The sequence below is a fragment of the Scyliorhinus canicula genome, chromosome 9 (genome assembly GCF_902713615.1).
Source record: "Scyliorhinus canicula chromosome 9, sScyCan1.1, whole genome shotgun sequence".
NCBI classification, from domain to species: domain Eukaryota; kingdom Metazoa; phylum Chordata; class Chondrichthyes; order Carcharhiniformes; family Scyliorhinidae; genus Scyliorhinus; species Scyliorhinus canicula.
The window spans coordinates 114,086,477-114,158,565 of record NC_052154.1 but is presented as its reverse complement, the minus strand read 5'-3'; positions in this window follow the sequence as shown (position 1 = coordinate 114,158,565).

Below are 72,089 nucleotides of genomic sequence, written 5' to 3'. Positions count from 1 at the left end.
CAACACCATTGTGAGCAGCACCCCTCCTCCCTTCCCTTAAACAAAACAACTAGCTCATCTTCCTCTGCTACACTAGCCACCTGATCACCCCCCACTGCGCCCCCATTAACTAGCCTGCCCAGCTAACCTGGCAGCCCCCGCCCAAGGCGCCTAAGCCTCCTACCTGATTCCCCTCCCCACGGCTCACACACCTCACAAGCAACAACGAAACAATAAAAAAAGGTGCACTCACCCTCAAGCGCAACAAAACGTCTCGAAGAAGAAAAGTTCTCCAACAAGCAACAAAAACAAATATACAATTAAAAAATGGACCGAAAAAGCACCCATCTCCTCACACCTCCTCCACAGTTCAATGTCCTCCTTCTCCATTCAGTCCATTGTCTCTTTAAAAACTCCATCACCTCCTCTGGTGTTCCGAAATAATATTATCAGCTATTGAAAGTCACCCAGAGGCGGACCGGGTACTGTGACAATATATATACTGTAAGGATAATGAAGGGTTAACAACTGACTGTAACTGCATCCAACCACTAGATGGTGATCAAGTGCATACATGATATCCTGGATTCTGGGAGTAGGTGATTTCGCTGGATAGAGTAGTCGTGTTTTCAGAAGCTCTGTAGTTAGAATCAGAGTTTTAGTTTATCTGTAGTCTTTTATATCTTAGTGAGCAAGTCAAATCTATTTAGTTGTAGTGTTAATAAATTAGCTTTGTTCAAAACATAGCTTGATGTTCTTTATGAGACACTACCCTTCAAAGCCATCCTCATCAGAAAGCAAAGAACATGACATGATACCAGGAGTGGAAATCATAAGCTACCAGGTCTGTTGTTAAGATGAATAGAAAGGTTCAGCAAGAGAAGAGAAGTTTGAAAAAAATCTCCGTGAAACAAAACTTGAAAATACAATATACCAGACTCTGACTGCAACGACGACGTCGAAGAACTTCCCTTTCAAAGCGAGATAGAAGGTTTGCAAACTCCACGGCAATTTCATACTTCGGGTAAAGTAGACGTTAATTGGCGCAATTTCAAGCAGCAGTTTGATTGGTATATCTCTGCCCTAGACCTAGAAGCGGCCAACGACCAGCGGAAAGTAGCGCTGTCTCTAAGATAAATTTTTAACTCGTTCTGATTTGAGGAATAGGCAGATAAAAAAGTACAATATCGTAATTGAAAAGTTTGACAAGCGCTGCCAGTTGCAACAAAACAAAATGTTTAAACAGTATGTGTTCAGGCAAAGAGTGCAAAAAGCAGGTGAAATGCTTGACTGCTTCATAACAGATCTGAGACTTAAAGCGCAGACATTTTGGAACAGGTTTCCATCGTTCAACATACTGATGATTGGACGATTCCTTTAATAATAAATAGAACCAACATAAAGATGAAATTGGATACCAGAGCAAGAGCTAATCTCATTAATCAGACAGGCATAGCCAAATTAAAAACTAAACCAGTGATTGATGAGAATGATTGTCAACTGCGGGATTATAATGCCAATTTGATTACCACAATGGATATCTGCTACTTAACTATTGAGGTCAAAGAGAAAAAGGTTCTCATTAAATTTGAGATTGTTGAACCAAAGAGATCTTCATTACTTAAGTGTTCAGGCATGTGAGATTCAGCAGTTTGTGAAACGCATTAACAGCTTGGTCAGGATTTCATCCAATTGCAAAGACCAGATTGAGGCCATTATTTAGAAATTTCCTCATGTCTTTAATGGTATGGGAACACTACCGCTTGAATAGAAAATCCAGTTAAGAGCAAATGTCAGACCAGTAATTCATCCACCTAGGAGGGTACCAGTTCCTTTGAGGGAACGTTTAAAAGTGGAACTTGAGCGAATGCAGAACTGGGGATAATCACCAAAGTGGAAGAAACAACTGACTGGGTCAGTTCAATGGTTTGTGTGAAGAAAGCCAACAGTGACCTGAGAATCTGTATCGATCCCAAGGATCTGAATCAGAATATTAAGCGGGAACACTACCCGATTCCTACAAGAGAGGAAATTACCAGTGAGATGACAGGTGCCAAGATCTTTACCAAGCTAGACACATCCAGGGGTTTTTGGCAACTAAAGTTAGATGATACAAGTAAGAAACTCTGCACGTTCAACACACCATACGGGAGATACTGTTTCAATAGAATGCCTTTCGGGATTATTTCAGCTTTCGAAATGTTTCATCGGGCTACGGAACAGATGGTCGAGTGTACGTGGATGACATCATCATTTGGTCATCAAATGAAGAGGAACATAATGCACGACTTCTGCAAGTCTTGAAGCGAATTGAGAAGTTTGGTCTCAAACTGAACAGAGCCAAATGCCAATTTGGCAACTTCAGACTGATTTTTTTGCGTGATCAACTATCAGCTCAAGGAGTCCAGTCAGACACTGACAAGATTGCAGTCATTACCTGAATGTCTTGCCCAAAAGACAAAAAGGCAGTACTAAGAATGGTAGGTGTTTGTCAATTTTTGGGGAAAATTCATACCAAACTTGGCATCACACACCACAACACGAAGATAGCTTTTTTGGAAAAACGTCACATTCACTTGGTCTGATGAACACAACAGAGAGTGGTCTGATGTGAAAAGAGCACTCACTACAGCACCTATACTGTTGTTCTTCGATCCCAAGAGTAATACGCAGATTTTGATAGATGCCAGCAAAGATGGCATAGGCGCAGTGCTGTTACACAGACAAGTGAATGTCCATACAACCAGTTACATATGCCTTGAGAGCGATGACACCATCTGAACACAACTATGCGCAAATTGAAAAGGAGCGTTTGGGTCTACTCACGGGTATGGACAAATTCCATAACTACGTGTATGGGTTACCCACATTCACAGTGGAAACTGATCATCATCCTCTCGTCTCCATTATAAAGAAGAACTTGAATGACATGCCTCCATGACGACTGAGAATGGTTATGAAACTTCAAAGGTATGGTTTTAAGCTAGTCTACACGCCAGGAAAGGAGATAGTTGTAGCTGATGTGCTAAAACGTGCAACTGATGATCCAGGGACGACAGACATCATACAGGTCATTGAGCTCAAGCAACCCTGTTTGCAGAAAACCGACCTATGTCTGACGACAAGTCGATGCTCATCAAAGAAGAAACATGTAAAGATGAAACTATCTAACGAGTGTTGAAGTACTTGCGGGATGGTTGGCCCAAAGGAACCTGTTCCAGCTACTGAAAATACGAGCAGAACTAAGCAGGGTAAATGGATTCCTGCATACGGGCAAAATCGTATTGTTATACCAAATTATCCTCTGACAAATGCTCCTTAGCAAGGTGCATGAAGGCCACCTGGGGATGGAAAAGTGTAAAAGAAGAGCTGCCCAAAGCAACTCCAACAGCACATCAGCAAGACATTGTTTGAGCAGCGAACACAATGTCAGCAGCATTGGGACAAACACAACTGAGAAGATCTACACGTCTTAGAAAAAAAACGGACAGACTCAATTTGTGAAAATTAAAAAATTGTTAACTTCTGGGCAATAAAAGTGAAACCATGTATAGCCTAAACAAAAATAATGCCCTGTAAATATGTTTGTCTGTATATTCAAACAACTTCAAAGAAAGGGGGATGTGACAATGTGTATATTTTAAGGATAATGAAGGGTTAACAATTTACTGTAACTGCATCCAACTGCAAGTACTTCAACACTCGTTGGATAGTTTCATCTTTACATGTTTCTTCTTTGATGGCGCTCAAGTTGTCCAGGAACCGGAGAAGACGCACCACCATCTCCCTCGGTGGCTCATTCGCCTGCGGCATCCTCGGCTGCACTCTGTGCGCTTGGTCAACCTCCAGGGGCCGATCAAAGGCCCCCTCACCCATCAACATCTTGGCCACATATGTGCGAGCGTCCGCTCCCTCGATGCTTTCAGGAATCCCCACGATCCTTAGGTTCTGCCTCCGGGAGCGGGTTCTCCAAGTCCTCCACCTTCTCCTTTAACCGCTGCCGAGTCTCCCGCATCACACCTATCTCGGCTGCAAACGAAGCAAGCTGCTCCTCGTGCTCCCCCACTGTCTCCTCCACCTTCCAAATAGCCTGGCCCTGGGACTCCAGCCTCTGCTTCATGTTTTGTTATGCTCTTGACATAGCATAAGCTGCTTCCTTGATATACACTCTGACAACGGAAGGTTCAGACTTGGCGATAGCTTTAACACATTTATTAAACTATTAACAATTCTCCTACTTGGATTCGACTCTCCTGTTAATCCTGCTATAGCTACTCAGACTAACTAACCAGTCTGCTCCAATCCATGTGGTGGGTGTGATGTGTTTCAATCAACCTTGTCTGTGCTCACTAAGTGTCTCCACTGGAAAGAGAAAGATCATGTGTGCTGTGTCCTTTTATATGGGTTTGTGCAATGCCCCCCTGTGGTAGTGTCACCTCTGTGTGTGTCTTGACTGCCCATTGGTCGTGTCTTATCTTGCTGACCTATTGGTTGAATGACTGTGTGTCATGATGTCTCTGGTGCTCCCGCTAGTATCTAGCTAGGTGTAGTGCATGTACATTAACCCCTTGTATATTTACAGTGATGCATATCACCACACGCCACACGGTCAATTCCCCCCTTTTTAACAATTTGAACCACCAGTTATCAAAAAAAAACAAAATGAACAGCACCCACCCAACCAACAACCAAACCTAGTCAACCTGGCTTACATGCACAATTCCCCAATCCTAATTTCCCACTAACCGTTTCCCACCTCACCCCACCGCCACTCCTTTCACCCCCCCCCCCCCCCCCCCCCCCCCCAAAGCTAACAGCTTAATTTCAATAAACGACTGCCACCTCCGGGTGAACCCTAGCATCGATCCCCTCAGGGCAAACTTGATCTTCTCAAGCCTGAGAAACTCGGCCATTTAGCTAAGCCAGACCCCCGACTTCAGGAGTTCCGAGCCCCTCCATGCTAACAAGATCTCCGGGCTACCAGGGAGGCAAAGGCCAACACATCAGCCTCTCGAACTCCCTGGACCTCGGGTCTTCCGACACACCAAAAATCGCCACCTCTGGACTCAGAACCACTCTGACCTTCAATACCTCCGACATGACGTCGACAAACACCTGCCAGAATCCCTAAGCTTCAGACATGTCCAAATATTGTGGACATGATTTGCAGGCCCACCCGCACACTGCCCACACCTATCTACCACCCCTGGAGAAACCTGCTCATCCGGACCACAGTCATGTGCGCCCTGTGGAACATCCTAAATTGTATCAGGCTAAGCCTGGCACACGACGAGGACACAGTAACTCGCCTCAGGGCAACTTTCCACAGCCCAGCCTCCAACTCCCTACCTAGCTGTTCCTCCCACTTTTGCTTCACTTCCCCAATCGGGGATCCCTCCCACTCCATGAGCACTTTATAAATTTTCGATACTTCCCCTTCTCCACTCCCGTTTACAACACTACCTTGTCCTGTACCCCCTGGGGCGGAAGATGCAGAAAGGTCGAAACCTGCCTCCGCACAAAGTCAATCACCTGTACGTAGAGGAGCCCGTTCCCACCGGACAACTCAAACTCCTCCTCCAATTCCACCAGACACGGAAAGCTCCCATCTATAAACAAATCCCCAAGCCGCTCGATCCCAGCCGACTGCCACCCCCAAAATCCCCCAGCTAGTCCTCCCCGGCACAAACCGGTGGTTGCCAGAAATTGGTGCCCACACCGATGCCCCCTCCACCCCCATATTTTTCCACCACTGTCCGCACGCCCTCGGTGCAGCCACTGCCACCGGGTTTTTGGAGTACCAAGTCAGCGAGAATGGCAAAGGCGCCGTTAACAGTGCCCCATCCCTTGCATGAGCCCGCCTACACCCATTCCCACACCGACCCCTCCACCACTATCCACTTCCTGACCATCGCCATGTTCGCCGCCCAATTGTAATTAATCAAGTTTGGAAGGGGCCTCCGCCCACCCCTCGACCCTGCTCCAGCAGCATCTTCTTCACCCGCAGGGTTTGACCCGTCCACACAAACCCAGCAATCACCGCATCCACCCCCTTGAAAAACGTCTTGGGGATAAAAATTGGAAGGCTCTAAAATATGAACAAGAACCTTTGGAGAACTGTCATCTTCACTGTCTGCAGTCTCCCTGCCAGTGACAACGGAAGCACATCCCATGTTCTAAAGTTCCCCTTCATCTACTCCACTAACCGAGCCAGATTCGGCTTGTGCAGCTGCTTCCACTCCCGCGCCACCTGGATGCCCAAATACCGAAAGCTACCCCCCCCCCCCCCGCCCCCCCCCCCCCGCCACCTTGAATGGCATCTCTCCCAATCTCTTGTCCCGCCCCTCGCTTGTATCAGAAAGACCTCACCTTTTTCCCATATTCAATTTATACCCCGAAAACCGACGAATTCCTATAGATTCCCCATAATCACTCTAATTCCCCCAGCGGGTCCGAAATGGACAGAAGCAGGTCGTCCATGTAAAACGAAACCCTGTGCTTCACGATCCCCCCCCCCCCCTCTCCGTACGATCCCCTGCCAGTCCTCTGACGCTCCCAGCACCATTGCCAAAGGCTCTAAAGCCAAGGCGAAAAACAATGGGGAGAGTGGACATCCCTGCCTCCTTCCCCGGTGCAGCCTAAAATAGTCCGAACTCACCCGGTTAGTACGCACATTCGCCATCAGTGCCTGATAGAGCAACTGGACCCAGTCCACAAAACCCTGCCCAAACTTAAACCGCCCCATGACCTCCCACAAGTAGTCCCACTCCACCTGATCAAAGGCCTTTTCCGCATCCATGGTGACCACCACTTCCACTTCTCGTCCCTCGGAGGGCATCATTATGACATTTAACAAACCCCTGATATTCGCCACCAAATGTGGGAGGCTTTCAACTATCAGTTGAAAGGAATTCAGGACGAGCATGATCCTGTGAGGAAGAAGGATAAATATGGCAAATTCCGGGAACTTTGGATAACAAGAGATATTATCGGTCTCGTCAAGAAGAAAAAGGAGGCATTTGTCAGGACTAGAAGACTGGGAACATACAATGCCTGTGTGGAATATAAGGAAAGTAGGAAGGAAATTAAGCAAGGAGTCAGCAGGGCTAAAAGGGTTCACGAAAAGCCATTGGCAAATAGGGTTAAGGAAAATCCAAAGGCTTTTTACACGTACATAAAAAGCAAGAGGGTAGCCAGAGAAAGGGTTGGCCCACTGAAGGACGGGGGAGGGAATCTATGTGTGGAGCCAGAGGAAATGGGCGAGGTACTAAATTAATACTTTGTATTAGTATTCAACAAAGAGAAGGAATAGGTGGATGTTGAGTCTGGAGAAGGGTGTGTAGATAGACTGGGTCACATTGAGATCAAAAAGACAGGGTGTTGGGCGTCTTGAAAAATGTTAAGGTGGATAAGTCCCCAGGGCCTGATGGGATCTACCTCAGAATACTGAAGAAGGCTAGAGAGGAAATTGCTGAGGCCTTGACAGAAATCTTTAGATCCTCACTGTCTTCAGGTGATGTCCCGGAGAACTGGAGAATAGCTAATGTTGTTCCTTTGTTTAAGAAGGGTAGCAAGGATAATCCAGGGAACTACAGGCCGGTGAGCCTTACGTCAGTGGTAGCAAAATTACTGGAGAGAATTCTTCGAGACAGGATCTACTCTCTTTTGAAAGCACATGGATGTATTAGTGAGAAGCAGCACAGTTTTGTGAAGGGGAGGTCGTGTCTCACTAACTTGACAGAGGTTTTTGATGGTTGATACTGGTAGGGCAGTGAATGTTCTCTATATGGACTTCAGTAAGACCTTTGACAAGGTCCCTCATGGCAGACTGGTACCAAAGGTGAAGTCACACGTGATCAGAGGTGAGCTGGCAAGAAGGATGCAGAACTGGCTAGGTCATAGAAGGCAGAGAGTAGCAATGGAAGGGTGTTTTATTGATTGGAGGGCTGTGACTAGTGGTGTTCCGCAGCGATCAGTGCTGGGACCTTTGCTGTTCATAGTATATATAAATGATTTGGAGGAAATAGTAACTGGTCTGATTAGGAAGTTTGCTGATGACACAAAGGTTGGTGGAATTGCGGATAGCGATGAGGACTGTCAGAGGATACAGCAGGATTTAGATCATTTGGAGACTTGGGCAGAGAGATGGCGGATGGAGTTTAATCCAGACAAATGTGAGGTAATGCATTTTGGAAGGTCTCATACAGGGAGGGAGTATACAGTGAATGGTAGAACCCTCAAGAGTATTGACAGTCAGAGAGATCTAGGTGTACAGGTCCACAGGTCACTGAAAGGGGCAACAGAGGTGGAGAAGGTAGTCAAGAAGGCATACGGCAGGCTTGCCTTCATTGGCCGGGGCATGGAGTATAAAAATTGGCAAGACATGTTGCAGCTGTATAGAACCTTAGTTAGGCCACACTTGGAATATAGTGTTCAATTCTGGCCGCGACACTACCAGAAGGATGTGGAGGCTTTAGAGAGGGTTCAGAAAAGATTTACCTGGATATTGCCTGGTATGGAGGGCATTAGCTATGAGGAGAGGTTGAATAAACTCGGTTTGCTCTCACTGGAACGACGGAGGTTGAGGGGCGACCTGACAGAGGTCTACAAAATTATGTGGAGCATAGACAGAGTGGATAGTCAGAGACTTTTCCCCAGGGTAGAGGGGTCAATTACTACGGGGCATAGTTTTAAGGTGCGAGGGGCAAGGTTAAGAGGAAATGTACGAGGCAAGTTTTTTTACACAGAGGGTAGTGGGTGCCTGGAACTCACTGCCAGAGGAGGTGGTGGAAGCAGGGACGATAGCGATGTTTCAGGGGAATCGTGACAAATACATGAATAGGATAGGAATAGAGGGATACGGACACTGGAAGTGTAGAAGATTTTAGTTTAGACGGGCAGCATGGTCGGCACAGGCTTGGAGAGCTGAAGGGCCTGTTCCTGTGCTGTACTTTTCTGTGTCCTTTGTTCTTTGTAAATGCCTCATGAACCCTGTCTGGTCCTCCCCTATCACCCGTGGCACATAATCCTCTATTCTCGAGGCCAGGATCTACATTTAACAGGGGGATTGGCCTGCAGGACCCATATTGTTCCAGGTCCATTTCCCGTTTCAGGATGAGAGAGAGATCAAGGCACGTGACATCATCGGGGGGGAGGATCCCTCACTCCCTAGCCTCATTAAGCTCCCTTACCAACGGGGCCCCAGCACTCTCGAGAACGTTTTATAGAACTTCACTGCGTACCCGTCCGGGCCCGGGGCCTTGCCCGACTGCATCGCCTCCATCTCCTCCACCACTTCAACCAACCCTCTTGGGGCACCCAGGCCCTCCACCAGCTCCACCAGCTCCTCTTTCACCCTTGGCGACTCCAATCCCCTCCACCCCAGTTTCTGACTCATATAACCTGCTGTAGAAATCCCTAAACACCCCATTCACCCCCAGCGGATCCAAAGCCGCGTTTCGCCCTCTGTCCTTCACTTTCCCGAACTCCCTCGCCACCTCCTGCTTCCTCAACTGGTGCGCCAGCATCCTGCTTGCCTTCTCACATACTCATATACCGCTCCTCTCGCCATTCTCAGCTGCCCCACTGCCCCACCGCCTTCCCTGTAGATAGCAACCCAAGCTCCATCTGCAGCTTCTGCCGCTCCTTCAACAACCCTGCCTCCGGGGCCTCTGAGTACCTCCTGTCTACCTACAGGATCTCCTTCACTAGCCTTTCCATCTCCGCCTGCTCTGCCTTCTCCCTGTAAGCCTATATCGATATGAACTCCCCTCTCACCACTGCCTTCAAAGCATCCCATACCGTGGCCACCTTTTGACCAGCTCCGCACCCAGGTCCTGGCAGATGCACAGTTCACTGCCCTCCCAGTCTGCCTGGCCCACCTCAAAATCTGCTCTTTATCCAGAAACCGGTGCAAATGCACCACCATCGCCCTCGGTGGTTTGTTCCCCTGTGGCTTCCTCATTGGCGCCCTGCGCACCCGGTTCACCTCCAAAGGCCGTGCAAATGCCTCTTCTCACAGCAGCTTCTCAAACATCCATGCCACATATGCGCCAGTGTCTGCTCCCTCCCTGCCCTCCGGCAGGCCCACGATTCTTAAATTCTGCCTGCGCAATCTATTCTCCAGGTCCTCCACTTTCTCCTGCAGCCTCCTCTGTTGATCCCGCATCAACCCCATCTTCAGTACCATTGAGACCAGCTGCTCCTCGAGTTCCCCCACTGCCTCCTCTACCTTCCAAATCGCCTGGCCCTGAGCCTCCAACCTCGTCTCCATGCGGTCGATCCCCGCCTTTATCGGGTCCACCACCCTGGCCAAGTCCTCCAAGATCTCCTTCCTCTGCTGGGCAAATTGTCATAAAAAACCCACCTGGTTCACTAATGCCCTTCAGGGAAGGAAATCTGCCACCATTACCAGGTCTGGCCTACATGTGACTCCAGACCCACACAGCAATGCCGTTGATTCTTAACTGCCCCCCTCTGAAATGGCCTAACCAGCCACTCAGTTCAAGGGCAATAGGGATGGCCAACAAATGCTGGCCCAGCCAAAGGCGCCCACATCCCAAGAACAAATAAAAAGAGACTAGTCACTTGCTGCCAATTTGAAAAATACTGTTAATATCTACTCTTTATTTCCTGTTCACCAACGAGTTTTCTATGCATCTCAATACACTACCTCCAATCACATGAGTTTTAATTATGGCGGCACGGTGGTACAGTGGTTAGCCAAGGACCCAGGTTCAATTCCGGCCTTGTGTCATTGTATGTGTGATGTTTCCATGTTCTCCCCGTGTCTGCATGGGTTCGCTCCATTTGCTCCAGTTTCCTCCCACAGCCAAAGATATGCAGGTTAGGTGGATTGGCCATACTAAATTGCCCCTTAGTGTCCAAAGGTTAGGTGGGGTCATGGGGTTACAGGGAAAGGGCAGGGGAGTGAGCCTAGGTAGGGTGCTCTTTCAGAGGATCAGTGTAGGCTCTCTGAGCTGAATAGCCTCCTTCTGCACTGTAGGGATTCTATGAATTTACACACCAATCTCTTATGCGGGACTTTGCAAAAGCCCTCTGAAAGTCCAAATGAAAAAAATGAAAAAGAAAATCGCTTTATTGTCACGAGTAGGCTTCAATGAAGTTACTGTGAAAAGCCCCTAGTTTCCACATTCCGGCGCCTGTCCGCTGTTATGGGCCACCAGAGAGAACACCAAAGTATATCATGGAGTTCACCTGACCTACAACTGTTAATAGATTTTGGTTATGAGGAGCATAAGGGCCTACCTGTCAGGTGTTATTCAACAAAGCCTTAAGCACTTTCAATCAAAAACAAAGTTTATTCTACAAATTCAGTTAACGTTTTATGAACACACACGGTAAGCATTTTATCAACGACAAACATAAATACCCCACACAGCTACAGAACTCTATAGTTAACCCTTAATAACTTCCCTTTACTGTTTCAATCAAGTAACAACATCCATAAATCAGACAATCCCTTTTACCAAAAAACAGTAGGTTTGAATTCATTCCAGAACAGTTATTACTTTGAAGTTATCAAGTGATCTGGAGACACCTTTTTAATATGCAGAGAGAGAGAGACTCCAAGATCCTTGTCGTCCGAATACAGCTTCCAACTGTCTAAACCCAAAGTAAAACTCGGAGCCACAAACAGCTTCCAGCTCAAAACGAAAGTAAAAACCAGAGCCACCACCCAGCTCCACCCCACACAATGACATCACTGCAGCCATTTGAGAAGACAAACATTTCTTAAAGGGACATTCCCATGCCACCTCCCCCAAGAAAATAAAATAAACCATCAACTTCAAAATGGTTTCATTTTTCACCTTTTCACTTTCCTTTAAGAAAAATTGACAATAAATTTACTTTTTTAAAAACAAAAACAAAACAGTCTATCATTGATAATAATACAGTCCATTTTATTTCTTCTTCTTCCACCATCAAACCTGCTTCTCTTCATCACATTCGTGATAAAGGATTCGGCTATCACGTTTTCTCATCCTGCCACATGTATAATTTTTAAATGAAACGGCTGTAACAATAAACTCCATTGAAAGAGTCTAGCATTGTTATTCCGGAATCGCTCCAAAAACGTCATTGGATTATGATCAGTACATATAATAGTTTCAGACTAATTGCTAGTCACATAAATGTGAAAATATTGAAAAGCCAGCTCCAAGCTCAAAATCTCTGCTGATTATTCAATTTCTTGGAAAAATATCCAATAGGCCGCTCTAATCCTCCGTCGTCTTCTTGTAAGAGCACCACACCTGCGCCCACATCACTCGCATCGACAACCACTTTGAATGGTTCTGCATAATTTGGGGTGGCCAACACAGGAACAGTGGTTTCAGGCAGACAAATGCCTGGTGAAACTCTGCCGTCCACTGAAATTTTGCTCAGCTTCGTCAGCAAGTCCGTCAGTGGTGCAACCGCACTGACGGAAATTCGGCACAAATTTTCGATAAAATCCACTCATGCCAAGAAATTACATTATTTCCCTTTGTGTCGTGGGTATTGGAAACTCCCCAATAACTTTTGTTTTCACATCCCGTGGGACCATTCGACCCAAGGAAAGTCCAAGGAAAGTGACTTGGGCTTTTCCAAATGCACTTTTGGCTAAGTTTACCACCAAACCCGCCTCCTGAAGTCGATAGAATAACTCCATCAGATGCTTCAAATGTTCTCTTCATGTCTGACTAAAAATCACCAGATCGTCGATGTATACTGCACAATTGGGTAAAGCTGAAATCACTTTGATAGGCAACCGTTGAAATGTGGCTGGGGTGTTTTTCATGCCAAATAGCATAACTTTGAATTGGTATATACCATCTGGAGTCACAAAAGCTGAAATCTCCTTCGCCCTTTCGGATAAAGGTACCTGTCTGTAATCTTTAAGTAAATCCAGTTTGAAAATAAAAGCTGATTGTCCCACTTTCTCAATGCAATCCTCCAAGCTTGGGATAGGATAAAAGTCTGTTCTTGTAACTGCATTAACCTTTCTATAGTCCACACACAATCGTAGGGTACTGTTCAGTTTCAGTACCTTCACTATGGGTGAGCTCCATTGGCTGCAACCCACTTCAATTATGATATTTTTAAGCATACTTTCAATTTCTCCGTTAACCTGTGCCAATTTTAAAGGGTTAAGCCCATATGGATGTTGTTTAATTGGGACAGCATTTCCCACATCCACATCATGTATAGCAATTTTAGTACTTCCCAACTTATCGCCACAAACTTGCCCATGTGATATCAATAACCCTTTCAGGTCAGTTTGTTTTTCCTCTGGAAGGTAATTCAACAATTTATCCCAATTTTTAAGAACATCTTCATTATCCAATTTAATCTGAGGAATGTCAAATTCAGAGTCATCTGGATTTGGTTCTTCACTTTGAGTTAGAATCACTATAACCTTCTCCTTTTGCTCTCCTTCCCTTTCAAAGTACCTTTTAAGCATATTCACATGACACACTCAGCGAGTTTTCCTTCTATCTGGCGTTTTTACCACATAATTCACCTCACTTAATTTTCTTTCAATCTGATAAGATCCACAAAACAAAAGATTCACCGACTACTGGTAACAATACTAAAACTTTATCTCCACTGGAAAATCTACAAACTTTTGCTTTCTTGTTCGCTGCCTGTTTCATCACATGCTGTGCAACTTTTAAATGTTGCCTAGCCAATTTACCTGCTCTATTTAATCGTTCCCTAAAATTTGACACGTAATCCAATAATGTAGTTTCAGGCTGCTCATTCACCCTGAGTTCCACATATTACCACCTTTTCTGGCAATATTCCTCCCAAACTATATAACTCCACATCTCTTACCATCAAAGATTGATTAGCTCCCGTATCAAGTAAATTCTTTAAAGAGATCTGGCACCTTCTTATCAATCACCTCTTGATCAGGCTGTACAATCTTTTGCACCTTATTTGCTTCACTTGGGCTTTTCTTTACCACTTTAACAAACACCACTGGCTTATCCTGTTTTACCACATCAGCTTTCCCAGTGCTTTTCTTCAACCACCAACACTGTGACTTTACATGGCCTAGTTTATTACAGTGGAAACATTGAAACTTTTCATGTCTCTTCCACCTTCCTGGATTTCTTTTTTAATCTGACATAAACTCTCCTTATTATCTCCCATCAAATCCCCTATACCTTTACCACTTGAATATTTCTCTTTTCCCCAGTTTTTATTCCTCACAGGCTGAAACTGATGTCGGAAACCAAACTTTGATTTATGAACTAATTCATAATCATCTGCCATTTCTGCTGCTAATCTCACAGTTTTAACCCTCTGCTCTTGCACATGAGTTCTCATTACATCAGGAATTGAATTTTTAAACTTCTTCAAAAGTAGAATTTCTCTAAGTGCTTCATATGTTTGGTCTATTTTCAAACCCCTTATCCACCTATCAAAATTACTCTATTTGATCCTTTCAAACTCCATGTACGTTTGACCAAGTTCTTTCCTTAAGTTTCTAAATATTTGCCTGTGGGCTTCAGACATGTTCACATGCACCTAAGATGGATTTTTCCACCTCCTCATACGTCCCCGATACCTCCAATGATAGTGATGCAAACACTTCACTGGCTCTACCAACCAACTTTGTTTGGATCAGTAATACCCACATGTCCTGTGGCCATTTCATTTGTTTAGCTACCTTCTCAAATGAAATTAAAAAGGCTTCTACATCCTTCACATCAAACCTTGGCAATACATGGACATATTTAAATAGATCCCCATCAAACCTTCGACGATGCCGTTCTTTCTCACTATCCTCATCACTATCCTCAAACTGTACGTTTCTCTTTATATCTGCCAATTTTAACTGATTGTCATATTTCATGGCCATTTTCTGAAGTTCAAAATCTCTCTCTTTTTCCCTTTCTTCTCTCCTTTTCCTTTTCCTCTCTATCTCTTTCTCTCTCTTTTTCTTTATCCTCTCTATCTTTTTCTCTCTTTTTCGTTATCCCTGATCTGTATCTCCCTTTCTCTCTCTTTTTGGTCTGCTAGGGCTTGTTATGGGCCAGGGTTTCGATAACCCTAAAGTGTATCATGGAGTTAACCTGACCCACAACTTTAAATAGATTGTGGTTATGGAGAGCACAAGGGTCCACTTTACTGGAGGATTCCCTAAAGGTAAACATGCAGGTTGAATCCGTGATTAAGAAAGCGAATGCTATGTTGTCATTTATCTCAAGAGGGTTGGAATATAAAAGCAGCGATGTGCTACTGAGCCTTTATAAGGCTCTGGTTAGGCCCCATTTGGAGTACTGTGTCCAGTTTTGGGCCCCACATCTCAGGAAGGACATACTGGCACTGGAGCGTGTCCAGCGGAGATTCACACGGATGATCCCTGGAATGGCGGGTCTAGCATATGAGGAACGGCTGGCGTTCCTGGGATTGTATTCATTGGAGTTCAGAAGGTTAAGGGGAGATCTAATAGAAACTTACAAGATAATACATGGCTTAGAAAGGATGGACGCAAAGAAACTGTTTCCGTTAGGCGAGGAGTCGAGGACCCGTGGGCACAGCCTTAGAATTAGAGGGGGTAAATTCAAAACAGAAATGCGGAGACATTTCTTCAGCCAGAGAGTGGTGGGCCTGTGGAATTCATTGCCGCAGAGTGCAGTGGAGGCCGGGACGCTAAATGGCTTCAAGGCAGAAATAGATAAATTCTTGATGTCGCGAGGAATTAAGGGCTATGGGGAGAATGCTGGGAGGTGGAGTTGAAATGCCCATCAGCCATGATTGAATGGCGGAGTGGACTCGATGGGCCGAATGGCCTTACTTCCACTCCTATGTCTTATGGTCTTATGGTCTTATGGACGCAATAGAGAACTAAAAGTATTTTTCAACAAAAACAATGTTTATTCTATGAATGCTATTAACATTTTCCTTTAAACACACACAATAAACATCTTAGCAACCATCAACTAAAATACTTCCCCCAAAGAATACAGTACTCTATAAGTAACCCTTAATCTTTCCTTACAACATCCATAAGACAAAAGACCCTTTTCAACACAGAGATCAGGTTTAAATTCACTACTGAGAGCAGTTATCAGTTTGAAATCCTCAAATTATCTGGAGACAGTCTTTAGATTGCAGAGAGAGATCCTTATACAGCTGGTTGCTTTGCCTACAGCTATCCAACTCTCAAATCGAAACTAAAACACACTGTAGCTGCCTGCTCAAAAACGAAAGTGAAAGACAGACAGTCCAGCTCCAACCACTTTCTGACATCACTGCAGTTATCTGACAAATCTATTTCTTAAAGGTACACCCACTACAGCTATTCGATAAACACCCATTTCTTAAAGGTACTCACACATGACAGGGTACTCTTTCTTTTTCCCTCATTTTGTATTCAAGCTGCTTTAATTCTTTTTCATGTTCAAGTTGCTTGATCTATAACTGAATTTGTGCATTCCAGAATGCATTGACACTGCTGTTGAGGTACTGGAGCATTGTGATTTGGCATTAAATCGGCACATGCTGCGATTTCGGCGTTGGAACTAATTCTTCGCCCAATCGCCTTTCCTAATTTTGCCGTTGGCTGAAGGAGAATTCCACCCTTGGTCTTTGCTGAATTCTAAATTGCTCCCAATCTTCAGACCAGTTGTTTTTCTTGGTCAATTGGTATGTTTCTTCCTTGGATAGAATACTATCTCTAATATGGTTTGTAAGCCATGGATTGGCCACCTTTTTTCATTTTACTTTTGGGTCAGACAGGAATAAACAATTATTGCAGTTTCCCCTTGAATGTTTGCCATTGCCTATCCACAGTCATCCCTTTAAGTAATGTATCCCAATCGACCATAGCCAACTCATTCCTCATATCATCGTAGTTTCCTTTATTAAGATTCGGTACTCTAGTCTCAGAATCAACTATTTCACTCTCCATCTTGATGAAAAATTTGATTATATTAAGGTCGCTCAGACCCAAGGGGTCTCTCACAACTAGATTGACAATGATTCCATTCACATTGCACAGAACCCAGTCTAGGATGGTCTGTTCTCTAGTTGTTTCCTCAACATATTGGTCCAGAAAACCATCCCATACACACTCCAGGAATTCCTCCTCCACGTATTGTGACTAATTTGATTTGTCCAATCTATATGCAGATTAAAATCGCCCCAAATTACAGATGTTCCTTTATCACATTCATCTCTAATTGCCTGTTTAATGCCCATCCCAACATCACCACTACAGTTGGGGATCTATTTACAATGGCCACTAATGTTTCTTCCCCCTTGGTGTTTCTCAGCTCGACCGGTACAGATTCCACATTGACGTCCTCACTATTGCATTAATGTCCTCTTTAACCAGCAATAACTGCCTTTTCCTTTTTGTCTGTCTTTCTTAAATACTGAATACCCCTGGACGTTCTTTGATGAATTCTCTCTTCCCTCATGACTTTTGCCTAATATATACAACCTGTACATAGTTAAATGTAAAAAGGGATTTACGGGTAGAAGGATGTGGTAGTGCGGCCCCTTTAAGGGGGCAGGTCTGGTGACCCACGTGACCCACTCGAGGCCACTCGTGCGGGAGCCAATAGTGAGTAAGCGCGGGGCCCTGGGAGCAGGGGCTGGATTGCGTGGACCCTGGAGCTGAAGAGATAAGACCCAACTTATTATGTTCTGGGCCTGATATAACAGCCTTTATCTTTCAGGAATAAACTCCTTTGTTACACTGGAAGTCCTCAGTGTGTCTCTCAAGCCACAACAGAACTGATGAAACATAAAGGTTGATTTTAACATACAGAGATGGCTGCCTGGAAATGGGTAACAGCAGGCTGGCCACCCTGCCCTGTTACACCCTCTCTATTTTTTTACTCCTTTTACATTTTTGCAGGAATATCAGGGAATTGTGCAATTACATCATTCTCACCCACTGTGCATACAAAAAGGAGCCAGCCATCAGGCATTTCAGATGCATAGAATCTTGCAAGTGACACCAAATATGGATCTCTGTCTCCATTTCCAATCTGTTGTCATCACTCTCTTGCCGATTTATAGTGCACAGCTGATTGAAAAACATAGGTCAATGCACCTTGCAGTTATTGTCACCCATATATCACATTGTTAGTGCATGCACGAAGAATACAACCTTTCACCATCGTCATTTTGTTTTGTAATGGGGTATTGTTTATTAATGTCGACTTGCAGGAGCCAAGTGTGTTTAATTAGTGTGGTAATCACCACTGTTTGTATAATACGTGTATTAGAGGTAATACGTTAAGGCTCCTGTACTACAGATACGGGGGAAGATCCCTGCCTGCTGGTTCCGCCCAGTAGGCGGAGTATAAATGTGTGTGCTCACCGAGCTGCTACCATTTCTAGTAGCAGATGCAGGAGGCAACTCATTTCTGCTTAATAAAGCTTCGATGACTCTCTATTCTTGCCTTGTCGTAATTGTTAGTGCATCAATTAGCCATACCAATCAGTCACAGTAAGAGCCGAATCATTCACTCAGTTTTTAAAATGAATTTAGAGTACCCAATTCTTTTTTTCCAATTAAGGGGCAATTTAGCATGACCAATCTACCTATCCTGCACATCCTTGTTTTGGGTTGTGGGGGTGAGGCCCACGCAGACACGGAGAAAACGTGCAAACTCCACACAGACAGTGACCCGCGGCCGGGATCGAACCTAGGTCCTCGGCGACGTGAGGCGGCAGTGCTAACCACTGCGCCAGTGTGCTGCCCGAGAATCATTCACTCATGATATGTACAGGAAGGTGTAATAAAGGAGTCATGATTCAGAGGCATGATTGCCAAAGAAATAAAAAGTCAAAGCTAGCCAGTCACTCGGTAAAAGTAGCTCTGGAACATTACCTCAGGCCATTGTGCGATGGTAGGGTGGATTCTACAGCACTGACAACACAAACGGTAGCTGTGACTGAGTTTCTGGCCATTGTGCCTTCTCCTGAGTACTGCCCACACAGGCCAACCAGCAGAAACACTGCTACACTGGCTTGAACAGGTGGGGGAATGGTGGGCTGCACAGAATCCAGGACCTATCACAAGACCAGCTCCCTCCATCCATCCCTGCCAGTCACACAACTGTCTTTCCCATTTTGGTACCTGTACAAAAGTAAATTAAAGTGTTCAAGGTTGAGAATAAGGCACGGGGGATTTTTTTATTGCTCTGAGGATTTTCTCTTGGATTGCTTGTGACAATGCCCAGGAGGTTAATCTACATTTTCAAGAGACTCATGGCAGATTGGCAACGCTAATAGCAGGGCTGAATTTTGAGAGGCCCCAGTGAAAAACCAGCTGGTTGGTAGCGTTTCAACTGCATACTTCTGTTGTTTAGGTACCACCGAACTCAGGCCTGTCATTGGCAACCACGCCTGACAACTGATGCAGCCTTATATGAAAGAATAATGCAATCACAGCACAGGCTGCAGTTTGGTATTACTCCATTACAGAGGACTGTTTCCTGCTTTGGGCCCAGCTGTGGTGGCCTATCAGTATCTCCGAGGGCATTTGGAATATTTACAAAAGATGTCAAGGATAGAATGCAGATATTCATATTTCAGTGCTTGCTCATACACAGTGTTCCAAGCAAGACTGATGGGAGTAAAAAAAAAAATTGCAATGACATAGTGTCTTTCGCACCTTCAGGACATTAAAACTCACAGCTCATTAAGTGAAGTTTATGACGTAATACAGGAAAAGTACCAAGAAACTTGCACAGCAACAAGGTACCGCAAACACCATTGAAAGACCAAATATTGGACTGGGGAGCACCTATTCTTTGAGTGCCATTAGCAATCCAAACAAGTGTTCGCAAGCACACTACTGATGTAATGCACTGGACAAGTACCAGACAACATCCTGGTAAAGGTGTTAGCGAGCATAGATAACGCCCACCAGAGATTTGCCAAATGCGCAATGCTGAATTTTAAAAATTAATTTACGGGATGTGGGCATCGCTGACTAGGCCAACATTTATTGCCCAACCATAACTGCCCTTGAAAAAGTGGTGCTGAGCTGCTTTCTTGAACCGCTCCAGCTCCTACGGTGTAGGTACACCCACTGTGCTGTGGGGGGGGTTCAGGATTGTGACCCAGCAACAGTGAATTAACAATTATATATATCCAGGTCAGGGTAGTGAGTGACTTTGAGGGTAACCTCCAGATGGTGGGGTTCCCATGTATCTACTGTCGGTGATGTCCTAGATGGTAGTGGTTGTGGGTTTGGAAGGTGCTCTCTCAAGAGCCTTGGTGAGTTCCTACAGTGCATCATGCACATGGTATGCTACTGTGAGTTAGTGGTGGTGGAGGGAGTGAATGTTTGTGGAACGGGCTGCCAATCAAGTGGGCTGCTGGGTGGTGTTGATCTTCTTCAGTATTCTTAGAGTCACTCAACAGGTCTGGCAGTAACTGTGGGGGAAGAAAAATGTTTATATTTAGAGCTGAGGAGAGGGAGAAATGTGACATCGGCAGAGACTGAGGAATGAGGAGGATGTGAGGTGTGAGAATATCGACATCTTCGATGGTTTCAGTCGCTGGCCATGGCCTCAGCAGAAGGAATCTCAGTACAGGCCAGCATTATTTCCTCATCATGGGTTAGAGCATGCAAATGTGCTGGTCCCTCTCCAGTTCGTTGCAGCTACCTCTGGTTTTGCACCGCCTTGCTCTGTGAGAGAGAAGGCTGTGCATCAACGAGGTGCCGTGCAATTAGTTTGGCAGGTGTGGTTGTCATGGTTGACAGTGTGTACAAGCTGTGAGATGTGGGTGTGCGCGGAGGCTTACAGATGGTGCAAAATATTTCAGGGGAAAGTGAAGCAGGTGGATATTAGGATGAATCATGATAGATAGAGATTGTTGATAGATGTATCTGTGGAGAGAGGGAGAAGCAGTGTTTCTTTTTCAGGCCGGTTACCTTTGTCAGACACTTCCCTTATGCAGTCCATCCACCAGGGAGATTCCCCAGTGGCTGGCTGCGAGACACAAACTAAAAACCCAGGAGGGCTTCCCTTCTGACCTCCGGCTGCCTGGTAATCCTGCCTGTTATTTTTCATTCACTTACTGGGAAGGGGTCCGGAGTCATCTAACCACCTTAGCAGTGCCCACCTTGGCCGATGGTTGCTGAGGCTGCAAAGCTGCTGGCCCTCTGATAGAGCTCGCATACAGGGAGAGTGCCTGCCTTTCTAAATTGAATATTCAGCGGAGGAGTGGCGAATTAGTAGGACAAATACAATAAAATCACCGAGCAGGTTGCGAGCTAGCATATGCGGGTGGAGGACCTGCTTTTAATTCTGGTTTCCGGGGCCTGAAGCACAGGGTAAATTTCAGCCCAAAGTATTTCTCGTCCTATGCGGGGAGAGGTAGCAGTGTCACTGTGTGTCAGCATTCTCACCCCTCAAAACTGCTGGGAAGATGAAGTTCAGTAACCTGAGGTAACACACTGTAGGATAAATGTCTTCTGGAAATTGTGCACTACATTTTGACTTTGCAATAACCATCAGGCAGCACAGTAGCTTAGTGGTTAGCACAGTTGCTTCACAGCTCCAGGGGTCCCAGGTCCGATTCCCGGTTTGGGTCACTGCCTGCGCAGGGTCTGCGCTTCCTCCCTGTGTCTGCGTGGGTTTCTTCCGGGTGCTCCGGTTTCCTCCCACAGTCCAAAGATGTGCAGGTTAGGTGGATTGGCCATGCTAAATTGCTCTTAGTGCCCAAAAAAGGTTGGGTGAGGGGATAGGGTGGAGGCGTGGGCTTGAATAGGGTGCTCTTTCCAAGGGCCGGTGCAGACTCGATGGGCTGAATGACCTCCTTCTGCACAGTAAATTTATGATCAGGGGAATTGGAAAATGGGCTGCTGCTTCGCTATCATCCATTTCACATCAGCCTGCAGTCAAAATCTAGCCCAGTGGAACTGCCTTGTATTTTTGCTTGAAAAAGAAATTGCATCGTAAGCTCGCAAAGCCCACAATAGAGAAAAAAATGTACAGTTCTCACCCCAGTAAAATTATACTGTACCAGCCCCAGACAGCCTCGCCCTTGGAATCTCAATTACAACCCTCACAAAGAATGGCTCTTTATAAGTTACAACACAGCTATTAAGGGAATTCAGATGAAGTGGAAAGTAATACGACCATCCAGATTTGCAATAACTCTTAATGTGCCGGAGAAAACACTTGCTGCACCAACTGGACTCTGCCCCTTACTCAGCCAGTCCAGTTAACTTTAACCCTTTAGTGGCCTGACACCACAGTCATAAGGATGGATGTGCATGAAAATTGAAAAAACCTGTGCTGTGGGGGAATGTAACTCCACCCCGGTTGATCCTAAACCATTTCTGATGTGGGATTGTTAGATGCTCACCAAGGGTGCAAGGTGTTATATTCTTCAACAGTGGGGCATACTTAACAACAACACAAAATGCAAAACATCAGGCCAATCAGGGCAGATTACATGGAGAGAATCCTGCCTCACATTCTGAATGAGAACTGCACATCATGAAGCACTATTGGTCCAGGAATGGGTGCAGAGCAGGTTTATTAGACCTAGATAGCAGGGCTAAAGCAGTCATTTTCAAAGTCAGGGTCGTGACCTGCGGGTGGATCGCGGGTGAGTGTTGGGAGGGTCGCAAGACCATCAGTCATGGCGTTCCCAATTGCGGGAAGAAGTGCCAACGGCTGTGACCAACTTTTGAAAAAGGCTGGCTGCGACCAGCTTTCAGAATGCCGGCCGCCCCATGCATGTGTGCCCCCTCAGCAGTGTGCAGGCCAGGAGCCCAGCGAGGCAGACCGCCTCCTACTGACATCAACGCGCTGACTCAGGAGCAGATTCTTTTTAAAAATTGACCCGGTCTTCTCTCCAGAAGTGGCAGCAGGGAGCAGGTCGTGCGTCCCGTATACTGATGTCACATGCTCTGGGCATGAGAAAGATTCCTCCATTTTGTAGCTGACAGTAGTGCTGGTGTGAACTCCAGGGCCTCTGGTGAACAACCCGTGAAGAAGAAGTAGTAGACAGGAACAAAGCAGCATAAAGATGATTACTTGAGGTATGGGTTTATTAATTGTGCCACTGCAAATCAGGATGCAAAGCTCAGATGTGTTATAGAACATAGAACATAGAACAGTACAGCACAGAACAGGCCCTTCGGCCCTCAATGTTGTGCCGAGCCATGATCACCCCACTCAAACCCACGTATCCACCCCATACCCATAACCCAACAACCCCCCCCCCCCCCCCTTAACCTTACTTTTATTAGGACACTACGGGCAATTTAGCATGGCCAATCCACCTAACCCGCACATCTTTGGACTGTGGGAGGAAACCGGAGCACCCGGAGGAAACCCACGCACACAGGGGGAGGACGTGCAGACTCCACACAGACAGTGACCCAGCCGGGAATCGAACCTGGGACCCTGGAGCTGTGAAGCATTTATGCTAACCACCATGCTACCCTGCTGCCCCTTGCTACCCTGCTGCCCCTAATATATGCAGGGAAGAACCGGCAAATGTAAGTTTAAAACCCTCAGAACTTCAAAGGCATTTCAAGACGAAGCATGGCCAGTTTGAGATCAAACCTTATGATTTTTTTCAACATATACAGTGAGAACTTAAATCATCAGCTGAAGTCCCCAGCAGAAATGTAACATTGAATGGCAAAGCAGATGAGATTGTGAGGATTGGATTGGATTGGATTTGTTTATTGTCACGTGTACAGTGAAAAGTATTTTTCTGCGAGCAGCTCAACAGATCATTAAGTACATAGAAAGAAAATAAAATAAAAGAAAATACATAATAGGGCAATCAGGACCAAGCAGGCTCACCTGTCACATTAGAGGTAAGTCGTGAAGTCGTGAAGTGGTGGGTCGTGAAGTTCAGGCGGGGCGGGGCAGGTCACGAAGGTAGGCTGGAATAGGTCATGAAAGTCGGCAGGCATGGGTCGGATTGTGATGGTCGGCCGGCATGGGTCCTGAAGGGTGGCCAGTTGTTAACATGGGTCCCCGGCAAAGATTTTGGAAAACATTGCCCTAAAGGGTTAAACTATGAAAACAGATTGCCTAAAAGTTTTTTAGATTCCCCTGAGTTTAGAAGGTCGTGCGGTGATCTAATTGAGGTCTTTAAAATGATAAAAGGAAAGATGCAGGTAAACTGTCTTTTCTGGTCGGGGATCAAGGACAAAGGAGACAGAATCTTCAAATTAGAACCAAGCATTTAGTTAAATGAAGAAGAATGTTTATGCTCAAAGGGTCATGAAAGGTATGAAGCAATGGAGTTGAGGCAGTGATCATTCATGATTTAACTGCATGATGGAACAGGCTTGATGGGCTGAATGGCCCACCCCTGTTCAATGCTTTTATGATACTGTGGCTAATTTCACACCCTCGATGGTCCAACACACCAGCGGTGAATGGGAAGCAGCAGGTCTAATATTCAGATGGCCGTGTCTTTAACTAGACTTTCCTCTCAATTGGAGACTCAATAAAACCTCAAACTACCACTCATTTTGCCAGCTTAATTTTCAGACTTCAGCTTGGGTAAGACTTCAAACTCGGTAACTATCTGTTAAAGACAATCACAAATGCCCAAAATCTTGAAATGGAACAGAGAAAATGTTGGAACTACACAAAAGATCAGTCAACGTCTGTGAAGAGAGAGGACAGATTAACATTTTTAAACATAGATCTTTCACAGAACTGGAAACTGAAAGATAAACAAGGTTGAAAGAGAAAAGAAGAGGGGCAGAAGCAACAGATAAGAAAAAACAGTCAAACTTGAAAAATGCCTGGTACTGGTCTGATGTCAGTCTTTTATACCGTACAATGGAACTCTAGGTCGGAGCAGACTAGATATTTCCAAACTTTACTTATTTTTGCTCCTGGGTCACCAAATGTTTCCCGGCAGACGTTACAAAACAGTTACGGCAGCTCTGGCCACATAGAAATGTTTGCGGACTCGCTAGCGAGGGGCACTTTGCCTCCAAGGCTGGCACAAGCCACCATATCACTGATACCCAAGAAAGACAAAGACCCAATCGACTGCGGATCCTACAGACCCATTTCTCTGCTTAATGTGGATGTGAAAATATTCGCAAAATCCTGGCCAGGCGACTGGAGAACTGCGCACCAGAGGTAGTCGCAGAGGACCAGACGGGCTTTGTTAAGGGTAGACAGCTAACAGCAACCATCAGGCGACTACTGAATGTGATAATGACACCATCCGGGGAGAGAACTCCAGATGTGATCATCTCCCTGGACACAGAAAAGGCCTTCAGTCGAAGGCTGGGGTCAAGGTTTACCTCATGGGTGAAACTCCTGTACAACGCCCCATGGCAACTATATGGACCAACTCCACCAGCTCTGACTACTTCCAGCTGCACAGAAGCACAAGGCAGTGATGCCCGCTGTCACCACTCCTATTCACCCTGGCTATCGAGACATTGGCGATCGCCCTCAGACTGGCGAAAAACTGAAAGGGAATCCAAAGAGGAGACAGAGAGAGCACAGAGTCTCATTCTATGTGGATGGCCAGTTCCTCTCATCTCGGACCCGCAAAGCAGCATGGAAGGGATCATGAAGCTCCTGAGTGAATTCTTCCCTGTGAACCCGAAAAGGGGAAGGGTAGATCTTGGGGGTTACCATTTAAGCAAGCCCAATGCAAATTCTGCTACCTAAGGATCCAGATTTCCCATGACTAGACACGGATCCACAAGTGGAACCTGACCAGTTTGGCAGAGAAAGTTAAAAAGGACCTATAGAGATTGGATGCACAACCGCTTTCCCTGAAGGGGAGGGTGCAGCCAAACAAGATGAATTTCCTGCCTATGTACCCCTTCCTGGTCAGATCCATACCAATCTACATCCCCTTAGCCTTCTTTAACTTGATCGACAAAACGATTATGACATTTGTGTTGGGGTGGGTCGGGGGAAAGAACCCAGGTATCGCCAAAAAGGTCCTACAAAGTAAAAGAAGCATGGGGGGGCTTGGCCCTCCAAAACCTACAATGCTGCCACTGGGCAGCCACAGCAGAAAGAGTGCGGAGATGGGGAGAGAACTGGAATGGAATAGATGAGGATGGAGGAGAACTCCTGTCCAGGGATGACCATCCTGAGCCCTCGTCATTCCCATTCCTGCCAGCCACTCATCAAGCCAATTGTGATAGCCACACTCTGAACCTGGACTCAACTAAGACAGCAATTCATCCTATCCAAAATGTCCATTATGGCCCCCATCTGTGGCAACCAAAGGTTCATGCCAGCCATGTTGGATGCCACATTTAAGAGGTGTAGACAGGATGAGGGACGCTGACTGTTCGAGACTTCTACACAGAGGGCAGACTAGTGACTTCAGAGGAACTGACAGAAAAACTACAACTTTTCAACGGGAACGAACTGTGACACCTACAGGTAAAGAACTTCCAACGCGTGGAGACAACATCATATCCACGAACCACGAGACACTCAATGTTATAGAAATTACTGTACGCGGGCAATCTGGGAGGGGGGGGGGTACTGCAGGGACCTGTATGGACGACTGTTGGACGAGACACAGGAGAAATGGGAGGAAGAACCAGGGATTGAAATAGAGTGGGGTCTCTGGAGCGAAGCACTGAACAGGACCTAATCCATCTCCACTTGTGCAAGGCATGCAACTGAAAGTGGTGCACAGAGCACACCTAACAGGAACCCCAATGAGTTAATGGAAGACAAATATGAACGGTGTCAGGGAGGCCCGGCCAACCACTCCTCCATGTTCTGGGCATGTCCCAGCATGGTCGGGTTCTGGACAGCCTTCTTTGAAGCAATGTCCAAGGTTGTGGGGGTGGGGGTGGAGCCATGCCCGAGAGTGGCGGTCTTCAGGGTATTAGACCAGCCAGAATTATTTATGGGGAGGGGGTCTGATGCCCTTGCCTTTGCTTCCCTAATTGCCTGCCAAAGAATCCTGCTCAGCTGGCGATCAGCAGCATCATCCACAGATGCTGACTGGCTGGGCGACCTGTCGGAATTTATCCACCTGGGGAAAATGAAATTCCCCATCCAAATGTCAGAGGGTGGCTTCTGCAAGGCATGGAAGCCATTTATCAACTTGTTCCAGGACCTGCTTGAATCCAAGAGCCAATAGGATGAAAGGGGGAGGGGGGCTGCATAGGGGCCACTAAGACACCAAGAACAGGAAGAGGGAGGAATGGAGGGAGGAAGGGAGGGGAGGGAGTGGGGAGTTGGGGGAATGGAAACAGCCAGAATAATCAGCGGGGGGAGAAGCAAGAACAAGGCCACAAAGACAGGTCTCTGTGGCGGGAACAAAGGACCCCAGGTCAGAATGGGGGTCGGCCAAGGGCGTACCGCCTGGTATGGGGAGGGGTAGCAATTCCTCCCCCCCCTCCCACAGTGGAAAAGTCCACTCTGACCGGCAGACTAACAGACCCAGTTACAGAGCCTATGGAACTGCTAGGGCTGACACAAGCAAATAGTGCAAAAAGATCAAAATGCCACGGGAACACCTAAACAAGAGAGGGGGAAGAGAGGTAGGGTGGGGATAACTGACAAGGGGGGAGGGAAAGGAACTATACAGATGTAAATATCACTTCCTGTATACTATGTATATAACTGCAAAATTCCAATAAAAATATTTCAAAAGAACAATTTTTGCTTCTGGGTTACTCCAATCAAAGAGCGATATAATTGCCAATTCTGGTTGAACTGGCAGCCAACCCTGAAATCCCAGCCTACCCTTCACTAGCAGATGGAAAAACAGATGAGGTTAATTTCCCAGTTAGAATGAATGTGGGTAGTTAAAGCTATAATGCTACATAAATGGAATTCTCAGCTATTAAGGTTACAATTCGAAACCCTACACATTTTAGGAAGGGAATCGACATTCTCGCTGCATGAAGAGGTGAGTCTGTGCTAGGCCAAACTCAAACCTGTCAGATCTCAATCCAGCAATATTCCCAATTCTGTGGAGAAGCACTGTGTCATGCTGTCCTACTTTACTCAATGTAGCCAGTCAAAAATCCCAAATTGTTCTGCTGAACTGAATCACGTTTTGGAGCTAGTACTGCACAAAGTCACTAAGTTATGAGGTGAGAATTGAGGGCCTGTTTCTGCTGAAACACAGATGGAAAAGATTTCTTCAAAATATTTTAAATTATGATGGGATTTGATAGAGTGAATAGATAGAAATTATTTTCTTCGACTGGAGGGTTCATAGGATCATAGAATCCCTACAGTGCAGAAGGAGGCAACTCGGCCCATCAAGTCTGCTCTAGCCCTCTGAAAGAACACCCTGCCTAGGCCCACTCCCCAATCCTATCCCTACAACCTCACTTAGGGGAAATTTAGCATGGCCAATCCACCTAACCTGCACATCTTTGGATTGTGGGAGGAAACGAGAGTACCCGGAGGAAACCCACGCAGACACTGGGAGAACATGCAAACTCCATACAGTCACCTGAGATCGGAATCGAAGCCAAGTCTCTGGCACCACTGTGCCACCATGCCGCCATTAATTTGGTCATTAATTTAACATTTATCAATGAGTGAGTACGGAGAGAGGTGAGATTTATTTTCACAGCAGATTCTTAAAAAATAGAACACTTTGTTACTGGGCCTAGTGAAATAATCACCTAAAGGGAAATCTCAAAAACAACTTCAAGCATCACAGGATACAGAATAATGGTGGGTCTACAGGAGAGTGTGAATAGTATGGATCGGTCTGACCAAAAACTGGTACAAGCACGATGGGCTGAATGGTCGCATGCTGAAAACGTCTTTGGCTTTGGGGAGTTATATTAATTGTTTCTCAGGACCAGAAAGTTGTGGAACTTCATCTCTCTCAATCACAACCAGGTGTTTTTTGCTTTTGGAAGACAATCACTTCAACTCATTTCAGGGGTTCCTCAGGGCAATGTCCTCGACCTAATCACCTACAGTTGCTTCATCAATGATCTTCCCTCCATCATAAGGTCAATTAGTAGGATGTTCGCCAATGATTGTAAAATGTTCAGTACCATTTGCGACTCTTGAGGTAATAAGCAGTCCATGTGATTATGCAGCAATTCATGCTTAAGCTGATATGTAGCAAGTAATATTTGTGCCACACAAATGCCAGGCAATGACCATCTCAACAAAAGAGAGTCCCCTTGCCATTCAAAGCTATTAACATCACTGAATCCCCAACTATCAACATCCTGGAGGTTACCATTGATCAGAAACAGAACTGGACTAGCCATATAAATAATGTGGCTACAAGAGCAGTTCAGAGGCTGGGAATTCTACGGAGAGTAACTCACCTCCTGACTTACTAAAGCCCATCCACCAATGTACAAGGCACAAGTCAGGAATGTGATGCAATATTGTCTGGATGAGTGCAGCTCCAACAATACTCAAGAAGCTGAACACCGCCCAGGACAAAGCAGCTTGCTTGATTGGCACCCAATACATCACCTTAAACGTTCATCCACAATGTGACTGCAGTGTGTACCATCTCCAAGATGCACTGTAGCAACTTACCAAGGTTTCTTCGACAGCATCTTCCGCAATGGATATACGTCGCCACGACTTTAGCGTTGCTGGGTCAGACCCTGGAACTGCCTCCTTCACAGCACTTTCACCACATGGAATACTCCAAGAGGGTGACTCATCATCACAAAGGTAATTTGAGATGGACAACAAATGCTGATCATGCCAGTGACTCCCACATCTTGGAAATGAATAAATAAAGACATCTCTTTAAAAAAATGAAGTTCAGTAAGGTTCGAATTAAGGCCATTTACTCTGCCAAATTACCGCCCAGGTTATAAAGACAACATTCTACCCCTAGGGATTTTGGCTCTTCATTTGGAATTCTCAATTTAAAAATAAATAAAATGAAGGTTTAGTAAGAGGAGGATATTTATGCTGCATGATTGTTAAAATATACTCGCGTATACTAACAAGAAAATTATTTCTGGATGTATTGTCAATAATTATGTCTCAATTAACAATCTCAGGATCAATTTCTGCAAACATTACGAATTCAAAATATACTGTCCAACAATAGTTAAATAAAAAGCTTCTATCAGGATGGAATAAAGACATAGAACAGAATGAAACCTCCCATGTAAAATTATTTGGAAACATTAAATGAATAATAATCGCTTATTGTCACAACTCGGCTTCAAATGAAGTTACTGTAAAAAGCCCCGAGTCGCCACATTCCGGTGCCTGTTCGGGGAGGCCGGTATGGGAATTGAACCCGCGCTGCAGGCCTTGTTCTGCATTACAAGCCAGCTGTTTAGCCCACTGTGCGAATAATGGATACTCCTACTAATTACTAGACTGTAGTTTTGTTTTGGGGGTACTATTGACGCACTATCAATTACGACGAGACGAGAGTAGAATGTAATCGAGGCTTTATTACACAGAGATGTGTGGCCTCCTACAGCAGCTGACGAAATGGTTGCTGTACGGAGAACACACATATTTATACTCCGCCTACTGGGCCGAGCCAGCAGGCAGGGATCTCCCCCGTATCTGTAGTACAGGGGCCTTACCATAAAACCCATATATATATATACAGTATAATACATGACTACCACAACTGTCTATGCAAGTTGGGGGGGGGGGGGTTCATAGGCAAGGGAGGTAGGTTTGGGTGCATGTGGGGAGGTAAATTCTCTAAAAGTGACTGCGAGCCAGGAGCCCAAAATCATCCTGCCCTCTTTTGCCTTTTGCCCGGGTCGGTTTGAAGGCAAACAGGGAATACCACATGCAGCTGCCAGGTAACACATTTAAATAGTCTAATAATCATTTAAGTTCTGGTTAAAACAAGAATTCTGCGCTTAACAGACAGCAAATCTATTTCCTGAATTGTGTGGAAGTCACCAATGTTATTGAGACAAGTACACAGTGGGAAGAACGTCTTCAGTGAATCCTTCGACAACATCTTCCAAACCCCTGAACTTTGCCATCTAGAGGTCAAGGGCAGCAGATACATGGGAACACCACCACCTGGAAAGTCCCCTCCAAGCCACACTCCATCTTGACTTGAAAATATATTGCCGTTCCTTCACTGTCATGTGGTTAAAATCCTGGACATCTCTCCCAAACAGCACTGTGGGTGTACCTACACCGCATGTGGTAAGAAAGAATTTAGGGGTGGGATTCTCCGAAACGGCGGCTACGTGTTGACACCAGCGTAAACACCAGAGCATTTCACGCCGGCGTCAACTGGTCCTTTGGCCCTGCGATTCCGTGGCTCACAGGGGGCCGGAGTGCTCCAGGGAGCTCTGGCTGCTGATACGGGGCCCTGCATTTCCGGCCGCACGTCCGCCCATGTGTGTGGCGGCCGCCAGTGCCGGTGGCCCAACGCAACATGGCGGACCCGCACAGCGGATCGGCCCCAACAATATAGGGTCCAGCCCCTCAGATCGCATGCGCCTGCCAATCTGTGGCCCCCTCATCGCGAGCCTGGTCATCCTGGAGGCTCCCACCCCCCGGTGACGGATCCCCCTGCCACCCCCACCAGAGCGGCCGCAGACGGAGTCAGCAGCTGCCACCCCGAGTGCCTGCTGGGTGGTGCCATGTTAGAACCACGCCGACGGGAACTCGGCCAGCCGCCGGCTGAGAATCTCCACGGCGGCCTCTTTCAATGGCACCCGACCGACGCCGTGTCGACCCCGCGCTCACAAGTGGAGCGATTCTCCGGTCTGCGGAGAATCGCGGGAAGGCATCGGACCCGATCACGGATCTGATGCCCCATTCTCCGCCCGCACCGAGCGCACGGAGGCTCGGAGAATCCCACCCAATGTTCCCCAGTGTTTAAGTTAGAATTAGAGTTTAAATTAGAGCTTTAATTGTTTAATAGACCACACTTATTGTTTATTAGACCGCACACATGTATCAAGAAGATACAGGTAGAATTGTGAAGTTGGTGAGAAGTGATTGTTGAACACAATAAGCTTGAAGTGGAAAAAGTCAAGACTTGCTTTCTAGTTCTTCTAATAGTGTTATCTTTGCAGCTTAACAATGGTAGCAGAAGGGCAGCATGGTGGCCTAGTGGTTAGCACAACCGCCTCACGGCGCTGAGGTCCCAGGTTCGATCCCGGCTCTGGGTCACTGTCCGTGTGGAGTTTGCACGTTCTCCCCGTGTCTGCGTGGGTTTCGCCCCTAAAACCCAAAAATGTGCAGGGTAGGTGGATTGGCCACGCTAAATTGCCCCTTAATTGGAAAAAATTATTGGGTAATCTAAATTTATAAAAAAAAAGAAGAAAAAAAACAATGGTAGCAGAGAATACGGAGTTCTTACGAGTAAAATGGATTGCAAACTAAGATTTCTTCCAACTAAAGACTGTGAACTCCAATCTTGAAGAGTGTTTTAGAGTAACTTGGAAAACAAATGGTTGCATCCAGGTGTAAAATATGGGGATATGACTACCCACCATTGATTGATGAGTGTCAACCCTTTGACCAATGGAAGAATGAGGTTACCACATGGACATCCTTGCCCAGGAAAAATCAAGGAATAGCCTTGACATTTTCATTACCGTACAAAAGCAAAATACGATGCAAGGTATTTTCCGAATTGTAGCCAAAGCATTTAAATTCAAATGAAGGTTTGGATACATTGTTAACATTCGTGGATCAGATTTACAAAATGGATGACTTATTAAGTGCTTGTGAGGCCTGGTCAGATTTTGACAAATTTAGAAAGTTAGAGGATATGTCCATAGAAGAGTACATCATGGAATTTAGCAGACTGTATACTTGACTGCAAAAATTCCGTCTAGAAATTCCTCAATCAGCGCTGGTGTTCAAGTTATTGGACTGTGCTGAAATTACATATATGGATAGGCTTTTGGTTTTGACAGGAGTTAGATCTGCAGAAAGACATATTCTGCTGGAACAAATGTCAATGGCTCTAAAATATGTTCGTCTGAAAACATTCCTTCCCAGCAGCCTTTCTGACACAAATAGGCCAATCAGCAATAAGACAGACTATGGCAGACAAGATGTAAATGGGATGATGAGGTGATCTAGATACTTCAATACAAAAGAATATTTCATTTTTATTTTTTGGAAATATTTTTATTAAAATTTTTAAACCTTTTATTACAAAACATACAAAAATTCAGAATAACAATTAAACAGTAAGAGTCCCCTCCCCTACCCCATCTCCCTTACAAAAGTAAAACTTAGTTACTAAATCCCCTCCACCCACCCTATACCTCCCTCCTTACAGCTAACAGTGACCAGCTCTTTAAAGTACTATATAAATGGCTGCCATCTGCAGTAAAACTCTTCCACTGACCCTCTCACAGTAAACATAACCTTCTCAAGTTGTAAAAAGTCCATCATGTCACCCAACCATGCCAAGTAACTTGGCCCATGAGGATCCGCCTCCTTGCCACCAGTGAGACAAAGGCCAGTACCTTAGCCTTCGCCCCCCATCCAGTGTTCTGACAAAACCATTACCCCAAAATCGGCACCAATGGGCAAGACTCAAAAAAGGACCTCCAGACGTCCGCCAGCTTTGAGCATGAGCAGAACATGTGCACATGATGTGCCGGGCTCCCAGGACACCGATCGTATCTGTCATCCACCCCTTCAAAAATTCGACACATTCCAGCCTCCATAAGGTGTATTACTTTCAGCTGGATGAGACTCGACCTCGCACAAGATCAGATTGAGCTCAACATTCTCTTCCAAGATCAGTCCCAGCTCCTCCGTTCACTTTGCCTTCATATCCTCAACAGAGCCCTTCTCCTCCCCCATTATCCGCTGCTATATACCCCACATGCTGGCCACCTCCAAACCAGAGCAGGGTAAGATCCTCTCGAAACAGGTAGAAGGCTGCTTCATCATAAAGGCTAAAAAGTACCTGAACCCATCAGCATCTATGAGCCCATATTTTTCGTCCAGTTCCTCTTCCTAGTGAACTGACCTTCTAAAAATAAGTCTCCCACTTTCTCTAAACCTTTATCCTTCCATTCCCTAATTCTCACATCCAATTTAGCAGGTTCGAATTACTGATTCGCACAGATAGAGGTCACCTTCAAGTTAAAATGATGGCGGAGTTGCCTCCAAATTTTTAACGCTGCTACTACTACAGAGTTAGATGAGTGTTTCTTTGATACCATTTTTGCAAGTCTGCTTTGACCTTTGCCACCAAATTCGTATAATTCAACATCCGGTGTTTCCCTCAGTCCCCTGCTGTCTGGACACCCAAATACTGAAAATGGTTTCCAGCTAACCAGAGCAGCACTCCCCTAACCCCCCTTCCCTCTGCCTCAGCAACCCAACCACAAAGTATTCACTTTTTCCTATGTTTATCTTGTCACCAGAGAGGGCCCCAAAATGCTGCAAGATTCTCATAATGTTATCTAATGACCCCTCTGGATCTTTCACATATAATAGTAATTATAGTTGGTGTACAGCATGGCCCTGTGTTCCACCCCACCTCTAACTATTCCTCCTCATATATTCGAGGAGCTCAGGGCCAGGCCCGTGGCTCTATTGCTGGTGCAAACAGTAAAGAGGACAATGGACATCCTTGCCTGGTACCGCGGCAGACAAAAGAGGTCGGAGGCTACTTGGTTAGTGCAAACACTGGCAAATGGGCCGTTTATAACAGCCGCACCCACGCTACAAAGCCTGGCGAAACCCAAATTTTTCTAAAACCAAACAGATAGTCCCACTCTGCGTTGAGTGCATTCTCCGCGTCAAGGGAGATTAGGATCTTCGGGAACCGACCCTCCCCCAGAGCAAGCACGACATTCAACAGTCACTGCATGTTCGCCGTCAATCTCTGCTCCTTAAAGAAACCCGTTTGGTCTTTCCCTGCCACCTCTGGCAGACAAAGTTCCAGTCTTAATGCCAATGCCTTCGCTAACAGCTTTGTGTCCACATTTAATAGGGTGATTGGTCAATACGACCTACAGTCGAAGGGGTCCTTGTCTTTTTTCAAGAGCAGGGAAATTGAAGCCTGCCTCACCATCTGTGGCAAAGCACCTTTCTCCAAAGAGTCCCAGAACATCCCTAATAATAGAGCAGCTATAGGTCTGTGAACCTTTAATACCCATCAGGTCTCAGTGCCTTCCCAGACTGCATCAGTTTCAGCGCCTGTTTGATCTCATCCAACTTCAGCAGAGCTTCAAGGTCCTGTCATAACTCCTCCTCCACCTTGGGAAACTCCAACTCACCCAGAAATTCCACAATATTTTTCCCATTCCATGGAGGTTCCGACCTGTATAAATTTTGGTAAAAGGTCTCAAATACCTCATTTACCTTTTCCTGATCCGAGACCAGCCCTCCATCCCATGCCCTAATCTGGGCAATCTCCCTCTCAGCCTCCTGTTTCCCCAGGTGATATGCCAGGAGCTGACTTGCCTTCTACCCATATTTGTAAATAGCCCCTTTAATTCACTTCAGCTGTCATACCGCCCTATCTATATTGATCAGATTAAACTGTGTCTGCAGTTTTCCCTTGTCCACTAATAGTTCTTGGGAATGTCTATCCTCATATTTCGATCTACCTCTATAATATGGTCTACTAGTTTTTCCCACTCCCTCCTGCTCTACATGGGCCTTATCTCCTCTAATTACTACCTTCAGTGCTTCCCATAGTGTCGAGGGAGAGACCTCCTCATTGTCATTGTTCAAAATATAATCCTCGATAGACCCTGTGATCCTTGCACAGAACCCAATGTCCGCTGGCAGACCCAAATCCACCCCTTTCAATGCCCTTTACCTACCCCCAATTGAAGGTCCATTCAATGTGGGGCATTAAATGACCACCGCTGAGTATTGAGAGTTCTTCACCCCTGCTGCTAACACATGGCTTATGACAAAATAGTCAATCCAGGAAAAAACATTGCGTACTGAGCAGATGAACGAGAACTCTTTTTCCCCTGGGTGTCCGAATCACCAAGCATCTGCCCCCTCTCCCCCCCCCACCCCATTTCTTCCATAAAATGAATTTATGCCTTTGCCATACCTTCCGGAACCAACAATCTTGGCCCTGAATGATCCACCCTTGGGTCTCGCACACAATTCATGTCTCCTCCCATAATATGGGTGCCTTGATCCAGTATCCTTGCCAGCAGCCATTTCATGAACATTGTTTCACGCCAGTTCGAGGGGTACACATTCACCAACACCACTGGTATCCCCTCTAACACCCCCGTTTCTATAATATACCTACATTCTGCATCTGCTAATACTTTCTCCAAATGAAACCGGACCCTTTTATTAATAATTGTTGCCACCTCCCAGGCCATACTGTCAAATCCAGAGTGGAAAACATGGCTCACCCAAGCCTTCTGAAGCCATGCCTGATCTCGCTCGCGCATGTGGGTCTCCTGGAGGAATGTTGCATCAGCTCCCAAGTTCTTTAAATGAGCAAAAACCCACGAACTTTTGACTGGGCTCCCAGGCCCCACGCATTCCAGATGACCACCCTTGTTGGGGGGTTGCTTAACCCCGCCCCACTCTGCCTCGAGTCAGTCATTTCCACCTGAAAATGTCATCGCTTCGCCGATGATTCCCAGGCTGCAGGCTCACCTAAGATGGCGATCCATCCCGTCTAAATGATGGAGCAGAAAAAGATAACTGTCACTGTCAGTCCCCCAGCCCCTCCCCAAATCAACAGATAATGAAAGAAGATTTCTAATTAAAAATAGCAAGAACAGAAACATCGTTAACAATTATGGCAGGAGGAATGAATCGGGAAATTTCAAAAGAAAGATAAACCCAAGAAATGCCCAAGGTGTGGTCAATCAGTGTTGTACATATGATCCAAAATTTCATGATGCAATAAACAGTCCGAAGTGATATGAAAAATGAAAATCGCTTATTGTCACGAGTAGGCTTCAATGAAGTTACTGTGAAAAGCCCCTAGTCGCCACATTCCGGCGCCTGTCCGGGGAGGCTGGTACGGGAATCGAACCGTGCTGCTGGCCTGCTTGGTCTGCTTTAAAAGCCAGTGATTTAGCCTGATGAGCTAAAGAACAAAGAACATACAGTGCAGAATGGGTAGCACGGTAGCATTGTGGATAGCACAAATGCTTCACAGCTCCAGGGCCCCAGGTTCGATTCCGGCTTGAGTCACTGTCGGTGCGGAGTCTGCACATCCTCCCCGTGTGCGCGTGGGTTTCCTCCGGGTGCTCCGGTTTCCTCCCACAGTCCAAAGATGTGCAGGTTAGGTGGATTGGCCATGATAAATTGCCCTTAGTGTCCAAAATTGCCCTTAGTGTTGGGTGGGGTTACTGGGTTATGGGGATAGGGTGAAGGTGTTGATCTTGGGTGGGGTGCTCTTTCCAAGAGCCGATGCAGACTCGATGGGCCGAATGGCCTCCTTCTGCACTGTACATTCTATGAGAAGGAGGCCATTCGGCCCATCGAGTCTGCACCGACCCACTCAAGCCCACACTTCCACCTTATCCCCGTAACCCTAAACGCCATCTAACCTTTTTTGGACACTAAGGGGCAATTTAGCATGGCCAATCCACCTAACCTGCACATGTTTGGACTGCGGGAGGAAACCGGAGCATCCAGAGGAAACCCACACGCAGACACTAGGAGAACGTGCAGACTCCGCACAGACAGTGACCCAGTGGGAAATCGAACCTGGGACCCTGGCACTGTGAAGCCACAATGCTACCCACTGTGCTGCTTTGCTGCCCCCACTGTACTACTGTGCTGCCCGAGATATAATAGGGTGTTTGAAACCAAACACGAGACAGAAGATTCTGAAGAAGGGGAAGATATTTGCCTAAGTGAAGGCATTGCCTGAGAAAGGAGAAGTTTCAGTTCGGTGATGATGGTGCTATTCGCAGATAACTTCAATTGTGCGGTATTAGACAGCAGATGGTCAGCAAATGTCCATTATGTGGAATAGATTGGTTGAAATATTACTGGGACTCTTTACGTGACAAAGATCAGAACAAGGTTAAGAAATTGGCAAGATCCACGAGTTTCAGATTTGTGGATGTTGATCCCCTTAAATCACTGAAAAGAGCAGTGATTCCATGTAAAATCACCAGAAGGATTATTTTTCTTAGCATGGATGCCGTATCTTTATTATTGAGACAACCATTAATGAATAAAGCACATCTAAACTTGACGTGGAAAACGACAAGGATATCATAGTTGGAAAAAACTGTGGACAGACAATAGTGTCCAAAATGTGTAATTGTGGATACTGCCATGTGAGAGTACCTTTAAGAAATGGATGTTTAAGCAATGTACCTTTCAGAAATTGAGCAGCTCATATTACTGAGGTGATGTCAGAGGGTGGGGTAGCTGAGTTGAGCTCACTTCTGCTTTCAGTTTCAGTTTGAGAGAGAGCAGCTGGAAAGTGCCTGGCTGCTTTGCTGAGAGCTGCATGAAGAAAAAGAGCTTGGGGTGTGTCTATGTTTGCAGTGAGCTGGATCTGCGGTGATCTCTGCCAGGAAAGATTATCTCTGAATCATTTGGGTGATTTAAACTCTTAATAGTAATGTATTTAACCTGATGTGTTTCTGTTTAAAGGCGTTGAGTCTTTTGGAGGTTTGAAGGAACATTTTGAGGGATTATTTAGTGTTGTATTATTTTCGGGGTTATCTTTGAAGTAAGGGGTATTAAGGGATCCAATGTTTATTTAAAAAGGTTAAGTTGAATTCATGGAATAAACATTGTTTTGTGTTTAAAAAACCCACGTGTCCATAATTGTAATACCACACCTGGAAACCAAGCCGTGTGCTTCAAAAGCAACAATACATTAAAGGCAGAGGTTGGTTGAAATCCATGATACATTTTGGGGTTCTGAAAACGCCGCTCCCATAACAATACCATGAATGAATCCTAATTTTTCTTGTAAAGAACTTAAGGAAGTACCATGAGCATAAAGTCTAGAATACAGAAAGTTGGTTGTGTTAATGTTGCATCGGTAATTTGCTCATCCATCTTCCCAAAGATTAAAATTTTGCTCAGGAATGCAGTGTAAGGGTTTAAGAATACATCAGACCTATAGAACAGATAAGCTATAGATGTAATTTATAGAAGAACACTGTCGCGACACATAGTGAGTATGCCCTTGGCAACAGATTTTAATTAAGTTGTGGCTTTGGATATTAAGGTTTGGGATAAAGAAAATAGTAGTTTCATTTTACACTTTGTAAACTTTCCAATTAGATTTAGTCAGTCGACGATTATACACAGTAAAGAAATTAGTTGTGGAGCAATTAATGGAAAAAAATGATAGGGACGGACTGGGGCCATCGGCAAAGTTCCTGGTTGAAAATGTGAGGGAATTTGTAAATGATGAATTCCGGGATATGTGTGACACCATGAACATAATAGTTATGAATACAGCTGCAGAAAGCCCATAACTAACAGGGTGTGCAAGAGAAATTATGCTGTGATAGATTAAATGCTTCGGAAAACTTTGGCAGGTAGATCGGATTTTAAATTAACTTCAGCTTTAGCATGGTCCATACATGCAAAGAATTCACGACAGCTGGTAAGGGGCTATTGCCAATATCAGTTGGTTTTTGATAGAAATCTCAAAATTCCGTCAGTCGTGAATTATCCAGTTTGGGAGGGGAGTACGATTAGCTCCACCTTTCTGAGCTTTTGAGTACACTGCATGGGGCAGAAGAGCATTCCTTCAAGCTGAAACTTGAGAAGGAATTCAGAGAGCTTTGAGGCCCAATGGGTAGGATTCTCTGAGCCTAGGCCGGGCCAGAGAATCGGCGGTAGGGCGCGAATCTTGCGACACAGCCCCGACGCCAGTCCGCCGATACTCCGTAGTGCGAAGAATCGGCGCCATTGGCGCTGGTGCGGTCGGAGCGGCGCCAGTTGAGGGCTGGTTTGTTTGGCTGGTGGCCAATAAATTGGCTAAAAGGCTATATTCTGCCCAGTAATAGGTGGTGATTGGATCCTGCCTGAGAGGAATGATTTACCGAGACCTAAGGAATGCAGAGTTGGAATCCTGGACACTCTGGGGAAGGACCTGCTCTATTTTCTCCCTCTCTTTCTCTCCAACTCTCCAGAAAGCTTGTGAATTGCTGTATTTCTGAAACTGCAGAAACCTGAGTGAGTCAATAGTGAAAAACATTACAAACTGCAAACAGAGACCTGAATCTGAAAGCTTACTTTGAAGGAAGGTCTGCTTAAAGACAACCATCTAAAACAAAGACTTTTTTTCCTTTTACTTATTATTTTCACCCCTCTGCTCCCCTCTGTATTTGTTTGTCTCATGTGTGTAGAGGGTGGGGGCAAGTCAAAGTGGGGGATTAGTAATTAGATAATAATTAGCTAGTTGGATTTGCTGCCTATTTCATTATAGTTCTTGTTATAAATAAAAAGTAACTGTGTTTAAATTTACAAATCTGGTGACGGTAATTATTGGGAAGCTAAATGCCAAAGGTATTTTTCTAAGGATTATTGGTGTACTGTGACTCTGGGTCAAGTGGGGCTGGAATTGACCGTGCACTAGCCCAGGGTATTGTAACATAATTTGGAGGTTTGGGTCTGAGATCTTTGGAATGATAGATGGTGAAGTTTGGATTGCAGTATCAATTAAAAAGAGACACCAGGTTTGTAGCAATATAACAGGATGGCTCTGTAAGCAGCTAAGATTTTTTTCTTTGTGAGCGACTTGTCTTTAGTTTATTGAAAAGGGCTGTGAAAGGACAAGCCGGTCAAATTGACAGATAAATTAAAAATAGAGGTACCAGCTAAAGCTAGGAAGGCAGAGATAACTGAAGCGATTGCTCAGCATTTAAAGTTGTAAGGTAAGTCAGAAACACAGCTTGGGTCATGGCAACCATCTGTAGAATTTGCTAAAATCCAGTTACAAATAAAACAATTACAGATCTAGCAATAAGTCAAAGTAATGGAGATACAGCAAAAAGAAAACGAATTGGAAATGGAAATGAGATGGCTGACATTAGAGAGAGAGGAAAAAGCAAAAGAGAGAGAGAGTTCCAGTTTTACGCACTGGAAATTAGAGGGGAGTTGCCAGGAACTAGAGGGGAGCTTAATTTTAGAACGACGCCCAGTTATGATGTATTTAAATTTATCCAGACCCTCCCAAGATCCGAGGAGAAGGAGGTAGAAATCTTTTTTTAGGGCTTTTGAGAAAAGAGCAACCCAAATGGAGTGGCCATAAGAAAAATAAACATTACCCATGCAGAGTAAATTGATGGGGCGGGGCACAGGAAGTTTACCCTTCCCTGTCAGAGTGGGTGTCTAAGAATTATGACGAGGTAAAAAGGGCTAACCTGGGTGCAGATTAATTAGTTCCCGAAGCATGTATCAAAAGTTTCGGAATCGAAGGAGACAGCCACGACAGATGTCTGCTGAATATGAAAGGGTTAAGCAGAAAAATTTTGATGGAAAGGTACGAGCATTGGGAGTTGCCTATGAGATTCTGAGAGCATTTAAGAATTCCTTATCTTCTGTGATAAGAACCCATGTTGAAGACCAAAGGATGATGACTGCCAGGCAAGCAGCAATTATGGTTCACGATTATGAACTGATCCATAAATTTATACCTTTGTTCCATCACCCTCATAATTTTGAAAAAGAAAGTTGGAGAGTGGAAGGAGTGCAGACAGCCAAGGTAAGGAAAGGATAGTTGGGAATGCACTTAGATCTCCTCCTCAGGCCAGGAAGGAAGGTACTGAGGGTGTAGGTGAGACTCAAAGCCGAGGTGTTACTGTTGTAATAAGGTGGGACACATTCGTTCAGCATGTTGGAAGTTGCAATGAAAGCCCCTGGGACTTACTGGAGTTCATTAGGAGGATTTTGCAAAAGGGAACCAAAGTGCAGTATACTACAGGGCAGACTGTAGTTTTAACTGGACTTAGGAGACCTGAGGTAAATGCTGCTATGGAAGCAGATGTGATGAATGAGGTAGAGGAGAGATATGCAGAGGTTTTCTCTAAGGGAAAGATCACCCCATTTTCCTCAACTGAGGTAGCCAAACCAATAACGATTTTAAGGGACACAGGTGCTACAGTCAGGGCCGGCTCAAGGCATCGGCAACTCGGGCAGTCGCCCGGGGCGCCATGTGCTAGGGGGCGCCAGAGACTCGGGTCCCGCGCATGCGCAGTTGGGCAGGTGCCAACCAGCGCATGCGCGGTGGCCGCCCTCCCCCAGGGCGGCCCCCCCCTCAGTCCGCCCCCCCCCCGCTCGGGCCGCTCCCCCCGCCCCCCCTCGGTCCGCCCCCCCCCCCTTGGTCCGCCCCCCCCCTCGGTCCCCCCCGCCCCCACCTCGGGTCCGCCCCCCCCCGCCCCCCGCCCCCCCCCTTGGGTCCGCCCCCCCCTCGGGTCCCCCCCCCCCCCCCCCCCCCCCCCCCCCCCAAGGGCGCCGAAGTTCAGCTTGCCCGGGGCGCCAGCAACCCTAGGGCCGGCGCTGGTGCTACTAAAACACTGTTACTGGAGAAGGATTTGGTTTTTCCTCTTCAATGGAAGCTGATGTATTAGTGAATGGGATAGGTGGAGATTATACCCCGGTTCCATTGTGTAAAGTGTAATTGGAATGTGATTTAGAACATAGAACATACAGTGCAGAAGGAGGCCATTCAGCCCATCGAGTCTGCACCAGCCCACTTAAGCCCTCACTTCCACCCTACCCCCTTAACCCAATAACCCCTCCTAAGCTTTTTTGGACACTAAGGGCAATTTAGCATGGCCAATCCACCTAACCTGCACATCTTTGGACTGTGGGAGGAAACCGGAGCACCCGGAGGAAACCCACGCAGAAGCGTTAGGTCCAGTAGCTGCGGGGTGGTTAAGAAATTCCCAGTGGACGGAGCAGACTTACTTTTGGGGAATGATTTGGCAGGAGTGAATGCGATAGCTTCACCTATGATTACAGAGAGTCTGAGGAAAGTACTGCAGATAGCACATGAGATGCTAATGGCAGGGTATGTGGGAATTAGGAAGACTCATTGGTCATTAAATGACTCAAAGAAAGAAATGTTGAAATACATTAATCACACATCAAATGACAAAGGTAGTGAATCTGATTCTGCTGATACTGTTAAAATGATCTCTCCGAGAATGATTCCTCACAGAATTTGATTTGATTTATTATTGTTACATGTATTAGTGTACAGTGAAAAATATTGTTTCTTGCATGCTGTACAAACAATGCATACCGTACATAGGGAAGGAAGGAGAGACTACAAAATATAATGTTACAGTTATAGCTAGATGTAGAGAAAAGATCAACTTAATACGAGGTAGGTCCATTCGAAAGTCTGATGGCAGTAGGGAAGAAGCTGTTCTTGAGTCGGTTGGTACGTGACCTCAAACTTTGGCATCTCTTTCCTGACGGAAGAAGGTGGAAGATGTCCGCGGTACGTGGGGTCCTTAATGATGCTGGCTGCCTTTCTGAGGCAGGGGAATTACAGATAGAGTCAATGGATGGGAGTTTGCATGATGGACTGAGCTACATTCACGACCTTTTGTAGTTTCCTGCGGTCTTGGGCAGAGCAGGCTCCATACCATGCTGTGATACAACCAGAAAGAATGCTTTCTATGGTGCATCTGTAGAAGTTGGTGAGGGTCGTAGCTGACATGCCAAATTTCCTTAGTCTTCTGAGAAAGTAGAGTCATTGGTGGGCTTTCTTAACTATAGTGTCGGCATAGGGGCATTCGGACAGGCTGTACACCTAAAAACTTGAAGCTCTCGACCCTTTCTACTTCGTTCCGATTGATGTAGACAGGGGCACGTTCTCCACTATGTTTCCTGAAGTCGATGACAATCTCCTTCGTTTTGTTGACATTGAGGGAGAGATTATTGTCGTCGCACCAGTTCACCAGATTCTCTATCGCATTCCTGTACTCTGTCTCGTCATTGTTTGAAATCCGACCCACTATGTTGGTGTCATCAGCAAATTTGAAAATCAAGTTGGAGAGGAATTTGGCCACACAGTCATAGGTGTATAGTAGGCGGCTGAAGAGACAGCCTTGTGGGGCACCGGTGTTGAGGATGATCGTGGAAGAGGTGTTGCTGCCTATCTTTACTGATTGTGGCCTGTGGGTTAGAAAGTTCAGGATCCAGTCGCAGAGGGAGGAGCCGAGGCCAAGGCCACGGAGTTTGGAGATAAGTTTCGTAGGAATGATGGTGTTGAAGGCTGAGCTGTAGTCGATAAATAGAAGTCTGACATAGGTGTCTTTGTTATCTAGGTGTTCCAGGGTAGAGTGCAGGGCCATGGAGATGGCATCTGCTGTGGACCTGTTGCAGCGGTAGGCGAACTGTAGTGGATCAAGGCAATCCGGGAGGCTGGAGTTGATTCGTGCCATGACTAACCTTTCGAAGCACTTCATGATGATGGATGTCAGAGCCACTGGACGATAGTCATTAAGGCACGCTGTTTGACTTGTTTTGGTACAGGGATGATGGCCGTCTTCTTGAAGCAGATAAGGACCTCAGATTGTTGTAAAGAGAGGTTGAAGGTGTCTGCGAATACCCCCGCCAGCTGATCCGCGCAAGACCTGGGTGCTCGTCCGGGTACCCCATCCGGGCCAGTGTTTGCCAGAAGTTTGTCAAAGATAAAATCTAGCAGATTCTGAGAACTCCAAGACTGCAGGTCATCCTAAGAAGGAGGAGTTCGAATCTAATAGTAACAATGACGAAAATTCAGATGAGAGTTCTAAATCCGATTTGAGTTCTGATTAAGAAGAAATGATAAACAACTTAGAACATAGAACATAGAACATTACAGCGCAGTACAGGCCCTTCGGCCCACGATGTTGCACCGTCCTGTGAAACCCTTCTAAAGTCCCTCTACACTATTCCCTTATCGTCCATATGCCTATCCAATAACCATTTGAATGAGTTTAGTGTTGGCGAGTCCACTACTGCTGCAGGCAGGGCATTCCACGCCCTTACTACTCTCTGAGTAAAGAACCTGCCTCTGACATCTGTCCTATATCTATCTCCCCTCAATTTAAAGCTATGTCCCCTCGTGCTGGACATCACCATCCGAGGAAAAAGGCTCTCGATGTCCACCCTATCTAATCCTCTGATCATCTTGTATGCCTCAATTAAGTCCCCTCTTAACCTTCTTCTCTGTAACGAAAACAGCCTCAAGTCCTTCAGCCTTTCCTCATATGATCTTCCCTCCATACCAGGCAACATTCTTGTAAATCTCCTCTGTACCCTTTCCAATGCTTCCACATCCTTCCTATAATGTGGCGACCAGAACTGCACACAATACTCCAAATGCAGCCGCACCAGAGTTTTGTACAACTGCAACATGACCTCATGGCTCCGAAACTCAATTCCTCTACTAATAAAAGCTAACACACCGTACGCCTTCTTAACAACACTCTCAACCTGGGTGGCAACTTTCAGGGATCTATGGACATGGACACCGAGATCTCTCTGCTCGTCCACACTACCAAGAATCTTACCATTAGCCCAGTACTCTGCCTTCCTGTTATTCCTTCCAAAATGAATCACCTCATACTTCTCTGCATTAAACTCCATTTGCCACCTGTCAGCCCAGCTCTGCAGCTTATCTATGTCCCTCTGTAACTTGTAACATCCTTCTGCACTGTCCACAACTCCACCGACTTTAGTGTCATCTGCAAATTTACTCACCCATCCTCCAGGTCATTTATAAAAATGACAAACAGCAACGGCCCCAAAACAGATCCTTGTGGCACACCACTAGTAACTGACACCAGTCAGAGCATTTCCCATCAACCACCACTCTTTGTCTTCTATCAGCTAGCCAATTTCTGATCCAAACTGCTAAATCACCCTGAATCCCATGCCTCTGTATTTTCTGCAATAGCCTACCGTGGGGAACCTTATCAAACGCTTTACTGAAATCCATATACACCACATCAACTGCTTTACCCTCATCCACCTGTTTGGTCACCTTCTCGAAGAACTCAATAAGTTTGTGAGGCACGACCTACCCTTCACAAAACCATGTTGACTATCTCTAATCAAATGATTCCTTTCCAGATGATTATACATCCTATCTTTTATAAACCTTTCCAAGACTTTTCCCACAACAGAAGTAAGGCTCACTGGTCTATAGTTACCGGGGTTATCTCTACTCCCCTTCTTGTACAAGGGGACAACATTTGCTATCCTCCAGTCCTCTGGCACTATTCCTGTAGACAAAGATGACTTAAAGGTCAAAGCCAAAGGCTCAGCAATCTCCTCCCTAGCTTCCCAGAGAATCCTAGGATAAATCCCATCTGGCCCAGGTGACTTATCTATTTTCACACTTTCCAGAATCGCTAACACTTCCTCCTTATGAACCTCAAGCCCTTCTAGTCTAGTAGTCTGTATCTCAGTATTCTCCTCGACAACTTTGTCTTTTTCCTGTGTGAATACTGATGAACTTCTACCAAATAGACCTGTCACGAACTGATCTTGAACAAATCGCAAGTAACTCTTCCAAAGCTATAAATAAGACAGCAAATTGGAAGAATAAAGTGAATTGGATTTTTCTAAAATTAATTTGTTAACGCCTCATGCAATAAATCCATTGCCATTCACTTCAGGTGCAAATCTTTCGACAGCATGCCTGTTTTGAAGGAAAATATACATAATAGCATGGCATCAGCTATTCAAGATGAGGACAGCAATGATTGTGAAGTAGCCCCAAGCAAACGGCTGATTAACCCACATCTTTTTAAAGGCCCACAGTGCTTCTTCAAGGTAAAGGAAGCAAATAGCAAAGGAGATGAAATAATTAGTGATCAATTCCTTTTGAAAATGAAGAGGAAGGTGGATGAAGAACCATGCAGTGATTCTCCAACCGCATCTGTTGATAAAAAACAGAAAGTTCATGGAACCAACAATGTGTTATTCTCTGATCCGGAAAGTAAAGAAATCTGGAAAGCACAAATTGAATAAGTCCATATGACTAAATGGAGATAAAAGCTGTGCTATTAATACTCCGATGAAGAGGCAGAAGCTGTATAACAAAGACTGGTGCCTATAGAGCCAACCAACTTTGCAAAGATTGAACTTTCAGCGCTATTTGGCGCTGAAAGTAACCATGTGAAGGGAAAGAGGGAATGTAAAGCTGGAAAAGTTGCACAATGCTCATTGATCAAAAATGAACCAAAGACTTCCGGCGGTGACTATGTAGCAGATGGTCATGAACTTGGTAGCTCCCACGTGGGCAACACGGTAACCCCGATCAGACTGCCGCAAGTGGCTGAATTTCTATTCAAACTTTAAAGGAAGAACTATATCCAGTGCACACCCTGCCGCGATTAGTGGGGGAAAAAGTGTCTGCAGGCGGACTGCTGAGCCTTAGAGAGTGCGGTCGCTAAGGAGTCGATGCTTCCGGCCCAATGGTCCACCAAGGTGGGCAAAGGAAGCTCTTCGAAGACTCCTTGTAGATTTACCTCAAGAAATAGAACACAGACGTCAATGAACAAACAACAAAGAAAAGTACAGCACAGGAACAGGCCCTTCGCCCTCCAAGCCTGCGCCGACTATGCTGCCCGTCTAAATTAAAATCTTCTGCACTTCCGGGGTCCGTATCCCTCTATTCCCATCCTATTCATGTATTTGTCAAGGTGCCCCTTAAACGTCAACTATTGTCCCTGCTTCCACCACCTCCTCCGGCAGCGGGTTCCAGGCACCCACTACCCTCTGTGTAAAAAACTTGCCTTGTACATCTCCTCTAACCCTTGCCCCTCGCACCTTAAATCTAAGCCCCTTAGTAATTGACCCCTCTACCCTGGGAAAAAGTCTCTGACTATCCACTCTGTCTATGCCCCTCATGATGTGGAGATGCCGGTGTTGGACTGGGGTGAGCACAGTAAGAAGCCTTACAACACCAGGTTAAAGTCCAACATGTTTGTTTCAAACACTAACTTTCGGAGCACTGCTCCTTCCTCCATTCACCCGAGGAAGGAGCAGTGCTCCGAAAACTAGTGTTTGAAACAAACATGTTGGACTTTAACCTGGTGTTGTAAGACTTCTTACTATGCCCCTCATAATTTTGTAGACCTCTATCAGGTCGCCCCTCAACCGCCTTTGTTCCAGTGAGAACAAATCAAGTTTATTCAACCTCTCCTCATAGCTAATGCCCTCCATACCAGGCAACATCCTGGTAAATCTCTTCTGCACCCTCTCTAAAGCCTCCACATCCTTCTGGTAGTGTGGCAACCATAATTGAACACTATACTCTAAGTGTGGCCTAACTAAGGTTCTATACAGCTGCAACATGACTTGCCAATTTTTATACTTGATACCCCGGCCAATAAAGGCAAGCATGCCGTATGCCTTCTTGACTACCTTCTCCACCTTTGTTGCCCCTTTCAGTGACCTGTGGACCTGTACACCTAGATCTCACTGACTGTCAATACTCTTGAGGGTTCTACCATTCACTGTATGTTCCCTGCCTGTATTAGACCTTCCAAAATGCATTACCTCACATTTTTCCGGATTAAACTCCATCTGTCATCTCTCCGCCCAAGTCTCCAAACAATCTAAATCCTGCTGTATCCTCTGACAGTCCTCATCGCTATCCGCAATTCCACCAACCTTTGTGTCGTCCGCAAACTTACTAATCAGACCAGTTACATTTTCCTCCAAATCATTGATATATACTACGAACAACAAAGGTCCCAGCACTGATCCCTGCAAAACATCACTAGTCACAGCCCTCCAATCAGAAAAGCACCCTTCCATTGCTACTCTCTGCTTTCTATGACCTAGCCAGTTCTGTATCCATCTTCCCAGCTCCCCTCTGATCCCATGTGACTTCACCTTCCGCACCAATCTGCCATGAGGGACCTTGTCAAAAGCCTTACTGAAGTCCATATAGAGAACATCCACTGCCCTACTGCATCAATCATCTTTATGACCTCTTCGAAAAACTCTGTCAAGTTACTGAGACACAACCTCCCCTTCACAAAACCGACCCCTTGCTTTCAAATGGGAGTAGATCCTGTCTCGAAGAATTCTCTCCAGTAATTTCCCTACCACTGACGTAAGGCTCACCGGCCTATAGTTCCCTGGATTATCCTTGCTATCCTTCTTAAACAAAGGAACAACATTGACTATTCTCCAGTCCTCCGGGACATCACCTGAAGACAGTGAGCATCCAAAGATTTCTGTCAAGGCCTCAGCAATTTCCTCTCTAGCCTCCTTCAGTATTCTGGGGTAGATCCCATCAGGCCCTGGGGACTTATCCACCTTAATATGTTTCAAGATGCCCAACACCTCGTCTTTTTGGATCTCAATGTGACCCAGGCTATCTACACATCCTTCTCCAGACTTAACACCCACCAATTCCTTCTCTTTGGTGAATACTGATGCAAAGTATTAATTTAATACCTCGCCCATTTCCTCTGGCTCCACACATAGATTCCCTCCCCTGTCCTTCAGTGGGCCAACCCTTTCCCTGGCTATCCTCTTGCTTTTTATGTATGTGTAAAAAGCCTTGGGATTTTCCTTAACCCTATTTGAAAATGACTTTTCATGACCCCTTTTAGCCCTTCCGACTCCCTGCTTAAGTTCCTTCCTACTTTCCTTGTATTCCACACAGGCTTCGTCTGTTCCCAGTGTTCTAGCCTCCTTTTTCTTTTTGACGAGGCATACAATATCTCTCGTTATCTAAGGATCGCGAAATTTGCCATATCCTTCTTCCTCACAGGAACATGCCAGTCCTGAATTCCGTTCAACTGACATTTGAAAACCTCCCACATGTCAGATGTGATTTACCCTCAAACATGCGCCCCCAATCTGGGTTCTTCAGTTCCCGCCTAATATTGTTATAATTAGCCTTCCCCCAATTTAGCACATTCAACCTAGGACCACTCTTATCCTTGTCCATCAGCACTTTAAAACTTTCTTAATTATGGTCATGTTCCCCTCCCCTACTGAAACTTCTACCACCTGGCCGGGCTCATTCCCCAATACCAGCTCCAGTACAGCCCCTTCCCTAGTTGGACTATCAACATATTGTTTTAAGGAGACTTTGGCTCAGAAGAAACCTACTTGGAGGAACCTCCCGATTGAAGGGTTACAATTTTTGAGAACACCCGACAGCAAAAGGAAGCTCGGTAAAGGAGCCTGAGAAAGAATACCCGTGACATGGCGTCCAATGACTGGTCCCATCTTTTGGCCTGAAAAAATATCCATTGACCATTATTCTCTGCATCTTTTTATTCAGCCAATTTATATCTATGTTGCTAGTCTCCTTTTTATTCCAGGAGCTCTGGGCTGGATTCACCGTTTTGGAGGCTAAGTGCCGACGCTGGCGTGGGAACGGTGGCAAAATCAGCACCGAACCCTCACTGATCCTGTGACCAGTGAGGGTCTAGCAACTGCGCCGAGCAAAACTCCCCACTCCCACGATATAAACGCCTGGAGAATGGCCAGGTCCGTGGCCGCACATGCGAACGGCAATGACCTGCAGCGGTCGCAACGTAAAACATGGTGCCGGCCATGGGTGGACCCGACCTGCCAAATAGGGCCTCCCTGGACACCCCCTGGCCACCCCTTAGCCATCTCCCTCCAGTCCCGCCAGCCCTTGCGGAAGCCCCCTCCCGGCCAGCAGCAGAGCTCCCGGCAGACACAGTCCGCAGCCGCCATGCCGGGTTTCCGACTGCTGAGACCACAAGTGAACCGCGCCGTCGGGAACTCGGCCCATCAGAGGCGGTGAATCACGGACACCCCGGAGAATAGAGTGTCAGACCCGCTAATGATATGCCGACGGTGATTAAATGCCACGCGGCGAGCAACCCATTTATGCCATTTACAGGGTGCCGGGGATTCCAATTTGTCATCAAACTGGCGCCTTCTGCGATTTTGGCGTCAGAGGCCATTCTCCGCATAATCGCATTTCGCGATTTCCCAGTTGGCCGACGGTGAATCCCGCCTACATTTATTCACAAGTCTGTTGCATGGCAATGTATTGAGTAACTTCTGAAAGTCCACATCAACAGCATTACCCTCTTTCATCCTTTTTGTTCCCTTTTCATAAAACTCCAGCAAGTTCGTTTGACATGATTTCCCCTTTAGAAATCCATGCCGGCTGTTACTAATCATCACACATTTTAACATGTGACTATTTCTATCCCAAATAATTGTTTCTAGAACTTGCCCACTTCTGAAATTAAACTGACTGGCCTGTAATTGCTGGGGCTATTCTTACAACCTATTCTGAATAAGGGTGCAACATTTGGAATTCTCCAGTCCTCTGGCACTTTCCCAGAGTCGAGGGAAGACTGAAAGATTATGGCCAGCACCCGGAATCTTCCACTCTCACTTCCTTCAACGTCTTTGGATGCATCACATCCAGTCCCGGTGCCTTGTCATCTTTCAGTATCGACAGCCTATTCTCTGTCTCCCAAATGTTCCCCCACTGACACATATACCTGGCTTCTCCCTCATTTCCAAGTACCAAATCCAGCAGAGCCTCCTTCTTGTTGGCCTGGACATATACTGCTGTAGAAAATTTTCCTGAACACAATCGAGGAACTTCTGTCTCTTTCCGCCACGTTACCAGTCTACATTTGGATAAATAAACTCTCCCATTAAAACTACTCTCTGATATTTGCATCTCCCTGTAATTTCCCTGCAGATTTGTTCTTCTACGTCTTTCTCACCAGTTCGCAGTCCATAGACTACACCAAGCATCCATTCCCTCTTGCCACCAGACCCTTAAGCTGTAGCGTGACCATCTCTACGGAAGTGCTATTCAAGTCGGTCTCAGCCTCACAGATGTGCCACAGTGACTGCAGCCGCCGCTCAAGCTCTGAAACCAGAGCTGAAGTTTCTGCAGCTGGCCGCATGTCCTGCACATGTAGTAGTCGAAAACACCAGCAGCGTCCATTACTTTGCACATATTACAGGACACGCATTCCACTTGACTGATCTATCCTTCCATGTCTTATCTTTACTTCACTTCCATTAACTCCTTTCTATTTTGGATTATTTGTACTACCTTACTCTGTAGGCCTTAACTTTCCCTTATTCCAGACGTTAGTTTTTCACACACTGCCCCTTCCACTGAGCACTTAACAGTCAATCCACTTGCTAATAACCTGTGACTTCCCGGCTCTCTTTATTTCCTTATTATGGCAGCCCTCTTTATTAGGGCAGCACGGTAGCATGGTGGTTAGCATAAATGCTTCACAGCTCCAGGGTCCCAGGTTCGATTCCCGGCTGGGTCACTGTCTGTGCGGAGTCTGCACGTCCTCCCCGTGTGTGCGTGGGTTTCCTCCGGGTGCTCCGGTTTCCTCCCACAGTCCAAAGATGTGTTGGTTAGGTGAATTGGCCATGCTAAATTGCCCGTAGTGTCCTAAAAAGTAATGTTAAGGGGGGGTTGTTGGGTTACGGGTATAGGGTGGATAAGTGGGTTTGAGTAGGGTGATCATTCCTCGGCACAACATCGAGGGCCGAAGGGCCTGTTCTGTGCTGTACTGTTCTACGTTCTACGTTCTATTTCCACTGCTTCTTCACTGCAGCTGAAGTACTCACCAAATAACTAGCCTCCACTACTGCAGCAGACCAAGACTACTTTCTGAAGATGAAAAAGTTAAATGGGGAATTGGGCTTTGCTATTGTTTTCAATGTGTGAGGTTCCTTCCTGTTTATTCCCTTATTTTCCCTGTCTTTTATTTTTGTCGCAACATTTTTGGTTCATAGATGATTAATGGACATATGTCGGTCAGGCAAGTGGCCTGTGCCTTTAATTCAAGCACAGGATTTCAGCGGAAGGAGAGACCACTGTGCTAGCCTGTGCTGGTTCATACTGGAGTTGTAGATTGACTGGCACCAATGACAAGAGATTGGCTGGGACTGAGTTTGATTGATTTCAGCTCCCCAGTATTAAAATAAACTTTAAGGGAGCAATCTTCCCAAAAGAGAACAAAGTTCCCAAGCGAGCGCGTTTAACCACGTGTTTCCCTGCACTTGCAGTGCCAAGAAACACGTGGCTATTCAACACAACTTGCTTTGAATAAGAGGCCTGAATGGGGAATGCTCGGCTGAGGCCGCACATAGCCCCGTTTTTTACAATGGGGAGCTCCGCTCGGCAGACATCCATGTTGTAGCGAGAGATCCGGATGCCATTTAAAAATGGCATCCCAAACTCCGAGGCCCCCAAAAAAATCCCTGACCTCCCCTCCCAACCCACACGAAACATGGGAGGGTCCTCCGCACTCCCCAACACCCACAGCAGGCAACCCCAGCCTGATCACAGGTGCACCCTTGCAGTGCCATTGCCAGCAGGCTGCACCCAAGTGGCACTGCCAGGGTGCCAGTCTGGCAGTGCCATAGTGCCCAGGTGGCACCAATAGTGCCAGGGTACCACCCTTCCCAAAGGGCATGCAGCCGAGGATCTCCGATCCCTTGCAGACCCCCACGAGTGCCATTCCGTCTGGGCCCCACAAATGGGGACCAGTACCAAACGGCGCTCACCCGAGGTACCCGAGGTGAAGGGATTGAATCCCAAAGCCACAGGTACCTTCGCTCTAATATGCAGATTTGCTAAAAACTGATCCCGGCCATTGTGGGCGGGATTCCCCTTGCAACATCTCACGAGATTGCATTGAACCTCGTGAGGCATTACGAGCCGGGCAGATCCCTGGGATCTCCCGGCTTTCACTGGCCATGCTGCACCGCGGCAAGAAGCTTTTCCAGCACAGCGTGGCCGGAAGCTCGCGCCCTAAGTATGGGCTAAACCAGTGAGAAACTCCCCAGGGTCCAAACAAAGTGTTACTGAATAGCGGTGGGGAACTCGCTGGCAGAGCCGCAGGAACCTCCCTGAAATACCCGCCACAAATGAACTTTTCCGGAGAATCACAATGGCTGTGATTCTGAGCTGGCAGAGAGCCTGGATGAATCTATGTACAGGCAGAATCCAGGGGCGGCATTCTCCCCTACCCGGCGTGACGGAGGGTGCCGGTGTAGGGGAGTAGCGCCAACCACTCAGGGGTCGGGCCTCCCCAAGGGTGGGGAATTCTCCCCACCTTTGGGGGCTAGCCCCGCGCCGGAGCGGTTTGCACCAGAAGACTGGCGCAAAAAACCGGCGCCCCCGGCAGCGGGGCTGGCCGAAAGGCTTTCGCCGGTCGGCGCATGCACGATGTGGGGTTCTCTTCCGCTTCCGCCATGGCGGAGGCCGTGGCGGACGCGGTGGAAAATAGTGCACCCAGGGCACTGGCCCGGAGTCTGAGCGGGGGCCCGATCGCGGGCCAGGCCACCGTGGGGGAATCCCCTGGGGTTCGATCGCCCCCCGCCCCCCCCCCCCCCCCCCAGGACCCCGGGGGCCTGCTCACGCCGCTGATCCCGCCATTCCAGAGGTGGTTTAAACCTCGGCGGCAGGAGAGGCCTCCCAGCGGCGGAACTTCGGCCCAATCGGGCCGGAGAATCACCGCAGGGGCCTCTCCGATCGGAGTAGCGAGATTCCGCCGCCGCCACTTCCCGGGTGGCGGAGAATCTCTGCCACGGCGGGGGCGGGATTTTAGGCGGCCCCAGGCGATTTTCCGACCCTGCTGGGGGTCGGAGAATTTCGCCCAGAACTGACCAACTCTCTCCCCTGAAAGTCAACAACAGAACCAACCAACTCTCTCTAAAGAAAGATAGAGGCCTGAATGTGAACCTCAAGCTGAAGGCCCAGTTTGATGAGAAATAAAGTGCATCTCCCGACTGCCTCTGGATACTGCCCTTTCTAAACTACAGGGGCCCTGGATGAATGACTCTATAAGGAAGACTGTTACCGGTTGCAAACCAGAGATTTTAAGTAGCAAGCTTGCTGTGAAGAAAGTGTGCTGAAGAACCACCATCTGAAGAAAAGATTCTTATCTTTTGACCTTCATCCTTATTATTTTTTACCCCTTTCCTTCCCTCTGTGTGTGTTTGTCTTGTGCGTCTGGTTAAAGGATGGAACAGTTAAAGTGGGTAGTAGGTATTAGCTTGTTGTTAACCAGTTGTATTTACTGCATATTTCATGACAGTCCTTGTTATAAATAAACAGTAATTGTGTTTAAGGTTACAAACCTGGTGACTGTAATTATTGGGCAGCCAAGGGCCAAAGACTTAGGTTTTTTTAATGAGAATTATTGGTTAATTATCTTGTGCTGTGACTCCGAGGCGCGTGGGCTGGAACTGACCGTGCATTCGCCCAGGGTATTGTAACAAATTTTAGACCGAGATCAAAAGAAGAGTTTGCAGCAATTCATTAGAGCAACGACGGGGCAGATCCAGCTGAGATTTGCTAGCTCAGTCCTGGGCTCTTCATTACATGAATGGCTCAGTGACTCATTCTGCTCTCTGTGCATGTTTGGAAATTTCCTCTTTATGATTACTACTGGAGTCTGGCGTTCCTTCATCATCACAGTGCACAGAAACATACCTCATTATCAAATGCTGGCACAGTAACTGCTATTGCCTGTTAGTAATGTAGCTGTATACAGATAATCCCACAGCTCGCCTGCCAAGGAATGTTCCTTTGTAATCAGGTTTCCTATGAACTGAAGAAAAGAGTGACATTCTGCAGATCGTTGTCATTCGGCCAGTATGATTGATCCACTGCAGGAAACCTAAAATAAATTATTTTTAACATTTTAAAGCAGATTAAATAATTATTCACGTTACATTTTAAATTTAGATTGTCACAGATCAGTTAGAAGCTGAAATGAATCATAGAACCCCGACAGTGCAAAAGGAGCCCATTCGGCCCATCGAGTCTGCCCAGACCCTCTGAAAGAGCACCCTAACCCAGGTCTACACCTCTGCCCTGTCACCATAACCCCATCTAACCTGGACGCTGAGGGGCAATTTCAGCACGGCCAATCGACCCAACCTGCACATCTTTGGACTGTGGGAGGGAACTGGAGCACCCGGAGGAAACCCACGCAGACACGGGGAGGATGTGAAAGCTCCACACAAGGTTGTGGGTTCAGCAGAACGAGTCCTATCTCATCATAAACTCTGTCCCAGAGAGGGACAGCTCTTCCGACATGTTTCCCACCCGGCCTTCCCTGAAGAAAAAAAAAGACAGGGAAAATTTGGAAAGGAATTGTACTGGTCAGAACTGGTCTTGTCTACCTCAAAATTCAGTTCAGACTAGCAGTCATTTCCAAATGTTACTGTGTTTTGTTCCTGCCATCTGGGAAGGCAGGGAGGGACACGTGTTGGTAGAGCTGTCTCTTTCTGGGACAGAATGATGGTGAGACCAGGATTGCAACTCCTTCCTCTGTACCCATACCCATTTCAGGGGTAAAGTTGGCAGCTGTGATTGGGCATGGTCCTTGAGGCTTCTCATACACCCGGCCCTCCTGCTCCTCACCGTGGTTGTCCATTCTCACCATCCTGTTACTTCCCAGTTCGAAAGTTAACAGGCTCTTTATTATCTGATTGGAAAGCTGTCAGTCAGTCTTTCTATCTCATATTATGGAATAAAAGAAGAATTTGAAAAAAAAAAATTCCCCAATTTTTATGTGTTTCTTTCTGTTATTTACCTCCTGTGTCCTGGGATTAATCTTCAATTCCCAGAAGCTCCAGAAAATTACTGAAGGGCTGGCTTCAGGCCTTGCTTCCAATGCATGATATCACCAGCCTGCCAAGCCAAGGTGCTATCACAGGGCTACTGCAGTGCTGTAGGGCAGGTAGATTGAAAGGGGAAGAAGGAGATGGAATCTCAGGCCTCCTCCATTCCTACAACCCTCCCAGAACTCAACCTTCCTCCGATATTGGCCTCTTGAGCAGCCTCCATTTCCTTTGCACTGCCAACCGAACCCGTGCCTTCAGCTGTCGACGGCCTTCGCCTAGATCTTTCTCACACCGCCGCCTCTCTCTTCCTTTGGGAGACTCCTGAATCATCCCTCCACGTCCAAACTATTGGCCATTCATCCTCATATCTCCTTATGTGCGTCAGTGTCAAATGTTGCCTGATTTACACTCCTATGCAGCAACCACTATGCTCAAGGAACTAGTGTTAAGATCTCTGCTTCAATAAAACCTACAGCTAAGAACATGATCTGATTCGTATGCATGTTGCATTGCTATGGGATCTGAAGGAGCTCTAAGCTCCTCAGACCAGCTGCCGCGAATGATGACGATTCGCAGCTGGTACCTTCCCACAACTATGGGCTGCAGTGGGAATGATGCCAGGAGTGGTGTGCACACGGCAGAGCATTAACGAGTGTTCTGTTCATGCTGTGCCCGCGAGCACAAAAGGATCTGTCACTGCTTTGAACTCTTTAATCAGAAAAGAAAAATATGCAACAATCTAGCCAGATCATCAACAGACACAGAAAGTAGTTCGAGCATCAGGCAGCAAGCATGGTGTAACTGAGCCTTTGAAGGCAACATTGCTCGCCTGGCTTTAATTAACATCATGAAAGGGATCAGAAAAGATCTATCTATGAAAGTCTTCACCAGACCATTTTTTCCTGCAAGAAAAGAGACACAGGGCTTATCCAATATTCAGAATTCCACAATTAGAGATTTCAAATCCCTAACCTCACTTCTCTGATCAAGAAGGATAGATTTAGTGCCTAAAATGTGGTAACTTGAATAAATAGACATTCCAGTCAGTTGACAGTATTGTTTCTCCTTGTGAAGGGAACTCTATACCGTTAGACAGTGAGTATCTTTTACCCAATTAAATGAAGTGAAATTTCATACTATCAGTCAGTGAGGGGCTAGGTTTCCTCGTTGTTTTCGAACTATATGTAAACGACACAAGAAAGGTTTTGTGCTGGAAAATCAGCAGAAGCTCTTTCTGTCCGTTTCTCACCAGTACAGCCCCTGAGATCCCTAACACTGTCCCTTCCCCTAATCCAGCTCTGGTATGCCTGGATCCCTCATCTCAACGTGCATTAACAAGGGTCAGGAATGGGATATTCAGGTGGCGGCCATGGTGTGAGTGGTCGCACACAGGGCAGCTCCTGCTTGAAGGCGTGGAAGAGTTCGTTTTACCCAAAATTGGGTGCAACTTTGACGGAAAGGTGTAACTAAAGATCGGAGGAGAGATTCCTCCCGGGAGTGGTATGCCTGCTGGTTACCAAACTCGGCAGTGCAAGTCAGTGCAAGTTGGAAGGCCCTAGATGGAACAGTTGATGGCCTTCATCAGGGAAGAGTTCCGCCAGCAGAGGAAGGAAATGCAGGAGGATCAATCAAAGCCATCGAAGGGGCTATGGCCCCCCTGAAGAGCTCAATGGAGAGGGTGGAGAAATGTCAGGAGGCACAGGGGTTGCAGATCCGAGAGATCGAGAGGCTGATGTCAGACCACAGCAATCGGGTTGTGGCATTGGAGGCGGAGGTGGGACTCTTAAGAGACCTTTGCAAGACGTTGCGATCAAAGGTGGAGGAGCAGGGAAATAGATCGAGAAGGCAGAATCTGCGGATAGTGTGCCTGTCTGAAGGAGTGGAAGGTGAGAGTGCCACGAGGTACAGTTTGAGGATGCTGGCGGGACTGATGGTGGAGGGGGTGTTGGACAAGGCCCCTGAGGTGGAAAGAGCGTACAGATCTCTGAGGCAGCAGCCTAGAGCGGGGGAGCTGCCGCGGGCGGTGATCGTGAGGCTCCATATGTTCGTGGAATGGGCCAGGGAGAAACGTAACTGTGAATGGGAGGGGAACAAGGTTCAAATGCACCAGGACATTGGAACTGAGCTGGCAAAACAGCGAGCAGGGTTCAACAGGGCCTAGGCAGTGCTGTTTCGACAGTGGATCAGGTTTGAGGTGCTCTACCCGGCAAAGCTTTGGGTGACGTGTGAAGGCCAGGATCACTATTTTGAGACTCCAGAAGCGGCCAGTGACTTTATCAAGGAGCATAAGCTGGGGGAGAACTGAACTGAACAATTTTGGGTGACTGAGGTGCTGCCACTTTGAAGTAATTGGGAATACGGATAGAGTGGGGGTTGGTGGGAGTGGGGGTTTTCTTTTCTCCGATGTGGACGGGTTTTTTCTTTTTTCTGTTGAGTTGACAAAGGCTAGCAGGGGGTGAAAAGTTTGTAAGGGACGGCTGTCCCCAACCCCCCTGTCGTGTTAATCACCCTGGGGTAACACGGACTGCAACTCGATGCAGTTGTACTGGAAAGCAGACACCAAAGTCAGATGTTGGTTCAATACATTTTATTGAACTTCTGTAACAGTGCACACAACTTGCTGTGGGTTGACACTCTTCTACTCTAAGTGTGCTAACTCTAACTAACTAGACCAGACTAGCCCTAAGCCACGTGTAGAAGATGCTAACTGATATATACACCCTGACTTTCACTACAGTTGTCACCAGTGGAAAGAGGTGGAGTGCTGATGCCTCGTGTGTTTTATGGTAGGAAGCCCCCCCTCTAGTGTTCTGTCTACTGATTGGTTGTGTTCTGTCCTGTGTGTTGATTGGCTAACCTGGGTGTCTGTCACTGCCTGTCTTTACCTCATTATGTGTCGGTTGCTCAGAGCATATATGACATATATACAGATATAACTATTTACAGCGAATAGCGAGTGAATGCATATGTACATGGAAGGTGTCTAGCGTGCAGATACAGAACAATATGTACAGAAGAAATGTCTATAAGTCCAATCTCTGTGGCTGGCATCAGATCCTTGTCGACCACCTGAGAGGTGAAGATTTGGACAACGGCGCCTTGACAGGCGGGGTTGCAGCCAGCTTGGGGGCCTCGTGGAGCGAGGTATCCGGAGAAGGCATAATAACAGCTGGAAAAGTGAGATTCGGTGGTGGGCAGGCAAGTTTGCCCTTCTGTTGCGCGTGACAATGGAGCCAATTGCCATGCGAACCACAAACGACCTGGGAGCAGCCCGTCGAACAACAACAGCTGGAGCTGACCAGCCACCATCAGGTAACTTGATGTGACCAGCGTCTTCTGGAGATAGCACAGGCAAATCGGTAGCATGAGCATTGTACGTCAGCTTACCAGACCTGGATCACCTACCAGTGCTGCAAAAGGTGCAGCAACTCAGGAACCGGCAAAAGCTGACGTACGATGCACGATCCGCTGGCAGTCTCTTCTCGAATGTTGACCACTCTTTCATCTGAGGTCGTGAGGTTGCTGGCACACAGTTGCATCTGTGCCTCAATTTGTCAGATGAAGTCTACCTGTTCACAGGACGAGGTGATGGCACGCGACAGGGCATCCGCAATGATTAGCTCCTTGCCCGGTGTGTATACCAACTCAAAATCATATCTGCGGAGTCGAAGGAGAATGCGCTGAAACCTGGGCATCATGTCATTCAAGTCCTTATGAATGACATGGACTAAGGGTCTGTGGTCAGTCTCCACTGTGAATGTTGGTCGACCGTAGACGTAGTCATGGAACTTTACAATGCCGGTTAGGAGGCCCAGGCACTCTTTCTCTATCTGAGAATACCTCTGCTCAGTGGGAGTCATGGCCCTTGACACATAGGCCACTGGAGCTCAGGATGAGGAGTCAACCTTCTAGAGGAGCACCGCACCAATGCCGTCCTGGGTGGCGTCCATGGAGATTTTTGTCTCCCTCTCCGGGTCAAAAAACTACCGGAGCAGTGGTGAGCTTTGCCTTTAACTCGAGCCACTGTGCTTGATGTGTGGGTAGCCACTGGAATGCAGTGGACTTCGAAGCGTAGTACCACCTTTTTGTCTTCCGGGGTCTTCATTTCGTTAATGGCCTTGACTTTGTTCGAATCTAGTTGCACACCCTGCTGGGATATTTGATCGCCCAAAAACTTGATTGATGACATGCCAAAGAAGCACTTGGCCTTGTTCAACTTGAGGCCGTTTGCATGGATGCATTGAAAGACCTGTTTGAGACGAGATATGTGTTCCTCTGGGGTCGTGGACCATATGATTACATCATCTACGTCGACATGCACACCCTCAATGCCCTCCAGCATCTGTTCCATAATCCTGTGAAAGATTTCAGAGGCTGAAACAATGCCGAACGGCATGTGCTTGTGACAGTACCTTCCGAAAGGTGTATTAAACGTGCAGAGCTTCCTGCTGGACTCGTCCAGTTGTATCTGCCAGAAACCATGCGATGCATCTAGCTTCGTGAAGAATTTGGCGTGTGCCATCTTACTGGTTAGCTCCTCCCGCTTTGGAATCGGGTAGTGTTCCCGGTTAAGATCTTTGGGATCTAAACATATGCGCAAATCTCCTGAGGGCTTCTTCACACAGACCATCGAGCTGACCCAGTCAGTCGGTTCCGTTACTTTAGAGGTTATACCCTGGTCTTGGAGCTTCTGCAGCTGCACCTTTAAACGTTCCTTCAGAGGAGCCGGCACCTGGCGTAGTGCATGGATCACAGGCGTGGCATCAGGCCTGAGTAAGATTTTGTATCGGTACAGCAGTGTACCCATTCCACTAAACACAGCCGGGTATTGTGACAGGATTTTGTCAATGCCAGCCTGAAGATCAACATTGGCAGAGGACATGGCATGTACGCGCTGTATGAGGTTGAGTAGCTTGCATGCATGGGCACCAAGCAGGGAAGCCTTGTCAGGCTTGACGATTTCAAATCGCAGTTTGACATTGATGGTCTTGTTGGAGACATGCAGATGACAAGACCCTAATGCAGTAATAGCATTGCCATTATAATCAAGCAGCTGGCAGGCCGGCGGAAGACATTTTGGTTGCCTTTTGATGCAATCAAGATCTGCTTGAGAGATGAGATTGGCTGAAGCACCCGTGTCCAGCTTGAACTGGATGCTGGATTGGTTAACGTGTATGACAGCACGCCATTCGTCCGCAGAATCCACGTTGAGGATAGATAGGCGTCTTGCTAAATTTGAGGAGGCATTGTCACAGGTAGTGATGATGCCCACACGATATAGGGACTCCAGGCAGTCGCCCTCTGGATCCGCAGTGCTACCAGAATCAGAATCCAGTAAACCTTGCTGTACACATCGAACGCGTTTGCGTTGGAAATGGGATCGCTGGCCCTTGACTGGTGGGGCAGACCTGCACAAAGCTGCATAATGTCCAGGCTTCCCACAATTTAAATATCGCCTACCTCTTGCAGGGCATTTCCGCTTTAAATGGGCGGTGCTGCAGTTCGGGCACGTCATGACGTTGACGTTGTTACGCTCTGTGCGTCGCTGCACATCAATACTGAGGCGCCACATCTGGGCGATGGCCTGTACACTCTCTGCCTCGTGGGAGTCAAATTGGTCCTGTTCTTCCGATTTAAGACGGGAGTACCGACTTCTCGCCTGTTCATATACTTTACACGTCTCGATTGCGACTGGCAGGGTCATGTTTTTTATTTTTAGGAGCTGCTCCCACAGGGCGTCGGAGTGGAACCCAAACACAATCTGATACCTGATGATGGAATCAGCGGTGTCACCATAGTTGCAGGACTGCGCTAATATACGGAGATGAGTTATAAAGGATTGGAAAGGTTCATCCTTACCCTAAAGGCGCTGCTGGAAGACATAGCGCTCAAAGCTCTCGTTTGTTTCGACATCACAGTGACTGTCGAATTTGGCGAAAACGGTCTTGAATTTGGTCTTGTCCTCGCCGTTGGCAAAAGTGAGCAAGTTGAAGATTTGGATGGCCTGGTCCCCCGCAGTCGATAGGAGCAGCGCAATTTTTCTGGAATCGGACTCATCCTCGAGGCCCGAGGCATCAATGTAGAGACGGAACCTAAGCTTGAAGGCCCGCCAGTTGGCGCCGAGATTGCCCGAGATCCGTAGCTGTGGAGGGGCCTGGATCTTCTCCATGCCACTGGAAGGCACTTGCTGGTCGTCGCTGAATTCTTCAAGGTAAATTACTCAGATGAAGTAGACTACTGGTACCATGTCGTGTTATTCACCCGGGGGTAACATGGACTGCAATTGGATGCAGTTGTACTGGAAAGCAGACACCAAACTCAGATGTTGGTTCAATACAATTTGTTGAACTTCTGTAGCAGTGCACACAGCTTGCTGTGGGTTGACACTCTACTAATCTAAGTGTGCTAACTCTAACTAACTAGACCAGACTAGCTCTGAACCATGTGTAGAAGATACTAACTGATATATACACCCTGACTGTCACTACAGTTGTCACCAGTGGAAAGAGACGGAGTGCTAATGCCTCGTGTGTTTTATAGTAGGAAGCCCCCCTCTAGTGTTCTGTCTGGTGATTGGTTGTGTTCTGTCCTGTGTGTTGATTGGCTAACCTGGGTGTTTGTCACTGCCTGTCTTTACCTCATTATGTGCATGAGTGCATATTATGAAACTCCCCTCCTGCTGCCTGGGGCTGTGGTTTTCTTTTTGTTTGTTTTAGGGAAAGTGAACTGTGGTTCGAGATAAGTCTCTGTTTAGGTGGGGGTGGGGGAGGTCAGCGGGGAGCCTTTTTCACAGAACAGAGAGTGAGGGCAGGGGAGGGGTGGGGGGTCAGCAGGGGGAGCCTTTGGGAAGGAGTTGCCACGCTGGCAGGTAATGCTGGTGAATGGAAGTGAGGTGGAGGAGAAGGCCAAGGGAGGTGGCCATAGGGAGCAGGGGGGGGGGGGGGGAGAAAGTGGCCATCTTGGATGGGCCAAGTATAGGATGAAATTAACAGGGGTAGAATCAAAAGGGGAGGATGGCAATAGTAGAGGGGAATGGAGGTGTAAGCCCCCCAGTACTGCTGATAACATGGAACATGAGAGGACTCAATGGACAGGTCAAAAGATCTCGGGTCTTTGTGCACATTAGGAGCTTGAAAGCGGGGATGGTCTTTCTGCAGGAGACGCACCTTCACGTGAAGGACCAGGTTAGGCTAAGGGAGGGGTGGGTGGGTCAGGTTTTCAACTCGGGGTTTAATTCAAAGTCGGGGGTGGCAATTTTGATGAATGAAAAAACAGGATTTGTGAGCACGAAGGAAGTGAGAGACCCGGGTGGCAGGTACATGATGCTGAGTGAGGTATTACAAGGGACTCCAGTAGTGTTGGAGAACGTGTATGCATTGGGGTGATGTAGGTTTTATGAGGAGGTTTCTGACAACAATCCCGGACCTGGCCACGCAGCACTTAATTATGGGAGATTTTAATTGTGTCCTCGACCTAGATAGATCGAACCTCAGGTCAAGGGTAGGCTATGAATGGCAAAGGATCTGGGTGGGTTTATGGAAAAGATGGGTATGGTGGATTTGTAGTGCTTCAAGAACCAGAGGGAAGGGAGAATTCCTTTTTCCACATGTGTACAGGGTATATTCCAGAATTGATTATTTTGTGGTGAGCCGGGAGATTTTGGTCAGATTGGAGGGGGCAGAGTATGTGGGGATAGTAATCTCAGACCATGCGCCCCATTGGCTGGAGTTTGATTTCGGATGAGAGCAGAGGCCGGGGTGGACGCTTGATTCAGGGTTTTTGGCAGATAGAGGGTTTTGTGACAAAGTGCTGGCTGTGATTAAAGTTTTTGTAGAATTAAACCAAAACGGGGAGGTGTCGGCAGCCACTTTTTGGGAAGCGCTAAAGGCGGTGGTCCGAGGGGAGATTATCTCATTCAAGGCTCATGCAGATAGGGAAAGGAGGGGGGAACATGAATGGCTAATGATTGAGATATAGGAGGTAGAGAGGGTGTACTTGAGGGTGGCCATCACGGAGGGATAGGCGAGAAGGAAAAGATTACAGGGGCAATTTGACAGGTTGACAACAGGGAGGGCGGTAGGATAGCTGCCTAGGGCAAGAGGGATGCAGTACAAATACGGGGAAGAGGTGAGTCGAATGTTAGCGCATCAGCTATGGAGGCTGCATCCACGGAAATATTGAAGATACGGACTGGGGCAGATAGGATGCGGTGAAGGTAAGATAAACGAGGCGTTTAGGGATTACTATAAGAAGCTGTACAGGGCGGACCTGGGGGTGAACAGGGGAACATGGGACGGTTCTTAGAAGAACTGGAGTTTCCACAGTTGGAGGAAGAGGAGAGGCTGGCACTACAGGAGCCCCTGGGGCTGAGGGAGATAATGTACGGTATAAGGGGTATGAAGTCGGGGAGGCCCCGGGGCCCGATCGTTACCCAGCGGAATTCTATAAGGAGTTTGTGCCGGACCTGGCACCACATGTCTTGGGGGCATTTAATGAAGCATTGGAGAAGGGGGAGCTGCTGGAGACGATGGTGCAGGCAACGATCACACTGATAACAAAAAAGGGGAAGGTCCCATTGGAATGTGTGTCGTATAGGCCCATATCGTTGTTAAGTACAGACGTGCTGGCTTTGTTGGTGGCAGGAAGGATGGAAGGTCGTGTCCCAGGGGTGGTTGCAGGGGTCTAAACAGGCTTAGTAAAGGGCAGGCAGCTTTCTAGTAATATAAGGAGGCTGTTAGATGTAATCATGACCCTTCCGAAAGCTCAGGTACTGGAGGTAGTGGTGTCCATGAATGCGGAGAAGGCATTCAACCGGGTGGAGTGGCAATACCTTTTTGAGGTCCTGGGAAGGTTTGGGTTTGGGCCGAAGTTTGTGGCGTGGGTGCGCCTGTTATATGTGACACCGAGGGCGAGCGTGCGGACCAATGAAATGGGTTCACAGAACTTTGAACTACACAGGGGAACAAGGCAGGGATGCCTGCTGTCGCCGCTGCTGTTTGCGCTCGCTACAAAGCCTCTGGAAATGAAAATGAAATGAAAATCGCTTATTGTCATGAGTAGGCTTCAATGAAGTTACTGTGAAAAGCCCCTAGTCTCCACATTCCGGCGCCTGTCTGGGGCGGCTGGTACGGGAATCGAATCGTGCTGCTGGCCTACTTGGTCTGCTTTAAAAGCCAGCAATTTAGCCCAGTGAGCTAAACCAGCCCCTCTGGCAAAGGCTCTTAAGGGGTCAGTGGAATGACGAGGGATTATGAGGGGACAAAGGGAGCATCGGGTGTCGCTATACACGGATGACCTACTATTGTATGTTTCGGACCCACTGGAGAACATGGAGAGGACCATGGGTCTGTTAGGGAAGTTTGGGCATTTTCGGGATATAAGTTAAATGTAGGGAAAAGCGAAGTGTTCCCGGTGACTGAGTTTGGTCGGCAAGCCAATCCAGGAGGAATGCCATTTAAGGTGGCCAGAGGCAGGTTTAGATACCTGGGGATCCAGGTAGCGAGGGAATGGGCGATGCTTCACAAATAGAATTTAACAAAACTGGTGGAGATGGCGAGGGATGATCTGAAGAGGTAGGACACGCTGCACTTCACTTTGGCAGGGAGGATCCAAGTGGTGAAGATGAACATTCTGCCGAGGTTTCTGTTCGGGGGCGGAATTCTCCGACCCCCCGCAGGGTCGGGGAATCGCCGGGGCCTTCGTAAATCCCGCCCCCGCCGTGCCCGGAATTCTCTGCCACCCGGGAATCGGTGGGGGCGGGAATTGCACCCTGCCGGTCGGCGGGCCCCCCGCGCCGGTCGGCGGCCCCCCTGCGGCGATTTTCCGGCCCCCGATGGGCCGAAGTCCCGCCGCTGTCAGGCCTCTCCTGCCGACGTGGTTTAAACCACCTCTGGTGCCGGCGGGAGCAGGCGGCGCGAGTGGGCCCCGGGGTCCTGGGAGGGGGCGAGAGGCGATCGGACACCGGGGGGTGCCCCAACGGTGGCCTGGCCCGCGATCGGGGCCCACCGATCGGCCGGCGGGCCTGTGCCGTGGGGGCACTCTTTTACTTCCGCCGCCGCCATGGCCTCCACCATGGCGGAGGCGGAAGAGACCCCCTCCACCGCGCATGCGCCGGTGGTGACGTCAGCGGCCGCTGATGCACCGGCGCATGCGCAGACTCACGCCGACCAGCGGAGGCCTTTCGGCCAGGCCCGACGCCTGCCGGCGGGGCACCAAAGAATTGAGGGAGAGGGCAGAGCTCCCGAGAAGAAGTGAGTTGAGGTGCCTGCAGGTAAAAGACTTTGCGGGGAAGGTTTGGAACGGGTCCCCAGGTTGCCACGGTAAACCCTGTTGGAGCGACTGCTACTTCCTGATATGGAAGGGAAGGACAGGATCAGAGACATTAATGGGTGGTTGGGAGAACAGGGAGGTGAGCGGGTGGTGAAGATTAAGGAGAAGTGGGAAGGAGAGTTGGGAAGGGAAGATTAATTGGGGAGTATGAAGTGAGGAGCTACGAAGGGTAAATGCGATCTCCTCATTCGCAAGGATGGACCTGATACAATTCAAGGTGGTAAACAGGGTTCATATGACGGGGGCAAGAATTAGTGTTTTTTTTCCGCAGGTGGCAGATGAGTACGAGAAGTGTGGCGGGGACCAGTGAATCACGCACATATGTTCTCAGCATGCGAAAAGTTGGAGAAATTCTGGGCGAGAGTGTTTGCGGCGCTAGCAAGGATAGTGGGGGAGGAGGTTGAGCCAGACGCTTTGGTGCAATATTTGTGAAATCAGAGAAACCGGTGTTGATGGAAGGGAGGAAGGCCGATGTTGTGGCCTTCGCCTCTCTGATTGTCGAGCAACAAATTTTATTGAAATGGCAGTCAACAATGCCACCGGGGGTAGGGGCCTGGCTGGGTGACTTATATGACTTTCTTTGGCTGGAAAAGGCAAATATTAGTTAAGGGGTTCAGCAGAGGGTTTTGAGGCAAGGTGGGGGATGTTCATGACTGCTTTTGAGGAGTTGTTCATCACAGCGGGGTGACGGTGGGGGAGGGGGGGGGGGAGGAAGGGGGGGCAAAAAATGGTGGGAAATTGTACACAAACTGTACAGTTGTGTGTTGGGATGTTTGTTTCTCGAATTGTGTATCTGTTTTAACTGTTTGTAAACGTTTGGAATAAAATACAATTTAAAAAAAACAAGGGTCAGGAGCAGACTTGAACAATCAGACTCCATGTTAACAGAAATCAAGAGAGATATAAAATGGGAGTCCGACTCGAGTTAGCAGCTTTACACTTCCAGATAAAGTCAAGATTCACGCCAATGTCTATCTAACTCATACGAAGAATGGCTGTTTGGTTGACGTTACCCGGAGACTATTGTCAATCTACCCAGTCAGGAAAGCTGGGATACTGTAATGATATGCAGTATATAACAAGTGTATATGATAAGTGTATGTCGCCTCTGACCACTAGGTGTCATGCAAGAGGAATGTGACACTGGAACGGACAAAACCAGTCTTGGTCAGAATTACAGGAACTGTTAGTAGCATGGTTTGTAGCTCGCAGTTTGGTTTAGTCTACCCACAGTTTATTCAACATTAAATAACTGGTCTTGAACTGGATGTTCTGTCATACACTGATTCATTCATTATCATAGTACACAAACATAACATGGTACCAAGAGTGATTTGAAAGGCATCAAACAAAGAAAAAACACTGCAACAAGAAAAACATGGTTCTTAAAATAGAAAGTTTGAAAGTTTCAGAATAGCTTCAACTTACTGGTAATGTGGATGGAAATTGGTGTGCGTTTAAGCAGCACTTCATGCTGTATGTCTCAGCTATCGGCTTGCAGGTACAGCGAGACGAGAGAAAAATGGTGTTATTGCACATGGTGGCAGGCCCCAAGGCAATTGAAATATACAATACATTCAAGTATGAGCAAGAGGAAGACAGTAAGAAATTTGATGCTGTGATCAAAAAATGTAACGAGCGTTGTACACCTAAGAAAAATGAAACATATGAAAGGTTCAATTTTCGAATGCGCACATAGAAGACTGGCGAATCATTCAATAGTTTTCTTACTGACCTAAAGCTGAAAGCGCGGATGCATAACTTTGCGACTCTGAAATCCTCCATGATTAGAGATCAAATTGTTTTTGGATTGCATGGTACTAATGTGTGAGAGCATCTTTTACGAGACTTTTATGAAAGCTCCAATTAGAAGATGCCATAAAAATTTGCCATGCAAGAGAACTGGCTGTGCAACATGCCAAAGTTTTGCCGTGAACATAGCAAGCAATAAAGCCGCCATTGGTGCTGTGACGTACTTAGAAAAGAAACATGGGTTGGGATTCTCCCCTACCCGGCGGGGCGGGGGTTCCCGGCAGGGCGGGGGTTCCCGGCATAGCGGAGTGGCGCTAACCACTCCGGCATCGGGCGTCCCCAAAGGTGCGGAATTCTCTGCACCTTTAGGGGCTAGGCCCGCGCCGGAGTGGTTTCCGCTCCGTCGATGGCATCAAAACTGGCGCCAACCGCCTTTGGCGCTACGCCGCCCGGCGTTGGGGCTGGCCGAAAGGCCTTCGCCGGTCCGCGCATGCGCCGGTGCATCAGTGGCCGCTGACATCACCACTGGCGCATGCGCGGTAGGTGGGGTCTCTTCTGCCTCCGCCATGGTGGAGGCCATGGCGGCGGCGGCGGAAGAAAAAGAGTGCCCCCACGGCACTGGCCCGCCCGCCGATCGGTGGGCCCTGATCACGGGCCAGGCCACTGTTGGGTCACCCCCTGGGGTCCGATCGCCCCTCACCCCCCCAGGACCCTGGGGGCCCGCTCGCGCCGCCAATCCCGCTGGCATCAGAGGTGGTCTAAACCACGTCGGCGGGATTGGCCTGTCAGCGGTGGGAATTAGGCCCATCGCGGGCCGGAGAATCGCCACGGGGGGCACGGCGATCGGCGGGGCATGATTCCCACTCCCGGCGATTCCCGGGTGGCGGAGAATTCCGGCCACGGCGGGGGCGGGATTTACGCCGGCCCCGGGCGATTCCCCGACCCTGCGGGGGGTTGGGGAATTCCGCCCATGATCTCAGCAGCCATTCTAAACGGTCTGAACATACAACCATTGCATGTAAACAATATGGTTATAAGCACCACCAAGGCAATGTCCAGCTTTTGGCCAAATATTCAGAAAGTGCAAAGGGAAGAATCACTTTGCGAAATATTGTTTCTAATTAAGAAAATTAATACACAGCAGTCGATTAACATGATCACTAATTTAAGTGACAGATTATTTGTTGGCCTGGTGTCGGATGAAGACACAGCAAATGAAGCCATATCTAATAAAATGCCGCCCACAAGTATAAGTTATATTGCAGCAGTAACAAGGGACAAATGGATTGTATCTTTGATTATCAATCGATCGCTAATTGCTGTTAAATTTGAGACTGCTGCGAAGGCAAACCTAATCAGTGTAGGTGATATTAAGACCATGCAGTTAAAGCTGAGAATTCAAAATAAGCCAGTCTTACTTAAAGACCACAATGGTAAGAAGATTGACACTTTGAGTATTTGCGAATCAGACGTGCAAGTAAAAAATCAAAGTGCACAAGCTGAAGTTCTCAATTGTTGCTGAAGGGCACAAATTATTATTGAGTGATGAAGTGTGTGAGGTACTGGAATTGTTGCAAATAGTCTATAGCACTGACTGTGCACTGAGTACACATAGTGGCTCAGTGGAGTCCATTGTACAGGCCTTTCCGGAAATATTCAAGGGCTCTGGTGTGCTGCCTTTCACATATAAAATACAATAAAGAGAGGATGCTCAACCGGTGATACATGCTCCTCAAAGAGTTCCAGCAACATTGCGTGACTGTCTCAAGAGTTGAACAGGATGACACAACTTGGAGTCATAGATAGAACAGTACTGCACAGAACAGGCCCTTCGGCCCTCGATGTTGTGCCAAGCAATGATCACCCTACCCAAACCCACGTATCCACCCTATACCCATAACCCCCCCTTAACCTTACTTTTTTTTAGGACACTACGGGCAATTTAGCATGGCCAATCCACCTAACCCGCACATCTTTGGACTGTGGGAGGAAACCGGAGCACCCGGAGGAAACCCACGCACACACGGGGAGGACGTGCAGACTCCGCACAGACAGTGACCCAGCCGGGAATCGAACCTGGGACCCTGGAGCTGTAAAGCATTTATGCTAACCACCATGCTACCGTGCTGCCCTCATAAGGAAAATAGAAGAGGCTACAGATTGGGTCAATTCAACGATCTGTGTGAAAAAGAAGAATAACGATCTCCGCATTTGTATGGATCCCAAGGATTTGAACGCAAACATTAAAAGGGAGCATTAACAAATTCCAAAGAGGGGAGAGATCATGAGTGAGGTGTCTGGTGCGAAATCTTTTTACCAAACCTGATGCATTGCAGGGATTCTGGCAGCTCAAGCTTGATGAAAAATGTACCGAGTGCTGCACATTCAATACTCTTTTTGGCAGGTATCGCTTTCTTTGCATGCCCTTTGACATTATATCTCTGTCCGACATATTCCACAAAGCGACAGAATATATCGTTGAGCGTATTGAGGGGGTCCGGGTCTCTGTAGACATTATCATCGTTTGGGGTTCCAGCTTAGAGGAACACAATGATGGACTGATCGGGTCTCAGCAGCAATGGGCTGACGCTCACTAAGGCTAAATGCCAGTTTGGAATACAGGAGATTACATTCCTGGGCAACAATCTTTCTGTTCACGGAATAGAGCCAGATGAAATAAAGATTAATGCCATGCTAAACATGCCCTGACCCACGGATAAAAAATGGGTACTAAAAAATGGGCATGATCAACTTCGCAGGGAGGTTTATTCCCAATCTCTCAGCAAAAACAGCGTGTCTGAGTCATCCTACGTAAAGTGAATGATTTAATTTGGGCAGAGCAGCATGAACAGGAGTGACTCCAGCTAAAGAAAGCTCTTAAAACCATGCCCGTGCTGACGTTTTTTGATCCAACAAGGAACACTAAAATATCTACTGCCGCATCAAAAGATGGTACAGGTGCAGTATTGCTGCAACAAGATGGAAACAACTGGAAACATGTGGCATAAGCTTCACGGTCAATGATGGCTGAGTGCAGATATACACAGATTGAAAAAGAATGCCCAGGTAGTTGGTAGTTGGCTTGGAAAAATTCCAAAATTAAAACGTCGGGGAGATCAGGTGGTAGGAATGAACATGTGGATGTCAGAGAAATGAGAAAGTTGATCTTTGATGTGATTTGGCTGAAGTGATGACATTATTTGTGAGAAGAAAAAGCTCAAGAAGCAGTAGGAGTTCATTTGCTGACACTTCCACACTTGCACCAGGTGCCTCAATCCATAAGAGGTGAGGCAGTTGAGCGATTTATCAGCCCTTCCTCCCTGGACAGAACATAAATCCTCTCAGAGGGATGTAAAAATTTTAAAATAAGTCTCCCATTTCAGACGACAATGAGGAGAATTTGTTTTCCTCAGAGGGTTGTGAGTGTTTGGAACTCTCTTCCCCAGAGAGCAGTGGAAGCAGGGTCATCGATGATTATTAAGGCAGAGATAGATAGAGTCTTGACTAACAAGGGAGTCAAAGGTTAATGGGGTAGGTAGGAATGTGGGATTGAGGTTACAATCAGATCAACCATGATTTTAC